Source organism: Aristolochia californica, unplaced genomic scaffold (assembly GCF_029961685.1).
Source record: "Aristolochia californica isolate CCGP_79_NKW_82.1479 unplaced genomic scaffold, dmAriCali1.0.hap1 SCAF_15, whole genome shotgun sequence".
In the NCBI taxonomy this organism is placed as follows: Eukaryota; Viridiplantae; Streptophyta; class Magnoliopsida; order Piperales; family Aristolochiaceae; genus Aristolochia; species Aristolochia californica.
The window spans coordinates 19,671,595-19,732,719 of NW_027181826.1; the positions used below are offsets into that span (position 1 = coordinate 19,671,595).

At 38.0% G+C, this 61,125-nt stretch overlaps 6 protein-coding genes across 8 annotated transcripts; 2 read left to right on the forward strand and 4 right to left on the reverse strand.

The window, feature by feature from the left end:
• The first annotated feature begins 4,834 nt into the window (after window positions 1-4,834).
• Window positions 4,835-14,706, forward strand: LOC137951358 (branched-chain-amino-acid aminotransferase 3, chloroplastic-like). Of its 2 annotated transcripts, XM_068797962.1 has the most exons (10): window positions 4,853-5,210; window positions 5,735-5,820; window positions 6,904-7,081; window positions 7,292-7,468; window positions 9,865-9,996; window positions 10,439-10,537; window positions 10,632-10,748; window positions 11,903-11,998; window positions 13,566-13,678; window positions 14,413-14,617. In XM_068797962.1, exons 1-10 carry the CDS (start codon window positions 5,100-5,102, stop codon window positions 14,528-14,530), a joined length of 1,227 nt encoding a protein of 408 aa, XP_068654063.1. In that variant the 5' UTR covers window positions 4,853-5,099; the 3' UTR covers window positions 14,531-14,617. The 2 variants fall into 2 exon arrangements, with proteins under 2 accessions (XP_068654064.1, XP_068654063.1); XM_068797963.1 differs by lacking the exon at window positions 13,566-13,678 and having other exon boundaries at window positions 4,835-5,210; window positions 14,413-14,706.
• A 3,533-nt stretch (window positions 14,707-18,239) lies between these two features.
• Window positions 18,240-21,262, reverse strand: LOC137951993 (receptor protein-tyrosine kinase CEPR1-like). The gene is made up of 2 exons (XM_068799028.1): window positions 18,889-21,262; window positions 18,240-18,745 (listed from the first exon to the last, which is right to left on the reverse strand). The coding sequence occupies exons 1-2, from the start codon at window positions 21,260-21,262 to the stop codon at window positions 18,393-18,395; spliced, it is 2,727 nt and encodes a 908-aa protein (XP_068655129.1). The 3' UTR covers window positions 18,240-18,392.
• Window positions 21,263-24,137: 2,875 nt separating this feature from the next.
• LOC137951201 (receptor-like protein kinase 7) lies at window positions 24,138-27,331 on the reverse strand. The gene is made up of 2 exons (XM_068797786.1): window positions 24,781-27,331; window positions 24,138-24,679 (listed from the first exon to the last, which is right to left on the reverse strand). Exons 1-2 carry the CDS (start codon window positions 27,329-27,331, stop codon window positions 24,288-24,290), a joined length of 2,943 nt encoding a protein of 980 aa, XP_068653887.1. The 3' UTR covers window positions 24,138-24,287.
• A 2,877-nt stretch (window positions 27,332-30,208) lies between these two features.
• Window positions 30,209-35,700, reverse strand: LOC137951615 (pre-mRNA cleavage factor Im 25 kDa subunit 2). Of its 2 annotated transcripts, XM_068798399.1 has the most exons (8): window positions 35,436-35,700; window positions 34,380-34,425; window positions 31,818-31,911; window positions 31,622-31,695; window positions 30,999-31,085; window positions 30,813-30,923; window positions 30,611-30,729; window positions 30,209-30,517 (listed from the first exon to the last, which is right to left on the reverse strand). In XM_068798399.1, the coding sequence occupies exons 1-7, from the start codon at window positions 35,555-35,557 to the stop codon at window positions 30,658-30,660; spliced, it is 606 nt and encodes a 201-aa protein (XP_068654500.1). In that variant the 5' UTR covers window positions 35,558-35,700; the 3' UTR covers window positions 30,209-30,517; window positions 30,611-30,657. The 2 variants fall into 2 exon arrangements, with proteins under 2 accessions (XP_068654500.1, XP_068654499.1); XM_068798398.1 differs by having other exon boundaries at window positions 30,209-30,729.
• Window positions 35,701-35,946: 246 nt separating this feature from the next.
• Window positions 35,947-39,582, forward strand: LOC137951614 (malate dehydrogenase, glyoxysomal-like). The gene is made up of 9 exons (XM_068798397.1): window positions 35,947-36,235; window positions 37,313-37,528; window positions 37,617-37,931; window positions 38,349-38,438; window positions 38,539-38,622; window positions 38,729-38,764; window positions 38,865-38,954; window positions 39,091-39,185; window positions 39,360-39,582. Exons 1-9 carry the CDS (start codon window positions 36,164-36,166, stop codon window positions 39,430-39,432), a joined length of 1,071 nt encoding a protein of 356 aa, XP_068654498.1. The 5' UTR covers window positions 35,947-36,163; the 3' UTR covers window positions 39,433-39,582.
• A 3,973-nt stretch (window positions 39,583-43,555) lies between these two features.
• On the reverse strand, window positions 43,556-47,120 carry LOC137951613 (leucine-rich repeat receptor-like serine/threonine-protein kinase BAM1). The gene is made up of 2 exons (XM_068798396.1): window positions 44,446-47,120; window positions 43,556-44,177 (listed from the first exon to the last, which is right to left on the reverse strand). The coding sequence occupies exons 1-2, from the start codon at window positions 47,048-47,050 to the stop codon at window positions 43,729-43,731; spliced, it is 3,054 nt and encodes a 1,017-aa protein (XP_068654497.1). The 5' UTR covers window positions 47,051-47,120; the 3' UTR covers window positions 43,556-43,728.
• Window positions 47,121-61,125: the final 14,005 nt, after the last annotated feature.

The window sequence follows — 61,125 nt, forward strand, 5'->3', positions numbered from 1 at the left end:
AGAAAGAGAAACTTGGCCTAATGCCTTAAATGTTAGGGTAATTGATAGCAGTTTTCGGTAATCAAGAGTAAATTCATTTTTTCACTCTTTTTTTATTTTTACAAAAGGCTTCAAGCACCATTAATTTTGTAGCTGCAGAGCTTATTTACCTTACCCACTATAGCCAAAAAGAAAAAGAAAAAGCAATGGAGAAGCTCCGGCGTACGTTCATGCCAACAACCCTATGAATATTTTATTATGGGTGCCTCCGCCTACGACGTTTGCCAACAGCTAAGTGGCCGCCAAACTCCCTTTTACCGAATTTGTCATTTTTTCTCCGGTCCTCAAGCTGCTGCCTGCTGCCACAACCCGGCCAAAAAATCTCTCCTTTTCAACTCTCTCATCAGATGTATATAATTACATGCCTAGAGAATAATATGTTCTGTTCATAAATTGTAGAGATTAATAAATTGGTAGACAATGATTAGTAATATTGAAAAGAGGATAGCTAATGATGGGCATTTTTATTCGAAGAAAAGGTATGTATAATTGGTGAGAAAGATTATATGAAAAAGGCTGCGGCCACCATTTTTTACAAGCAATCCATTGCAGTCCCTTAAACGTCACTGGTTCCCTTACATTCAAAGAAGCTCATCTAAGCCCTGCCCAAAACACACAAACCAGGTAAGCTTTCTAGAATCTCAAACGGTCCGAACCGACTGCCGGAAAAGGTATATCAACGAAGAGAGAGGGCAACAACCTTGTAAGAGGGAAAGGAGGATTGAGCCAGCTTGGGGGATGAGGAAGCCAAACATTGATTTTTACAGTAGGAGAGCTTTCCTCTGTCTCTCCTCAAATGGAGATCTCATTCACACGATGTACGTAGTACACGATAATGAAACACTGATAACGACCCTCTTTTAAGGGGAGGCCATGATCTCGCGTTCACTGAAAGCCACACAGTCTTTCTGGATCTGGGAACGTGGGTAAAACAATGAATTTTACTCAATTTTGGCCATCGTCGTGCCTTTGAAATTTCAATACTATCAATGACGTTGCCGAGAACAGGAGATAAGGGGTAGCCTCGGGATATTTACCGATGCATTTGGGGACTGGGTTTATCCTTGGATTACATCTGATTTAGAATAATCACGAAAGTAGCCGTGACAATGTCCTCTTCAATGGCGGTGAAAATTGGGGAAGAGTTGTCACGGAGCTAGATATTATCCCATCTCTGTCCAAATTTTCGAATAGGTCGTATCTCCTATCATAGACCATGACAAGTTTAAGGACAAAGAGGGTCAGTCGGGTCTGGTTACCTCTATGAAATTGAATGCAAAGATTTTTTTTTTATGTGGATAAGGGCTATAGAGATCTATGTTGGGTCTTAGACGAAATAAAAGTATTTAAGTGTGGTGGCCTTAATCTATCAATTGCATGGAAAGTTAAAAATTATCAGGTCCTGTCTTGGTTGATTAATAGTATGTAGCAAAATATAATTAATCCCATATAGGCTCCACCAATAGGCAAACCATCAAATGTTGGGGGTAAAAGTTCTTCTACTCGTCATAGAAAGAGATCCCAACGATTTGTTCACAATGCTGAAATAGTCGTTAATATTATTAAAAATATGGCATCAACCCTTTCGGGGATCTTTAATCCCATAACTGTCGATGCAAAACTTACATGGTAAGAAACTCTTTTAGAAGTAATTGACTTGCCCAGAGAAGTCAAATTTTATGTCTCAAAGTTGTTTGACACCAAATATAAGAAGGATGTATTTGTCAAGATGACACCAGAAGAGCGGAATGATTGGCCGATATTTAACTTCAATCAAATGTAATAAATTTATACATAGTTGTTGAATGTGCTAACATTGATTTACAAGACACATTTGATTTTGTATGAATCACCTTGATTAATGAGTATTTGTGGTTAATAGTGAATGTGTTTGTGGTTAATATGTGAGTGTGTGTTTAAGACATAGATGTGTATGCAGATAAACGTTGACGTGAATGTTGGCAAAAAATGAATATGTTTTTTTGGTATGACAGAAGGGTTGAAAATTATTTATTGATATAATTTAATATTTGTGTTCAATACATAGATGTTGAGACTTCTTTAATGGTATAGGTTGTGTAAGCAGGTTCATATGTTCATTATTGAATGTACAATATTGCAAGTACCCACAAATAATCTACCAGACAGGGAAAAAATTGTATTTTTATTGTATGTTACACAGTTGTACTTACTCTTGTAAGTTACTACTTAAATCAGCGTAATAGGCGAGTACAACGTTCGTATGGTATAAGTGGTCCACAATATTTTTAAAAAACATTAGAAAGATCATTTGTTAAATTTTGAAAATTTTATAAGATGAATCAATCTATTTTTCTCAAATTGGTTGGAATCTTGAAAAATAGAGGACTTTTATTTGATACAAAGATAACATTTGTGAAAGAACAACTAGCATATTTTTATCTCATTGTTGGTCAACAACAATCATACAGTGTTACCTCAAAGATCTTTGAAATATCAAATCGGACCATTAGTACATATTTTAATAAGGTGTTAGATGCTATTATCAGTTTACATTTTGATTACATCAAACGACATTTAAAATGTACTCATTCAAAGATTTTGAATAGTGATATTTATTATCCTTAATTTAAAGTAAATATAAAGTCATTTGATAAATAATTTTTATTCAATATCAAATATATGTTTGTATTAATGAATTTTTTGCATTAGGATTATATTGGTGTCATTGATGGTACTCATATTAAAGCACATATCTCGTTTGATCAACAAGCAAGATTCTAGAACATGAAAGGTTTCCTCTCACATAACTTAATGGCAGCACGTACATTTGACATGCAACTCACTTGCATACTTGCTAGATGGGAGAGATCAGCAAGCAGTTGATTCATGTGTATTGAAGTCAACATTAACAAGACAAAATCATCTTTGGGTACCTATAGGTAAATGTCTATTTTCTCTCTAGTTTTATTTTAATGTATTATTATTTTTATTAATTTATGATAGATATATTTTTATTGTAGGCAAATATTATTTGGTAGATGTTGGATATGCAAATCTTCTAAGATTTTTGGCTTCCTATCGAGGGACTCGCTATCATGTACAAGAATTTGGAGATAATATTCCTACAAATGAAAAAGAATTATTCAACCAAAGACATTCATCTTTACGGACTATTATCTAACATACTTTTGGGGCTTTAAAAACTCGTTTCAAGGTATTAAAAGATGTTCCTCCTTTTGATTTTGATGTCCAGGTAAAAATTATAATTGTTTGTTGTATATTGCATAATTATATACGCATAGAGGATGGATTGATATGAAGATGAAGAATATGATCCAAGTGATGATTGTAGGAGAAGATTATCAAGGTAACAATGTAAATGAAGATGAAGATAGTGATTGTGGTGATGATTTTGAGGATGACACACACAAAGAAATTCTCAGAGGGAGATTGTAATACAATCTACAAGAGCATTATATTTTTGAGATGTATTAGCAATCTAGATGTGGCAAAATTATTGACTATTATGTTTGAATTAAATTAAATGTTTTAGGTTGTATTTTACATGTAAAATTTTAGGATTTTTATATTAAATATTGGAATGAGTTATGTTTGTGTTATTTTTATTTTTATTATTACGTTGTTTACGTAGTACATTGGATAATGAATAGTTTAAGAGTGAGAATTTAAACACTGTAAAAATAACAATTTGATTAACTATTTTGATATTATAAAAGTAAGCATTTGTTTAATTATTATTTATATATATATAATTAATATTAAATAAAAAAATTAATTATTTATTAGTTCACGACAAGTTAAAATCTATCTTAATTTATTTATAAAAATTAAATTACAACTATCTTATAAGAGTTAATAGACTAACTCCTTGTTGGTCGAGACGTGATATCTGTCTCACGATATTCCCTCCCTTGCCTCTTAATATTTGTAAGCATTTATAATTTAATAATTTAATTATTTATATATTTGAGGATTTGTAAGCATCTCTAGCTAGTGTTAGAAAAGTAAATATTTGTTGTATTATTTTATTTGTATATATTTAATTAATAAAATAATTTATTTAATTTTATTTATTTATTTATTTATCGCAAGTTAAAATCTATCTTAGTTTATTAATAAAAAAATTAAGTGCAACTATCTTAAGAGTTAATAGACTAACTTTATATAATAAAATATCATTTTATATAAATTCATGATGGTTAATATTATTTTTAAATACTAGTTTATGAACGATAATTTAGATATTACAAAATTATAATTTGATTAAATATTTTAATATTATAAAAGTAAGCGTTTGTTTTATTATTATTATTATTATGAATGAATGAATTAATTAGCTAATATTAATTATTATTTTTATGTATTTCTTAATTTATCACAAGTTAAAATGTATCTTTTAGTTTATTAATTAAAAAGTTAAGTAAAAATTACGGAATGGATCTATTCATAACAATAGCCAAATAAAGTTTAAATCTTTTAACGATAATTCAAAAGCTTCATTGCAGGACTATGATCCATGGTTGAAATATTAAACTCAGAGATGGCAATGATGCTTCTAGTTGCAGGACCGCCAGAACATCCATGACAAGAACCTTCAACTGATTGTTCAGGAAAACGAGACAAATACGACTTGCTTACTGCTTTAAGTTTTACCATATCTTCCAAGTGCAAAACCTAAATGTTGAAGAAGAAACGTTGATGCCTTCTCTCCATCTCTCGTCGTTTTGACATCAACATGATCCTGGAAGGATGAATATTATATACACAGAAGCTTTAGAATCGTCCTAATGAGATAAACTACTTCGTCGTTGTTCCTAATAAAGTCAGCTTCTACTTTACGGGCATTCTTGTCGGATATTTCTTTTCTAATAATGTCCACGTAAGCTAAATCTCTCCCATTGCACTCTTCGTAGAAAAGAAACCTAATTAGAGGGTAAGGCCTTAGAGGGTAAGGCCCGCTCTCTCTGAAATTCCTTTGTGCTTTCATCAGTCCGCCCCCGAGCTCGGAAGCTCAAACGGACGAGTGTGACAGAAGAAGAGAGAGAATCGGAGAAGCAATGGAGAGCAGTCTCATCTTCGGGCGGCTTCGAACCAGCAGTACCATCACTTCACCTTCTCTACTCCCTTCAGCCTCCGGAAAGAGGCACTTCTCTTCGTCTTTCGTGAAGGTACTTCTGCTTATCTTTTCTCTGTCACTTTTATCTGCTTTTTCTTGTTTTGACCTTCCCAGATTGGAAGTGTTATGGAAATCGTTGAAGTTGATGGTGGAAAGTTTCTGGAATATGGTGGGGAGTTTTCGAGTATCTGTTTTCAGTATCAAGAATCTTTAACTTCACCTCTGTTCCTTTTCAAATAATGAGTGGGAATTCACGTTTTAGAGATTAGTCCATCGAGGAAAATCATGAAATGAGGCAGAAGGGGGTTGAACTAGGAGGTAGAGACAAGTGGAGATTCATGACTTTTGTCGGAGTAAACTATTCGATTCCCCACGGAAATGGCACTCGTACTAATGGATGGTCCAAGCTTTTCAGTTTTATTTCTGGATATACTTTCTTTCTTTCTCATATCTCTTTTACGGAGTATTTCTCACTATCTGAATTTTTCAGATTGCATGAGCATAATGGGTATTTTGTTTCATATGGCATGATATAGTCCACCAGGAATTAACTCTTATGACGTGTCCATGTTGCAGCTCCCATATCACTTTCGTTCTACTATTTCTCTCGGTCAAGTTGCAGTGAGTAAAGTTGGCGCTGTAACAGTGGCTAGCACTTCTGGGTCAGTATAGTAAGACCCTGTTTTTCTCCAATATTTTAAACCAAGCTGACTGAGTATTTATTATTTTAATTTTTAAACTTAAATTCAGTTAAGTTTAATCATCAATATTTTGATTCAATGCTTTAGTACGCTGGAATACACTAGCACACCAAACAACACACAGAAATCACCAAAAAACATTTTAAATGCCTACACAAATGAAGTGAGCCCCACACATGATTGAAAATTAGGGCACCAGAAGCACAATCGAAGGCATTGTACTACAACTATTTCGTAATTAAAAGAAAACAAGCTGAGGGGAAGGTCACACTGTGTTGACGTTAGGCCTGGAGACAAGTAGGTTTGGAAGACCTGTGCAGGTGCATGATTGGGGAATAAACTCTCAAACAAACCTCTAGGGACACAATAACTTCATAAAGCTGTTCAACTGATGGCATACACCATTAAACTTGGGTTATGGCACAAGAAAGAAAGGAAAATCTTACTTTTAGCTTCAATCAGTAGAGAATCATGAAATTTCCCTTTCTTGGAGAAGTCACGAACTTAGAGGAGGGAAAAAAGGCTTGGATCTCGTAGCAACTAGATAAACGCTTTGATACCATGTAAAAAGTAATAATAGGGAAGAAAAAAAGAGTGAAAAAAGAAGAGAGGGCTGCACAAGAGAGATAGAAAAGAGTGCCAAAGAGAAAGCACTTTTTAGGGGCTGGAAATTGACCCTTTTCTCTATTATATACTCACTTAAGTAAAAAGAACCTCAAGTTATAATCATGCCCCTCTACACATAAACCCTTATAACTCCTTAACTAAAACTCAGAATAAAAAAAATTGAAACATAAAACTCTACCATGAAGATCAATTTACTAATATCCTATGAGGGATATACCATATGAAATGACCAAAATACCCCTATACATGTATTTTAACAAAGTTATTGGATACATCTAGTGGTTATTTTTTTCTTATTTATATCTGAGTCCTCTTATGAAATGGTGTGTTTGTCACTGTCTGTAATCTGGTTTTAATTAAGTTGGTGGCCATCACATAATTTACATTATATAATGTATGTTTTTTAAGTTAATGCAGTGTAGAAACAATTGAGTTGGCCAATATAAACTGGGACGGCCTTGGATTTGGACTTGTGCCAACAGATTATATGTACATAACGAAGTGCTCTCGAGATGAAAACTTCACCAAAGGTGAACTCCAGCGTTTTGGCAGCATTGAGTTGAGTCCATCATCTGGAGTGTTGAACTATGGACAGGTTGGTCGCCTTAAATTGTAAATGTGCTTTTAAGTGAAAGTTGTTCAATTCAATGCAGTTTACATTCGACACAACTCCTTGTTCAGCTGGTTTACTTCCATAATTTTCTGTTGAATTAATTACTTTATAATTTATATATTTATTCATGGATAATTTTTCTTCTTTGTCTCTCCTCACTTTGTCTTGAAAATGATTATCTATTGTGTATAGGGATTATTTGAAGGTCTGAAAGCGTACCGGAAAGATGATGGTTCAATCCTGCTCTTTCGTCCTGAGGAAAATGCCTTGAGGATGAGAATGGGTGCAGAGAGGATGTGCATGCCTGCGCCTAGTGTGGAGCAGTTTGTGGAGGCTGTTAAGCGAACTGTATTGGCAAATAAACGTTGGGTAATTTTTTTGAATTTTTGTAGGAGAAAAAGTGATGGAGAGATTTGGGTTTACAAATCTCTGCCTCCTATTCATAACTTAAACAATATCCAAATCAAATCCATGTTCTTGCGACTTGTAAACCCTAATAATCCACTTTTTATAGGTAACTACTTTCCTAGAAAATAAGAAAAACCTAATTAACTCAAAATAACAGTTTTTAACCCTCAAGCTAGAGTGTATAGCTTCAATCTATTACCAAAAAGTCTCACAACTCCCCAGTTTTAGCATAAAAAAAGCACAAAATTGGTCTTCAAAATTCAAACTGAATACTTTTTTGCCTTTGGTCTTTAACTTCTTTGTGACTTTAATTCTTGAGCTTGCGTTTTTAAAATAGTTCTTGGACTTAATTTCACCAGTACTAAAACAGTTATACTCTTTCTCCTCCTCAAGCTGGGGAGTACTTGCCAATGATTTTCGACTTGAAAGTAATAGAACCCAATTTCCTTCAACATTTATCTCTGTCCAACTGCCCCTGAATAACAAATCAGCTTCAGATGTCCAGTTTGATACAAGACACAGATAAAAAATTAGCGAAGACAAGACTCTCACAACCCTGATGGGAGGGTAGGCCATAAGAAAAATATGGAATTATATGGGTGACACAAAGTAAACCCCTAATGACAGCAGAAAACCACCCACTTTAGGGGGTAACAGTAGAAAACCACTACTTTTAAAGATAGCAGTAGAAAACCATTCACTTTTAAAGGTACAATAGAAACCCCCCCAGTTTTAAGGGTAGCTGTAGAAAACCACCCAAGCTGAAGAAAGTTGCTCCCTTTGAAGGGCAGCAATATGCCATCAAGGACAAAAACACTCCATGTACCCTAAAATACCAATCCAAGGAACTCAAATTGAGGGGTTGACATACTCAATTCCTGATACGAACTTCAAACCAAATAGAATATCTAAAAGTCTAAAAAAAACCCTAAGAGTTCCAACACAAAATATAAGGAATTGATCCTACCAAATAAGAGGGGAGTCCTCACACTTTGAGAGGAATTAGAGACAGGCAGAAAAACATATTAGATAAAAATAGATTGGAGAATCATATTGATATAAGTACTAGAAACATGATTAATTCGAAGTGTGCTACTATATGAGACTACAATGGGTGGAATGATCAAAAGAATATCATAAAAAAAACCATGATTGGGCACATAACCGACCAATATATTGACCATCAAATGGTCACAAAATTGACCAATAGGTTTGACCAGAAAATCAACCAAAAAATTAAAGACTAAGGTCAATTAATGACAGGTTGGACCTGGTATTTAGTGTTCTTGTTGTGTGGAGGAAAGACCAGGGATCCTCTTGGAGGCAGACGAATCCGATTGATCATCAGTGACAACTGTATCTCCATCGTACTGGGAGCATCAGTGACTGTGGTGGAAGCTTCATAGTGGAACATCCAAACGTTGAGGCAGTGCTTAAAACGGACATTCAAATTGGCAACAACTATTAATTTAAAGAAAACCAAGACTGGCCATGCAACAATGAGTTTCTGCAAACCATATATGAAACTTGTTATGTATCGTGCACTATTCTCTCCAATATATGAAAACTTCTCCTTTTCATTTTGGGAAACAAAGGACTCTACTGGTAGATCCTGATAAATAATCTTTTGACTAAACTACACCCAATAAGGCAGCAAATTATGATTCATTTCTATTGTTCAAAGCTCTCTCAACAATAACGATATAACTTCTTTATAAAACTCAGATATAGCTAGATATTCATGCTGTCCCCTTCGAGTCTGCAACAAAGAAAAAAACAAAAGGATCTGTCCTGATACTAAAGCTGTCATCTTGGTAACTCTGCTAAGGATAGGCAAGAGCTTGATAAACCAAAGTACCCCCCCAAAGATTCCCCTCCTTTGAGCAGAATTGTTAACAGAAAGATTACCCACTTTGAAGAGCTTCAGTGTCTATGAATTGACCTTGTCAACTGACGGACTGTAGAGGACAACCTGCTCTATTATCAACTAAATTTTGCTGGAGAAAAAGTAATGGAGAGATTATGGTCTACAGACCCCTCTCTCCTATGTATAAGTTAAACAATATGCAAATGAAATCCTTGCAATCTCTAACCCTAGGAATCTATTTTCTACATGAAAATACTTTCCTATTCCTAGAAAATAAGGAAAAATTAAGTTAAGTCATAATAACTACTTCTAACAAGTTGCAATAGAGAACCTCAAAAAGTGTGCTCTGAGTTGGCAAAGCGTTTGAATGTCCTATAAATTGATTTTGTATAGCTGGTGCTGGTGGAGGTTCATGATAAGTCATCTAAATGACCAGTTGCTGGAGTAACATATTATGTATCTTTTGATTTGGCTTTATGATTTTCTGCAGGTACCACCTCCAGGCAAGGGGTCTTTGTACATTAGACCATTGCTGATGGGAAGTGGAGCAGTTCTTGGTCTTGCTCCAGCTCCTGAATACACATTTTTAGTTTATGTATCTCCTGTTGGAAACTATTTCAAGGTTGGTTGAACAAACTCGTTCCTTTTCACCTTGGTAATATTTAGCAAAAACATGTGTATACAGGAGAGATGTGTATGTGTATGTCAAAATATACCTGAATTTGTTGTATGATACAATATGGACTGATATCCATAGTTTGTATTCTGTTGTTTGAGAATCTACACTGTTCACCAATGGTTTGTTTAGTTTGATTCATTAAGGAGCCAATTTAGGGTCCAACTCCTTTGAGGTTCATATTTTCTTGTGTTGCAGTTGTCATCATGCTTGTCTTTTTTCATGTATGATGGATGTTGAAATGGGGACAGAGCTGCTTATCTTTAAAAAAATGTTTTGTGAAGTTATCCACATTTTTTTGTTGTTGTTACCTTAAGACATGATTCTTCTATATATTAATCTTTCATTTTTTTTCTAAACCAAAATAAATGTATCCATTTGGTTTTAGGAGGGTTTGTCACCTATCAACCTGGTTGTTGAGAATGAATTTCATAGGGCCACTCCTGGTGGGACTGGAGGTGTTAAGACAATAGGAAACTATGCTGCAGTAAGCTATGACTGTCTTTGATTATGTTCAATTTTTTATTTTGAGTTAGTGCTCAATGAACAGCCTCCCTCAATTTTTTCACTGTCATATGTAGGTTTTGAAGGCTCAAACTGCAGCGAAAGCGAAAGGTTATTCTGATGTTCTATATCTTGATTCTGTTCACAATAGATATCTTGAAGAGGTTTCATCATGTAATGTTTTCGTTGTCAAGGTATATATTGGATGTCTCGTTTTTGGCCCCTTACTTTTGGGATCTTTAAAGTTTCCTGTTTCTGTTAGTCTGTTAGAAAGAGCTGTGACTCTTTACCAGGATGATGAAAACATATAGACATCTGACAATTGAGAGATTTTATAAGAGAGAGGATCCCCAAGGGCTAAGAAGTACAAAAAGAAAGAAGAGAAAAAAGAACCCTAGAAACAGAGATATGATAACCAAAGTACAATCAGAGGCCAAAGTACACCAAGAAATAGAAAGAAAAGGTCAGTCCACGAGTTAGTGCTACTTCTATCATATTTATTTCTGTATTCCATGTTTTCTTTGGAGGGTCTTCTATAACCATTGTATTGTATGAGAACTCTTGGTAAGGGAGTTGGTGCTATTATGTCTTGTTAATGTTGCCTTCGTGGAGGGGAAGTAGACCTGACATCTTTCTGAAAGGTCTATTTATAACATTAGTATGGTCGTCTATCCTCTTCACTGGAAATCTTTTGTGAAGTACCTGTCAATGGCTCGAACCCTAGTTCACAAATGCATTGTAGGTCGTCAAATCTGATAGTTAGTGTACTCTTTGTGTATATGTACATGATATCTTGATTATTTTTTAAAAAATATGTGATATTTATATATAACAGGAGCATTACTGTACATGTATGAATTGATTAGAAGACAGTATTGCTATCTCTGGATGCGATTGGATAAGGTTGCGGTCATCTAACCATTTTAATCATGATTAGGTTAACCAAGTGGATGACTGCTAACCATTTTTTGTGAACCCCATCATTTATATCAGATTAGCCCCATCATTAGTGTCTATTATGAACTGATACTAACTGATTTTATCCTATTTGGAAAGTTAATCCTAACTGAAATCTAAATTGCAAATGAAAAAACAAATGATCATGTGGTACTTAAAGGCTCTTGGATGTTGGAGTAGTGAACTTAGCTAATTGCATATTATCAATAATGTTTCTGTCTACTCTCTGACTCTATTGCAAAACATTTTGAGCTCTAGGTTGGCAGCAGTTGAGTGGGATGGAAACATAAAGTTTCTTAGAATTTTTTTTTATTTTTATTTTTTATTTTTTTTATTTAGTGATTCATATTATTCTCCATTAATTTCATTTTCTTTATGTGCCTACCAATAGGATGAAGTTATTTCAACTCCAGCCATAACAGGGACAATTCTGCCTGGAATTACACGGAAAAGCATAATTGATGTTGCTCACAGTCAAGGGTACCAGGTTGGTTCTTTTGTCATTTTACTCTTTTCAACCTATAGTGAAAAACGTTGATTGATTTTACAGTTAGTTGCAATTTTTATTCTATAAGATTCACGACTTGGTGAAGGGCACATATTCTGAGTTTATATCTTTGTATGTACATGCTTATGTAGCATGCATTAGAAGCTTTGTTTTTAATATTATGATTGGTCAATTATACTGCATCTCTTTTATCCGTTTCATTTGCAAGTGTTTGTCCCTTTTTTACTTCATATGGATATTTACAACATGTTGTGACAATCGTACTATTCTATCTCACTTTACATTGTTCCACTACTAATGGGACTGTTTCTTGCAAGTTCGAAGACACCATGACATGGGATTTTAAGAAATTTATAGAAAGTCAGAATATCCCTTGATATCACTTTCTTTACTATGAACTTCAATTTCGAGTATGTAAGGAACTTAAACAATTTGTGCATCCAGGTGTATTATTTCAGTTTTTGGCCAAATAATGGAGATGAGAATGTGCTATTGTAGTGTCAAAATACTTTCTCTGTTTCATTGAATTCTTGGCTTTAGATAAACCACCAAATTTTATCTCTTCCATTGCATCAATATTAGATTCATTGATACTGTTCTCTGGTTTTAGTGGGATTAAAGTGTTTGGCAAAAAACTTGAGATGCAAATGGATAAAAGGATCTAATTACTTTGTCTGTTTCATTGAATTCTTGGCTTGGATGAAAGATCAAACTTTTTTCTCTCACAGGATCCATATTAGAGTCATGATTACTATTCTCTGGTTTTAGTGCGATTGCTATCATAATCATTCTCTAAAGGACTTTCACTGCTGTCAATTACTACTTGAATATATTTATATATTTTTTTTGTTCGAGGTTCAATTGGCAACTTAGAGTTTTATTATTATGATTTATAAGCACTGGCTTTTAGCAATTAAGAATAGTGTTCAGCATATTAGGTAGTTCTAATTCAACAAACTCGTTAAACATAATCTACTTTTATATTCAAAATTTTATGAAAGTGAATACAATAGACTTAAAATTTTAGATTACATGTATTTCTACTTTTTATTTATTTTTATCATTATTTTTTAAATAACTTTGGTTACCCACACTTCCTTCCCCCATTGAAGCTTGAACCTACATATCTCAAACTAGAAGCCCAACCACCATCCTCCTCCCTCGATGTGGCTATTGAGCGAAAGGCCCAATCTACAGTTCTGATATTCTTTTTTTTTTCTTTTCGAAAGTCAGTTCTAATATTCTTTTTGTCTACTTTTTATCATTACATTTATGTTAGATTCATCCTTTTTTTTAATTCTCTGTTTCTGATGTTCCTATTTTAATGGTTGGTCCACCCTTTCCCCTGGTTACCTTTTCTGAACATGCTACTTCCACAAATGTTGGATTTCTGTGTTAGATTTCGTGGTGTGGCAAGAACTGGTTAACCTTACTAATATGTCATCTAAATATGATATTACGTGAGAGGGGTAGTTTCTCCATAACAATTAAATACAGTTGCAAGAGTTTCTTTGGCCACTTTATTATCTTGGCTCTAATTCTGCAGCTCGAGGAGCGGCTAGTATCAGTAGAGGAGTTGGTTGAGGCAGATGAAGTGTTTTGTACAGGAACAGCTGTTGTTGTGTCACCTGTGGGCAGTATAACGTATCTTGGTAAAAGGTGGACATCACACTTATTTGTATTTCTTGAGTAAATATCTATTGTCAGACGATGCGTAAGAATTATAATCTGCCTGCCATTGCCCTGTACGATTGGTTCTATTTTCTTGACTAAATCTAGTTCCTACTGGTATTAGTTCTGTGATGGACTAGATGGTCATCCATATCAATGTTGGTAAACCTGACTAGATAAGGTGACCAGGTCTGGTGGAACCTAGTTCAACTGGGTTTGCAACTGGTTGAACCACTTATAATAGCATTTGATGTCAATGTTAACAAATTATGATCAGGGAGGAAGTCTCCCCGGATGATGGACAGTTGGAAGGGTCCTGACTCCCTTCCCTTTTTTTTTCTTTGCCGATGGAGAGAGTGTTCCTTTACCCACTGTCGTGTGGGTGCTGCATAATGGTGAGAGGGTGGGGATCCCTTATTGACAAATAAAAAAGCCCCTCCCCACCCCCATATATTTCGTTGAAGGGAGAGGACACGCCTCCTTGCTGTTAGCGTGGTAGGGAGGGGCTCTTCTGGTTGGTTCTGAAAATGGGGAAGGCCCCCCCCCCCTTCCTGTGTGTCTTGTGGTAGCCGGCTGACCTAGTAGGGCGAGCTGATTTTCCATTGTAATCCAGGTTTTATGGTTTTCAGACGCAGTAAAGGACAGATAACACTCCTCAATACTAGTTCCAGTTGATTTTTTTTTTTTTTTAAAGTTTGCTTAAGTTGTTACATGTTTGGCAGGGTATCATATGGAAACGGAGGAGTCGGTGTAGTGTCTCAGAAACTCTATTCAGCCCTAACAAGTCTCCAGATGGGTCTGGTAGAAGACAAGATGGGTTGGACTATGCAGTTAGAGTGACGTGCAGTAGATCCAGCCTCATTTTAGTGATAGATTTAGAACTTGTGCGAATGTCTTATTCACCTTGCAAGTACACATTTTAGGTTTTTGCTCTTCCTGTATTTGTGCAAAGTGACATATTTAACTGTTTGAAAATGAAGCTTCTATTTTCGAGTAATAATTTCTGTTTCACTTGAAAAATAAACCGAGGCAGTTCTGTCATCCCCACGGATTTTATAGAACAGTTGAGCAAAAGGGCGAGCCGCTTATTTAAGAGTAAATATTTGAAAAACTGTGATGGAGAAGAAATGGAAAGGTGGGAAGCATGTCTTTCCCTCAAGAGACTATACTGCTCGTGATTCTACTTGGAAGTTTTCTAAATAACTTCAAATATACAAGTTATTTTCAAACCTTGACTGAACAGCTAATTTATATCAGGTTTACTCAGGCAATCGTTTATTCGATTCAATTGCTAAACTACTCAAAAGGTCCCTTCTTGTGCCATCTTAACACCTCTTGACCTAAGTAGGATGAGAGACAGGCCAGACAACAGCCATGGAAAAGGTAAGTTCTTGTGGTTAATAATTTTTCTTAATCAACCATAAACATGTACCTTGTCACCTTCGAGCAAGACAGTAGTTGTTTTCTTCTTCTACTTGTCTCTGTCGATAACTATTTGAGGATTCATTACATAAATCCTACATCTGAGACTTATGTAATCAGGTGTAACAAAAGCTAGACAGTCCTCATAGAGATTGTGGTGGAAGTTTAGGGTAATAATTGGATGGAGGAGAGCACTTTTAGAGTTAATGCAAGCTTAATCATGACCTGAGCACATTATAGAAGCCTTTTTTCCTCAATGGAAGAACACTTTTAACACTAAAAAACATTTGTTACTCCCAAAGTGGAGTTCATGGCACTATCTATGGTGAATTCCTGTAGTGCCTCCTCCTCACCATCTCATCTCTTTCAATGAAGTAATCACTCTCTCCATGAAAAACCCTTTAAAGACCCGTCACTGTGAAAAGCTTTTGAGAGTAGCAGTGAAGAACAATCAGGGGTGGCTTCGAATCGAGCCGGCTCGAGTTCGGCTCAGTTCAATTCGTTATCAATCGAGCTCAAGCCGAACTCAAGCTCTGAAATCGGCTCGTTTACCTTAACGAGTCGAGCTTGACCGAAGCTAGGTTCGAACCGGCTTGCGAGCCGACTCGAAGTGAGTCGGGATCGGTATCGGGTTGGGAGCGGGATCGGGATCGTTAGCGTGAGCGAGAGATTTTTCCCCCCCTCTACCACCGTCGACAACTGCTCGTCGGCCGCCTCTGTGGCCATCTGTTCGATTTCTTCCTCTCCTCGCTGTCGCCTCTGTTTCCGTCGTCACCGCTTCCATCGCCGCCGTCACCTCTATTTCCGTCGTCGCCGCTTCCTTAGCAGACGTCATCCCTAACGACAGTTCCTCCCTGGCGTCGTAACCCCTTCCTTCCGCGTCGTCTGGGCTCTCGGCGGAAAACCTAAACTAGTAAGTTCAGGGGAGAAATAATTTCCCCCCTCCCCTGCGCGAAGAAGATCTTGCATGTGGAGATCGTAAAGTTTAAAAAAAAAAAATAAAAAAAAATTCCTTAAACTCTCCTTCCTCATAGCTCTTGAAAAAATTACAAAAAATACATTTTATAGAAATAAATTTCTATGAACTACTAGTGTCTCATTTTTTTAAAAACATTTTTCTAGTTAAAAATTCTTATTAAAAATCATATAATTTTCTAAGTAAGATTTTCCTACCAAGATGGGGTAAAAAACTGTATAGAAATTTTTTGAATAAGTATTTAACAGTTGATGCTGTAATACTTTTAGCATGAAGCAATTTTCATTGCAATTTTTTTTTTGACATTTTATTTGATTAAAAATTTATCGATAAGTATAATAATATATTAGATTGATTATTAATTTTTATTTATATCCCTAGAAGAGGCAATAAAAGGTCCATTTAACTTTCTTAAGAAAAATTTAAAATATTTCTTGTAATTTTCTAATAAGTCACTAATAGTAATAGAATTTTATTTAAAAGTTTTTTTTGGGAATATGTATCATAGGAAAAATATTTCTAGTTTTTCCTAGAATATAAATTGTCATCTAGGGGCACTAAGGAGGCCATAGTAAATTTATGGCTAAATCACAAGCTCAACAACAATTGGAGTAAAAAAGATTAATATTGGTGCATTTTAATCCATTATTGAAATTCAATCCTGAATCTCCCCTATCATTATTTTTTTAAAATGTATGCATAATTTTATATATAATTTATTTTAAGCCACCCCTACGTGCGAGATCATAAACAAGGAAAAAAAAAACTCTGTCCCTTCCTCATGGCTCTTGAAGAAATTGAAAAGATATTTTAGTAGAAATACGTTCTAGAGACTATTAGTGGTTTTTTTTAATAAATGTTGAAAAGACATTTTTAGTAGAAATATAGGGATAGTTAGTGCCTCATGTTTTTTGAAAATATTTTTCTAATTATAAATTCTTGTTAAAAAATCATATAATTTTCTAAGTAAGATTGTCTTGCCAAGATGGGCTAGAAAACCGTATAGAAAAATTTTGAATAAGTATTTGACAGTTGATGATATAATCCTTTTAGTATGAGGCAAATTTCATAGCAATTTTGTATTTGACATTTTATTTGATTAAAAATTTATCGATAAGTATAATAATATATTAGATTAATTATCAATTTTTATTTATTTCCTTAGAAAAGGTAATAAGAGGTCCATTTAACTTTCCTAAGAAAAATTTAAAATATTTCTTTTAATTTTCTAGTAAGTCTCTAATAGTAATAGGATTTTATTTAAAGGATTTATAGTTTTTATTTGGGTGATTATAAATTGATAGTGATATTTCATTTAATTTTGATGTGTTTGATTATTGAATGGAGTTTATTCATAATGTTATGTAGTGTATGGAGTGTATAAACAATTTCATGGAGTGTTTATAGAATGTATAAACAATTTTATGGAGTGTTTATGCAGGTATTATGTATATAAATTATGCCCAATTTTAACTAGAGGTCATGACCAATCTTATATATGTATTATATACATAGATTATGCTTAATTTTAACTAGAGGTCATGCCCAATCTTATACATGTATTATATATATAGGTTATGCCCAATTTTATGTAGAGGTCATACCCAATTTTATGTAGAGGTTATACCCAATTTTATGTAAAATATATGCATAATTATATATATATTTTTTGAAAAGTTTTAAATATATGTAGAAGCTCGAGCTCGGCTTGAATTTTGTTAAAATTTTTGAACTCGAGCTCGATAACAATTTTAAGCTCAAGACGAGGTTTGGCTCGAAGTTCGACTCAAAATATTTAAATCAAGTTGGGCTCGAACATAGACAGGTTCCGGCTCGGCTCGGCTCGACTCGATGTCACCCCCTAAGAACAATCCCATGGCCGTGAGATCAATGGCTCGCTGAGATGGGATCCACCAGACAGAATCTCACAGCTTTTTCAATTCAATATTCAAGAATCCACTTTGGTGCAAAAAGATAACTCAGTGGCAAATCATAGTCTGGCACATCCTTCTTTTGCATCATCTTCGTGAAATAAAAAAGAGGAAGAAAAGGAGGGATCGAATACAGAAAAGCAAGGAGAATGAAGCTGTGCGTTACTATAAAGCAGTTAAAGCCAAATTCTATCAAATCCATACAAGTGGAGAAGAAAGGAGGAAAAAAAAAAAACAGAAAAGAGCTCTAGCATCTTAGCTCTACTTTACAGTAAAGAGAGAAAACCCAAGAGAAACTGTTCAGATATCAAAACTCTGTTTCTTCTTGTGATTAACTGTTGAAGATGATCTTAACCTTCGTTGCTGCGGGAGATTATTTGGTCTTCCCCGTCGACTTTGCGGTGTCGAGTCGACAGTTGTCCGCTTCGATGAGCAGCTGAACGACCTCATTCATGGTGGGACGGTGAGAGGGAGTGTTACAAGTGCAGCGGATGGCGATTCGCAGAACTTGGATCATCTCATCCTTATACGGCCCTACTAATCGCTTATCTAGAACGTCTATTGCTCCTTCCCTGGTTGCAACTTTCTGTGAGACCCAAAAGACGACATTCTTACTCTCTCCAAATTCTGATTCGATGGGCTTCCTCCCTGTTATCAGCTCCATCAGTACCACTCCGTAGCTGTATACATCGCATTTCACTGCTGCCTTGGACGAATATGCGTACTCTAATACATGTAATAATGAAGATCAAGTTAAGCATTAGTACTCTTCCGGTAAGCAGATCAGACTAGAATTTTTTAGTCTCTGAACTGGACACGGAATTGAATTAATGAGAATCAGAATTGTGTAGAAAGAACCGATTAATCACCTGGTGCAAGGTATCCGTAGGTTCCAGCAATAACTGTCGTTGTGGAGTCCTTTCCTCTTGCTTGCAACACTTTGGCTACTCCAAAATCTGCAACCTTGGGCTGAAACTCTGCATTAAGCAGTATGTTCGTGGACTTGATATCTCTGTGAATTATGGGAGGGAGAAGGTCGTGGTGAAGATAAGCCAATCCTTGTGCTACCCCAAGAGCAATTCTATGCCTAGTTGGCCAATCGAGAGCTCCCTTGCTTCTGTGCAGAGCATCCCACAAATTCCCATTGGGCATGTATTCATAAATCAAGAGATTTGAGTTCGAATTTGAGAAGCAACAGTAGAGTTTAACTATGTTGTTGTGCCTGATATTCCCCAAAGTCTCGACCTCTGCCTGCAGTTCTCTGTCGGGGAACAACTGATCCGAGGATGGATCCTTTGTCTTCTTTTTCCACAGCTTCTTCACTGCAATTAGTTGCCCACTTCCCAATTCGATCTTGTAAACCGTACCGGATCCTCCACGACCCACTATGTTCTTGTCAATCAATGCGTCCACTATCTCTCTCTGGTCGAAGCTGAGTTTGTGGAAGCTTCTAACATCGTAAGAGAAAGACGACCATGAGGTTAATCCTTCTTGATCGATGACTTGCTTCTCTCGACTAAACCAGCGTTTGAGAAACAGAAGAAGCCCAAGAACGACGATGGAAATAGAGACGGCAACCAACCAGATACGGCTCATTCTCTTTCTTTTGTTGGGTTTTGAACAAATAGGAATATTTTGTTCTGACGAGTTGAGATGGTTGGGAACACAGAGACCAGGATTACCTGAAAAGCTATCTATCAAGCCTTCTCTGAGAAGAGGGAGAGGAACTGGGCCAGACAGCTGATTATTGGAGAAAATAAGTGAATTGGGTAGGAGGTCACAGAGGCTGTCGGGGATCGGTCCAGTGAGGTTATTGTTTGAGAGGTTAAGGACGTTCAGTGATGTCAAGGAAGAGAGTGATTTAGGAATGGAGGAAACCAACTTGTTACCCTGCAAGTAGAGTAAGTTGAGCTTCCCCAATTGACCGATTTCCGAAGGAATAGGACCTGAGAAGAAATTGTTACTAAGATCAATTTTTATCAAATTGGTCGCCCTTGCGATTTCGGGTGGTAAAGGACCTGATAACATGTTGTTTTTAAGGATGAGCATAGATAAGTTCCCAGCATTTCCGATCGATTTCGGCAGAGAACCCACGAAATTGTTGTAACCCAAATCAATAATGTAAGCATGGGGAAGACTCAGTATTCCTTCCGGGATGTACCCACTGAGGCGGTTGGAGCTCACTCGGAAACGAAGCAGAGGTAAACACTTTGAGTATTCCTCTGGTATTCCACCGGAGAATTGATTATCCAGCACAAGAAAATACTGCAAATTCCCGCCCCTGCAAACGTCCGGAGGCAGTTGTCCCCAGAGGCGATTTTCTGACACTTCTAACAAGTTCAACTTGGAAAACTTTCCGAGATTAGTCGGCAACTCACCTGTTAGGGAATTCTCGTACAGAGATAACGTAGTCAACGTCGTCGAATTCCCGATAACCTGTGGAATTCTTCCGACGAGACTGTTACTGTACAGCTGAAAGACACTGAGTTTGGGGAGCCTGCATATACTTTCCGGTATCACCCCAGTCAGTCTATTGACTGAAGCATCAAAGTCCGTCAGCGTCGACAGATTAGCTAGCTCCTCCGGTAAAGTACCCGAGAGCTGGTTGAAGTAAAGTTCCAGGAGCCGCAAGTTCTTGAGTTGCCCGATCTCTCGAGGAATCGAACCCACTAGATAATTCCCGCTGAGTTCAAGATCATACAGCGAAGTCAGGTTCCCAATGAATGCCGGAATCGTCCCCCGGAGCGAGCACGTCGTAAGGATCATTCTTTCGAGTTTCTGCAGCTTCGTAATCTCTTCCGGAAGCTTCCACATGGAAAACTCCGGATTCTCGTTGAAGTCAACGACTTCGAGGTTGGTGAGATTGGTGAAAGACACAGGAAAGTCGCCGGAGAAGATATTATACGAGAGGTTGAGCACTTTGAGGGACTCCAAAGGGGACAAGTCCGGGACACCTCCGGTGAGATTAGTGAAACCGAGATCAAGTTCTTCCAACAAAGAGCAGTTAGTGATGCCCACGGGGAAGCCTCCACGGAGTAAATTGCGGCCGAGTCTGAGAATTCTTAATCGGGACAGAAGTAAGCAAATATTGGGAGGAAGGCGACCCACGAGCGACCAACCAAAGAGGTCAAGCTTGGTAACGTAACCAAGATCATCGCAGGCAACGCCGAAGTAGTTGCAATAAGGAACGGTAGAATCGACGTCCCACCGCGATAACGAGTCGCCAGAGAGAGTCTGTTTCATCAGGGTGAAGAAATGAGATTCATCCGGGTAAGTAGCTCCCTGCAGGGAGGAGAAGTTGAGTGAGAAACAAAAGACGACGCAAAGAAGGACAAAACGAGCTAGAGCAGCCATTTTTCACAGAGAGAGAGAGAGAGAGAGAGAGGTGTGGTTGGAGTTGCAGAGAAGGAAGAGAACGAGAGAAGAATGTTATAAATGGGAGAGAGAAGAGAGGAATCAGTGCTAGCAATCCGAGGTGGTGGAGAGAGAGGAGAGTGGCATGGGGGGAAAGCAGAGGGAGTGATATCCTCTAGAGGGTAGAAGGTAGGTCCCATCCAGAAGCATCTCTCGAATGGGCTGGAGGCTCTTGGATGATGCAATGGGCCAAGTGAGCCCACTGCAGGAGAATCCGAACCGGATAAGGCGAATGAAAAGGTAGGAGGAGTGAGTGGGCTGTCCCTGTAGTGCAAAAGCAAAGCAAAGGAGCCAGATGCCTCTAAATCAATTTCTTAGGAATAAGACAGCTTCCATCTCTCTTTAAGAGCTCACGTGCTTTCCATTTGCTTAATTAATACAAGGCTTTGCTGCTAATCAAGGTGCAGATTTTGTTCCAACGTCAAAAGACTCAAATTCAACTATTGGCCCTGTTACAATCCACTTCATTTCGACCATCGATTGAGTTTCGATGTCAATAATTTCGGCCAAAACTCTGGTTTTAACCATTAATCCTTCGGACTTCGACGGTTGAAAGGTTTGACTTTGACCATTAATCAATCGATAAACAGATTCTTTTAATCTTAATTATTTATCGATATCGAATGATACGGACCGTCAATCAAGATCCAAATCATGACTATGATGAAAATTTTATGTCTACCATATTAGGTTTATGTAAACTAAAATTATTTTATAAGTAAATCAACACAGATATAAGTAACGAAATAAATGAAAGAGAAAAGCATTGCGCTGCGTTACACTATTTCCACGTAGGCCCACTAATATACAAAGCCCATGTTATCCTGTCACATTAGATTGTGCCTCATTATTTGAACAAGGGGCCCATCTCGTGCAACACAATTTCCAAGTCTAATATACAAAGCCCATTGTTATCCTGTCACATCAGATTGTGCCTCATTATTTGAACAAGGGGCCCATCTCGTGCAACACAATTTCCAAGTCTAACCAATCAGCTCGCGGTCACTATCAGCGAAGAGTAAATATCCCCTCTCCCTTATTAGAAAAAACGAAAAAAATTGAGACTTGGGCCTCTACACCAATTGGGCCTTTTATAAGGAAGCACCAATTGGGTCAACTTTGTGTGTTTAAACACTCAAAACCGATCCCAAGCATCAATTTGAAATTGTATTAGTGCCCTAATAGGAAATTTCATACGAGTTAAATTTTCAAAACTGAGACTTCTTTTGCTTGAGCAAAGACGAGGAAAGATGGTAAATAGGTAAATAAATAAAGAAATTATAAAATAGTAAATAACATTAATATAATTATCGTATTAATATAAAGATTGGAGTTCGGAGCCTAATAATTTTAATTGAGTTCGAGCAGAGATTGAGTTTTAACATTCATTTAAAACTTTTCAAAAAATACATGTCTCGAGTTCGTGCTCCAACATATATTTAAAACTTTTCAAAAAATTTATATCAAATAAATTATATATAAAATTATGCATACATCTTACATAAAGTTGGGAATGAGGGTGGCATCGAATCCAACTGAGTCTGAACCTTATTTAAGCTGAGTTTGATTTAAATATTTTGAACTCAAGCTCGAGCCGACCCTAGCCTCGAACCTAAAATTGTAATCGAACTCGAGTCTAATAATTTTAACCGAGTTCGAGTTTAACCTACATTTAATAGTCTATATAAAATATATGTCAAATAAATTATATATAAAATTATGCATACATTTTAAAAAAAAAGAATGATAAGGGAGGTTCAAGATTGAATTTCAATAATGGATTAGAACGCACAAATATTAATCTTTTTTACTTCAAATGTTGTCTAACTTATTTTGTAATTTTTGAATCTAGCCATAAATTTATTATGGCCTTCTTAGTGCCCCTGGTTGAAAATTTATATTCTAAGAAAAACTGTCAAATACTTATTAAAAATTTTTCTATACGGTTTTCTAGCCCATCTTGGCAGGAAAATCTTACTTAGAAAATTATATGATTTTTTTATTAAGAATTTTCAATTAAAAAAATATTTAAAAAAAACATGAGACAATAGTCTATAAAAACATATTTCTATTAAAATGTATTTTCAGGGGGGGTTGTTATTTCTCCCCTTAACCTAGGTATCTCTAGTTTTGGTTTTCCGTCGAGACTAAGCGGAGGGAAGGGGGTTAGCGGCGATGACGAGGACCGGTTGTCGAGGATGACCGCTGCGACGGAAACAGAGGCGAAGACAGACTAGGGAAAGAAGAAATCAAACCGACAGCGACATAGACACTTTTATTACAATATAAAAGAGAAGGAGGAGTCTTCTTAGATGATACAATATAATTTTTATTACAATATTACAAAAGAGAAGGAGGGGGGGGGAGTCTTCTTTTGCTTGAACAAAGATGAGGAAAGATGGTCAACACCACATCACTGATATTAGGAAAAAAATATTGCTATGCGGGGAGAGGTGGGATGTCCGACTCCATTTCCTTTGATCTTTATATTAGTGAATGATCATTATATTAATTTTATTTACTATTTTAAAATTTATTCATTTACCTATTTATCCAATTAATAAAAAGGAAAGAAGAGAGGAGACCATTTTGTAGCCTCATGACTAGAAATCAAGGGGTGAATCCGACCCCAATTTAATTGACAAAATGGGCTGGGTTTTGATTGATTTTTGGAAAACGGTCCAACCGACCAAACCAGCCCACGTATATTAAAATCTGCCAAAGCTAATTAGTCAAAGACTCAAAGGTCTTACTTTAACACTACTGTTCCAAAACCCGATCGAGATCAGCTTCGCCGTTTTCCATCACCGATTTGCAAACACACGTTGATTTGAGACTTGTGATAGGGCTGCGGTTAGTGGCGGACGGGGCTCATCGTCTTCTCCATCTCCGCCTCTTTCTCCTCCTCTTTTACCACTATGTTCACCGATTTGCTCGGCTCTGCTTCTTCCAGCATTTGAACGACCGTCCTCATCGACGGTCTCAACGCAGGCAGTCTTGCCGTGCACAGCACCGCAACGCGTAGCATCTTCACTGCATCCTTCCTTTCTGGTTCAGGAATCCTCGCGTCCACCACTCCCATTATACTATCTCTGCTACTCATCCTGCTCGATATCCACCAGACTAAGTCCTTGTTTTCCCCGAATTCCGGCTCGATCGGCTTCTTTCCAGTTACAAGTTCCATCAATACCACCCCAAAGCTGTATACGTCGCTTTTCTCGTTCACCTTGTACGTGTACCCGTATTCTGCAACCCACCATTAACATTACAGATTCATGATGAACAAACATACACATTACGACGAGAAATTCAAATCAGTTTTGAACTAAAAGCACTTGCTGTTTTACCTGGGGCGATGTAGCCGTGGGTGCCGGCGATGACGTGGGTGGAGTCCTCGCAATTGTTGGATTGGACGATCTTGGCCAGTCCGAAATCGGCAATCCGAGGCTTGAAGAATTCGTCCAAGAGAATATTGCTCGACTTCACGTCTCGATGAATTATCGGCCGCTCGCATCCGTGATGCAGATATTCAAGCCCTTTCGCGGCCCCGATCGCGATTCCGTATCGTGTCATCCAGTCGAGCTCCACCTTCCCACTCGTATGCATTCGATCCCACAGGCTCCCGTTGGGAAGGTACTCGTACACCAGCAAGCTCGAGTCCTCGCTGGTGATGCTGCAGTACAGCTTCACCAAGTTAACGTGTCGGATGGAGCTCAGTGTCGCCACCTCCGCGTCCAGCTCTGACGATTTTGCCGGCCTCTTTCTTAGCATCGGCGAGCTGCTTTTCAGGCCGTTGGGTTTCATGTTCCATATGTGCTTCACCGCGAGCTCTTTCCCATTGGCGGGAACTACTTTGTAAACGTTCCCAAACCCGCCTTTTCCGATCAGATTCTCCTGTTTCATCGCGTTCAGGATCTCTCGCTCGGTAAATGTCAGTACTTGGAAAGATTTTAAATCCCAGGAATCTTCTTTTAACAAACGCTTGAGGTAGCTTTTACGTTTCTTCGAGTAAATGTAGCAGGCGACGCAAGCAACCAAGACTACCAATCCCGCAAGGAAACATGACAGTAAAGTTCGAAGCTCGTGGGACTTGCCGGAGTTTGATCGGCATGGCCGGAATCTGCTCTCCGTAGTACTGCAGAGGTCGGGATTCCCGTCGAAGCTTCGTTCGTAAGCTCCCACTTGTAGCGCTTGTGGAATTGGACCAGATAACCTGTTGTTGGAAAGATCGAGGAGACTCAGCCTCATCGTAGACAGACTTGCCGTAATGTGTCCGGAGAGATGGTTGTTGGAGAGATTTAACGAATTTAGAGACCTCAGAGAGGACAAACTCGCGGGGATGTCTCCGGACAGGGAATTATCCGAGAGGTTAATCTCATTGAGCGACACACAAGAAGCTAACTCTTCTGGAATTTTTCCTGTGAGCATATTTTTCTGCAAATAGAGGCCGTTGAGATTCTTTAGTTCTCCGATCTCCGGAGGAACTTCGCCGGATAACTGATTCGACCTTGCATCTATAAAAACCAGGGAAGTTGCTCCTGAAATTTGTGGCGGGAGTTGGCCAGAAAACCTGTTGTACGCGATAACCAACAGGCTAAGAGTTTTAGCGTTCTGGATATCGGACGTCACAGGACCTTCGAAGTCGTTGCCGGAGAGGTCGATTACTTCTGCTTTTGGTAACCCCCATAATTTGGCAGGGACCGTGCCAGAGAGCTTGTTGTTGCTTAATCTGAAACGGATCAAAGTCCGGCAAGTTGCGTAGCTGGCCGGAATTTGACCGGTGAACTGGTTATCGAGCATCAACAATCTCGTCATGGTGCCTCTCTTGCACATGTTCGGGGGAATAGTACCTGTCAAATTGTTGCTTGAGACGTCGATGAAATTAAATTCCGCCCAGCACCCCAGCTTTTGAGGCAGAGATCCAGAGAGCTTGTTACTGTAAAGAGAGAGATTTACCAAGGCCCTGAACTCCCCCAATTCGTCTGGAACCTCGCCAGTGAACCGATTATTAAGAAGCTGCAGCGAGATGAGTTTCGTCAAGTTCTTGAGCTGTTGTAGATCTCCTTCAAGCTGATTCGTTGATGCGTCGAAAGATTCAAGATTAAAGAGGTTGCTGAACCCGTTTGGCAGCGTTCCAGTGAACTGATTCTCATACAGCTCAAGCGTTCTGAGCTTCGTTAGCCTGGTTAACTCCTCCGGTATCTCGCCGGACATATTATTGGTGGAGAGCTCCAAACGCACGAGCTCCGTCAATTCTCCAATTGCCGGCGGGATTTTTCCTTCAAAGCTACAATTGGAGAGATAGATGGAGGACAACTTCTTGAGACCCAAAATCTCAGCAGGAAAACTAGTTTTATCAAAGCGATTATCTCCGAGAATCAACTCGGTAAGATCACCTAAACCCTTGAGCGAGCTCCAGGGGAAAGGACCGGTGAATCCGTTTAGAGATAGATTCAACACCTGCAACTTCGTCAGGGAGGAAAGATCCGGGACGGTACCGTAAAGTCCATTAGAAGCAAGGTCTAAGTGAAGCAAATCACTGCAATTCCTTAAATCTGATTGGAAATTTCCAGACAAGAAATTATTCGCCATGGAAAGCTTCTGAAGCGAGGGAAGCTTGCACACGGAATCCACCCGCAGCCAGCCGGAAATACCTCGGCTCGTCAAATCGATCTCCGTAACCGACCCCATGGAATTGCACGTAACTCCGACGAAATTGCACGGCGAAGAATCCTCTCTCCACGTATCAAAGAGAGTTTCATCTGCGCTCTGTAATCCGGATTTCAAATCGAGAAGGGTCCGAATCTCGTCGTCTGCGCATCTTACGAAGTGGATCAGAGAAAAGAAAAACAGAGAAGAGAGAAGTATAGAACAGTGTTTCGGGCCGGAGATCGGCATATCAGTTGTAACTGAGTCAGTTTGGGACTTCCGCTTCTGCTAAAAGAAAGCCGGCAAGTCCGCAACGGGTCCCCCTCTCTCGCTCCCAACGTTCCCTCTGGGTTTTGTGTCCCGGTGATTGAGCAAAACGTTTCAGTATCATTTTATGGGAAGGGGAAAAGAGCTGAGTGAGAGAGTTGAAAGTGACGGTGGAAAGGGCGGAGGCTTCCGGCCTCCAGCCGCCTCGTTTGACTACATTCTTGTCTTCGGCTGGCCCACAAAAAACAAATCCAGCCCAGTAGTTTTACTTTTTTCTTCTTCTGTGGGCCACAGATGGGTCCACATGTTTGAGTTAATGGATATCTTAATCGCTTAATCCTTTGTCTCAACTTAAACATCCAATTTTCAGTTATATAAATGAATGAATTAGGTGCCTAAGTCATTTGAATATAACATAAGATTAGGGTGTATTTGTGCCACATAAGAAAGGTTATGATTTTTTTTTTTTCAGTGTTCATACTATTTTTAGGTAATGGAAAAATATGATATTAGGGTTTTTACCATATTTTCAATGTATATACCGATTATAAATAAGAAATCGTGGAGAGGGGAAGCTCTCCTATGAGATTGGTTTTGACATTTTTTATATATACATCACCCATCTTATTTTTTGAGAGGTTGTGTCCTATTGAGTTCTTATCCTACCTTGATAGAGGAGATAACAAATACAGTTGTGTTTTGGTTTTAAACTGGGAGCACATCGATACCTTCCACCTTGAGGAGAGAAATAGAAGAAGAAGTACAAAAAAAAAGTATTTTATTCCACATGTTGTGATAATTTTTATATGACCAAAATATTCAAGAAAAAAGGAGTACAAAAGATGAAGAATTGCATCTGTGAAGATTTTTTTTCAACAAAAAAAAAATTGAAGACCACAAATTTGTTTTTATTGCAAGCTGAAGTTATAAACTCCAATTTAAGAGAGAGTGTTGAAGATAACATATGGAAGAGTCTTACATGACTCTCACAATAAGAAGTTTTAAAAAACCAAAATTATTATGAAATGAGGTCTCACAGAAGAGGTTCAGTTAAATAAGTATTTTAATTATGTTAGCCTTCTATTTATGTTTAGTTGTTTCATTATGATAGGACGATGAAGATAATGAAACAACTGAACATAAATTACAAAAAAATATTCTCATGCATCCAATTTTATCATCGTATTGTTGGAATTACAAAAAAGTATTTATGCTTAGGACGATCGTTATGAAAACTTAATTCATAGACGGGGATATCGGTAAATACATTTTACGTATTATCATGTTTCGGTTTTGGAGGTTCCGAAAGTATTTTTTAAATATTTTTATCCTGATACAGAAAATAATACCCTATACTTAGATACCTTTCCTTGACTTGCTTACCTCCTTCTTCAATAAGGCCAAATTTACATCTTTTTTTGAAATCACAGGAGACTTAGACCAGTAAAATATTCTTTAGATACTAAGACTTGGTGAGATACTCAGTAAAGATATGAAAGATTTCTAGCATTTCTTTATTATTGAAGTCAATGACTGCTTCAAATTGTCTATGACCTCTAATCTGGATTCTAGAAGACAACAAAGAACTCTTATTTTGACTGCTTTAAATAATTCTCGTGCCTCCGCTGGTTATCAGCTGGGGAGTCTTTACCAAACATTCTTATCAATCCAAGGAGAAACTTCGGGTTTGTGGGTGTGAATGGATAAACGAACAGGTGTGGAAAAGAGCAAAAGTGGAAATAAAATGGATACCTGGGAACCAAAGTATGAATTTGCTACCACCTCCACTGTCACTCTCTCGACACCGAACCAGTCCACAATAGCCGTTGCAAGGAGTGGTCGGAAATCCAACAGGTTAACTCTCCTGTTTTCCTTTCTTTTACACGCCCTTGCCATTCATGGCGTCTCAGAAATCTTCCTCCGCATCCTATCTGTTCACCTCAATTATTGGGCTCATCTCCTACATGATTCATTCCTCGTTTGGAATTTGTCTCCACATGGCGAGAAAGAGAGACGAGAAGCCTCCATCGTGTTTACTAATACTGTTTGACGGCATCTGAGGAAAATCTATGAGTCTTTGAAAAATCATAAGAAACCAAAGAGTCAGATAAAGGGTCCTTTCAGTGGAAACAATGGACGGCGCCTGCTATCTTTACTTGCCATCCTCTAAAAGAGATATGCTGATGGCAGTTTCCTGGAAAAAACTGATGCTGCTTCGGTAGAACGATTGAGACGTAGAAAGACTTTTAGTTGATAATCGTTTTGATTCAATGCATCAGATACACACCTTTCTGTACTAAAAAGTTTATTTGCAGTTCGGAATTACTTTATTCAGGTTTGAGCTTTCTTTGAAGATTCTCTAGAGACATTCTCAGCGGTTATCGCCACAAAATTTCAGAAAAAAAAATAACCAAACAAAAAACCACAAAATTTATACAAGTTCACGTCAAGGTAAAACTACATCCTATCTTCCATCATTACAATAATTTACTATAATAATAAAATAATTTACAAGAGAAATTACAAATACTTACTAACCCAGATTCCACATAATTATAATTTTATATGATTCTGGTGGTAGAAGAATGTTGTCATGGAGCATCTAAACCTGAATTCAAGATAGTTTATTGGCTAGTTAATATATGGAAACAGAATCAACCTGAACGAGACTGCCAAATTCTCAACACTCTCTCCTTCACAAAAGAAACAAGTCACCAGTTACCAATTACAGCCAGCAATTTTGTAAGCTTTTCCTGTATTACAAGGAAGAGCTGGACGAGCTGGTGGAGCTTTGTATTTTTCTGAAGTTTTTTTCAGACGTATACAGTAGTTGATTAGTTACTTGTTACAGTCAAACAATTTAGACCACCGGTGGTCAAATGGGACTCGTCTCAACAACCTGAAAGACCAGACAAATCCTCTCTAATTTCTTGAAGAATACACGGATATACTTACCTGCTACAAACTTCCAATAGCCTACCCACCAGACCCAACTACAAATCTTACACCAATTTTTAGCACCGGATTAAAATGATGCTCACAAATACATGATTCCAGACTGTTACCTACCCACAAGCAACCGACAATTCTATCGGCTCGAGCTAGCTAATGTGTTGCGAGTTAGATAACACCTACGGAAACCAGAATACGAAATCAACCTTCATCCTCCTAGTACATCCAAAGCAAAAAGGGAGATAAGAGGTAATTATAGAGATTAAGGGAGATCAGTAGTGATTGGTTTCTGCAGCAAACTTCAAAAACCTTAGTTAGTTGGCCAATATGTATCCATGGATCACTCTGAGTTTCGTTTACGAGTTGATCATGTTGAACTGGAATCTGGATAGCTGCTGGGGAATAGTCGAGATAACTGGTCCATATCTCTGTAATTGAGAGTGATTGAATTATTTTAGAGTCAACTCCAATGGAAAAAGCATTGACATTGAAAAAGGGAAGGCCAGATTACCTGAACATTATCATAGAGCTCAAACAATGGTACGGCAAGCAGTTTCAAGTTCTTTGGAACAGCAAAATACTCTCGTTCTGATAGGTGAACAAGGAAAAGCTTCTTGCACTCCTGGATATAGAATAGTAAATAAATGAAAACAAGTCCTTTCACACAAATCTCAAAGATGCTCAAAACATTCTTCACCTTCGGCTTCGTTATGTGAGGAGGGCAGTATGGGTACATTATGGTTTCAAAGTTTGGCCTCCACCAGATGGCTACACATTCTCCAATCTGCAGGAAAGGACAACAGTTAAGGATTCCTCAGAGAAGCATAGAGGGCATAATTGTCCTCCTAATCAAGTGTTACAAAAAATTATTTTTCATGTTCCAAGTCCTGGTGGCCTGAGCAACGCAATCTGTAAATATTGAATTGCATGAACTGCAGTCTTGTAATAATTTACACCTAAAGAATTACATAACCTCCCAATGATAAAGAATTCAGCCAAAAATTGCTACATTCTATACAAAAAAAAGAGATATATTGCCTATATCCATGAATTTGAAAAAACAAAAAAAACTAGAAATTAACAGAATGCGATATAGAACCGTTACTTCATTCATATTTTCTTCAATATTTATTTTCAAAAAATGTCACAAAAGGCCCAGACAACTTACCTATAGACGCATTGAGCATCCAAAACTCTTGCTAGTGGCAATACATATCCAACAAAATGAATAACGTCATATAAGTTTACAGGTTACAAGTACTATAATAAACAGTAATTAAGACCCAGAAGATTCAAAGCCGACAAAATAATCCATAGTACCTGCCAATCTGGCTGGAGGCTAGGTTGATTAGCTGCAAGTTTGCTAGAAAGTTTTCGTTTCAAACCCTCAATTTCTGCAAATTACTACCAATATATCAGAACAGTCAGGAAGAAAACCCCATCCTACAAAGCATAGTTCTTAAGATAATATGGAAAGTGATTTTTTTTCAACTCATTGCTCGAACAAGATGCTGACCATTCTCTCCAGGTTTTAAACGACCACCAGGGAGTTTGCAGAATGTATTCCCTATTTGAAGAAGAAGTATGTGGGGATGGTTATGCTCTTGTACCTGTAAAGTTTATTAAAAGGCAAATATTTAGATCACTGGAGGCAAATAATCCAAAGAAAAGTAAAGCAGAAACATATTGAGTGTTACTCATGCTAAGCTATGTGACTGAACGAAAACCATGATTGAAATCATTGGTACACAACAAAATATAATAAATTTTCTTTACAAATAGACAGGATATAATGAATTAGTTAAAAAAAAAAGCTCTGGATTACATATTATTAAACAAATTACAAACATTAATAGATTTTGAAAAATGAAAAGAAGCAACTTACAATTTTCAAAAAGAAAAGACTAAGGTGTATCTTAGACTTGCCATCTGAACTAATGATATCTTGTTAAAAAAGACACAAGCATTACATCACACTGAACTATGAAGATTGCAAAGAATTTACGTAATACATATAGATGTCCATACAACATGGAGAGATATTTTTGTCCAGTATAAAAGCATATAAAGTGTTATCAATACTTTAAATTCACTAATTGCTCTTTCTTAAAACAAAGAAAGACTTGCTGCTTTCATGTAAAACAAAGATAGTAATTAAGAAGGCCTTCTCTTTAAGTTTAAAATTGAGTACACAGAAAAAAAATATTAAACTAACAAAAAATAGAATATAGAATATGATTTAGATAATTTACATTCAACCAACACTTTTGCATTTATCATGCATCAATAAACCAAGATAACCCATGATATTAAAGGAAATCTTATCATGTAAAACATATATCAATCCTACATATATCATGTATCAACAGACTATAAGATAGAAAAACCTATAATTTACATAAATATTTGAAATCAATATTGACATCCAAAGAATGATATCCTTGAACAAACTACCAATAACCTTGAAAAATGAAGTCTTCAACCCATCACTACAATTTTTGGATAGTAAACTATTTCTTGAACCACTCACTATCAGTCGATTACTGGTTGTGTCAATTACAGTCAAGAGGCACCCATACCCGTGAACAATTCTATCTATTAGTATCAGATGAAATAAAGTTTAGGGGTGTAATTTTACCCGTTTACTTAATTTTCTGTTTATCATTTATTAAATGGAATGAAAATGGAAAAATATTCTTACTTGAATAGGCAATCGAGTAATTTTACCTGATTACCCATTTACCATTACTAAATGGAATAAAAATGGGTAAGGTTTATTCTATACCTGATTAACCGGTTACACAATTATATAAAAGAGTAATTTGGTAATTTTTTATTTTGAGTGAATGTAAGTTAGAGATATTCTTTTTAAGGATTTTATTATACAATAGAATGTTATTGTTCTTAGGCTTTTATTCTATGCTAATTTGTTTTTTATACTTTTTACAGTTTTGTAGGTTTTTATGTTAATTTTTTTATTATTCCATTTATTTACCTGATTACTCATCCTACTGTTTAAACAGCGGGTAAATAAACAGTATATGGAATAAGTTATACTATATACCCATAATACTGTATATCAACATATTGAATACAAATTGAATGGTATGTGGACTAGCTTATTTCATTCCATTATACTGTGTATACCCCTAGCAAAGTTACATCGAGTCTAATATATAAACATAAAGAAGCAGCAATAAGTGACCTATTTCTTGCAAACTTCTAGCAATCAGTCTAAAGATAAAAATCTATGTCTTGTTTCCAGTTAGAAACTCCAGATATATGTCCCAAAGAAAAACCAAAAAAAGTCCTACAACTAGGCTTTAATCATTTCTGTTTCTCACACAAATTATTTTCCATGCCGATAATAAGTCTTTAAAAGTGGAAATTCTGCAAATGAGAAACGCTTTTTCATTTACTTTCTAGTACGGAAAGAAACCAAGAAGGAAATATTAGCCATGTCTCACAATCAAATGGAAGAGTTAAAAGTACAAACATCTTTAATTAGCTCCCCTAAAAATTAGTCAGTAAGACATATGAAGCAAATGCAATCAGTCCAAAACACAGACCAGTTAAAAAGCATAAATGTAACTGAAAAGAGAAACAGCAAGTTTGAAAGAGAATTGCCAATTGAATGATGAACATGTAACTAAAACACTACATTGAAATATCCAAGTCCTTCACTCCTTCATTTTACACACTTAAATACAAATTTATTTTCTAACTCCCTTTCAAAATCAATCTTTTCCAACCAAATTAGCATAACATTCAAATATTTCAACAACCTCTGATTTGGGGGAAGACTAGGGCTTCGCCACTAGAGTCCATAAAATTACCTTGGAGGAGAATAAAACTATATGTCTAATTATGAGACAATGATAAGAGCTCAAATGGAAAAATTACCACGAACTATAATAAGTGAAGACAATGATTATCAAATAAAACCAGGCACTCGCGGTACCAGAAGTAACCCATGAAATAGAAGAACAATTATTATATTCCAAAACACCACTATTTGGAGAGACTTGAAACATAAAGAGCTAATTTTTTAAGCAGTAACAAGAAGTGAAGGACTAACCAGTAGAATTGCTTCCACACTTGTCCGCATACCCTCCTTCATATAGCTGATAATCCCATATAACAGAAGATGAATATTAATACAAAAGTATAAAAGTAAGTAATAACTCTGATGCTGATAACAAACAAGATAAATTGGTATGAAGGTGCAAAAATACGCCCCCCCCCCCCACAGCCCCAATGTTCAAGTGGACCCAGTCCCTTCAGGTCTGAAAAAGTAAACCCAGGATTCAGGTAAACAACTGGCTGACCCATCAAAAGGGACAGGTTAACCAAGGACCAGGTTCCTCCCCTGTGCAATGCAAAACAAAGTAAGGGTGAAGGCTCCTCCCCTGTCAGTTCAGAAGAAAAAGGAGAGGAGAGTGGCGCAGCCCCCTTACTCCACCTTCCTTACAGGTACAGAGAGAGAGGAGAGTGGCGCAGCCCCCTTACTCCACCTTCCTCAAAGGTACAGAGAGGATGAGGAGGAAGGCCACCACCCTTCTCCTGCTCGCCCCTTTCTGCGCCACTCAGCTATAGATCCCACCCCATCTGCATACTTTTTAGCACTGACATTATATATTCTGTTTTGATGTTAGTGGCAAGCATTAGTTTGACAGAAATCTCAAATAGATTCGCTATACCAGCGTTGAACCTATGCGTGTCAGACGGGTATGCTATCGCCACATCTAATCAACTTCTAAACCTAGGACAGATAACAATGTTTAACTTTCATCTTTCATAGAGTACCGTAAGTTATGTCGATATCAATAAAAAGAAATAAAAGGAAGAAGAGAAGGCACTGCCTAACGCCTGAAAAATTCCCTCAATCTGCCCAACATCCAAAAGGCAAATAAAATTCCGGAACGATCAGAAGAGATTATAAAATAAAACAAAGTAAGTAACAAAACAACAACAAGAAAATCAGGAACTTAATGCTTTTCTTCGACACTCCCTCATAGAAATTGCTCTACATCTTAGAACGTTTCAGCTCGAAACAACAACGAGACAAAGAAAAAGAAAAGTTTAAAACTCTCATTCACAATATATGGCTTTTAATTCTTTCAGATTCACTCACTTGACTTTCATTCGAGCGAGACGATCCGCCACCGAAGTGTCCTTTTCCATTTTCGGCTCTTTCGTTCCAAAAGTATAGCTTGAAAGAGGGTATATATTCACCAAAGGCGATGTAGCCACCATATCTCCTTCCCTAATACTCACTCGCAGTTCTCTTCAGCGAACTGCCACGGAGTTCAGTGAGAGTCTGGAGAAGTAAAAGAAGGGAAGGAAGAGAAGAGGGAGAAGAACAGGCAGCAAGGTCAGAGACGCCGGTCTGCAGGAGCGAGAGATCGTTCTAGGTAGGGCACACTTCTCTTTGGGCTTTAAAAGGTGGCATTTCTGTAATTCAAAAGACCATTGTTTTCCTCAATTTAAAATCTTGAAAATATTAGGAAATGAAGTGTTAAATGAAAATCACCCAAATCTCATATCATTTTCATATAATATACTAAGGTATCTAAATATTTCATTAATAAATTAATCATTTTACTTAAAAAAATTGGCTGTATCATATAAGGGTGATGGCAAAGAATTCTTCCGGGATGTAAAGACGAGAGTCTCGATCCTTTCAAAATCGATAGCCGCAGCAGAGAGATAAGGTTCCAGAAATTAGTTTCCACACATCCCCAGTTTAGTATTTTGCCTTCACGTCACTCGTTGCTGTTTATAAGTTTCGGGGGTTGTTGTACTACGCTATAAAAAGAAGTCCGCCAGCTCTGTTGTTTGCGTCTCTGGTATTCGATCAAGATGCACCCAACCGCGGAGACCAGTCGCCGTCTTGCGAGGCTCTCTGCTCATCTTCATCCTCCAACTCTACAGGTCTGGAACGCTGACTCTTCGTGTGCTTTACGCTTGCATATCTCGGTTGTTCGTTTTATGTATTGATCCGGATTTGTTGGAATTTGTGTTGCATATATGCTTTTTCGATGCTTATATGATGGGTATGATTTTCTTTTAATCGTAAGCTAGTGACTTTGTGGTATTTGGTTTGGTTTTCCGTTCTTTTCGTTGACTTTGTAAATCAGATTGGTTTGGGAAAGCGTTCTTCCTGGGGTGTGAGCTTCCTCTTAATACTGATTTTTGTTGAAATTGGCCTTTAAATTCTGCAGCATAAGGCCCACTTGTAATTTTTGAATAACTATTAGCAGGCACTCCATCCTAAGTAACAATCTGAATTTTAACAAATTAACGCAGATACAGGAATCATCCTACTACAAATCATTCACTTGCATAGGCTGTGATTTTCGGCATAAAAACCTTAAGTGTGGTAGGATTTAGATAAGACACTTTAGTAGAGCTCGCTGAGACAACATTGTTTTAAGACAAAACAATCTGGAAGAGATATACCAAATATGGAGAGCTATCACTTTTATCTTTTATGCACCTACAGCAAAACATCTTTGTGGGTGTAGACACCTGTAAATTTCATGGATCAAGACACCTGGTTATTTGAAGATAAACACAGAGAAACATAAAACTGCATAGGCAATTAAAAGAACTATGTTATAGGACAAACACTCATCTGGCTGTAATGTTTGGCTGCTAGAAGCCTCTGATCCATGTTGATCCAGCTGCAGGAATACGTTTCATGTTTATGAACTTTAAATATAATTCAAGTAAAAGAAGAAGAAAAGGCTTTTAAAATTATTAAATTAGAAATATTTTGGATTTTTACTCTGAATAGATAATTAGTTTCAGAGTGTATACCATTATCCCCAACCAGTCAATCACCAAGTCTAGTTTCAGAGTGTATACCATTAACTTCATACTTGTCACTTGATCTAGTATCAGTTTTTGTTCTGCTTCTAGCTTTTGTTGTCTGACAGTGAAACCTGGAGATATCTGTTGTGTACTCTTTGTCTGATTGAAACTATTATATGCCTTATGCATTGGAAGATGGAGGAGACTTCTACTCTGAGACGTTCAGCTTGTCGAGCTAAAGGTGGTTCTTCTGGATTCAAAGTTGCTATACTTGGTGCTGCTGGAGGCATAGGCCAGCCACTTGCCATGTTGATGAAGATGAACCCATTGGTATCTGTCCTTCATCTCTATGATGTTGTGAATGCTCCTGGGGTGACAGCAGATGTCAGTCATATGGACACGGGGGCTGTGGTGAGTGCCTTCTTTATTTAAGGTTCCATTATGCTTATTCTTTATTTTCGTCAAAGAGTTTGATACAACTCATATTTACACTTTTTAGGTCCAAGGATTTTTAGGGCAGCAGCAATTGGAGAGTGCCCTTACGGGTATGGACCTAGTCATCATTCCTGCTGGTGTTCCTAGGAAACCAGGAATGACTAGAGATGATTTGTTCAAGATTAACGCTGGAATAGTTCAAACTCTCTGTGAAGGGATAGTCAAGAGCTGTCCTCATGCAATTGTTAACTTAATCAGCAACCCAGTGAACTCCACAGTTCCTATTGCAGCTGAGGTTTTTAAGAAAGCTGGTACTTACGATCCCAAGCGCCTGTTAGGAGTGACCACTCTGGATGTAGTGAGAGCCAATACTTTTGTGGTAAGATCTTCTTTCTTATTTTCCACTTTATATTTAGTTATTTGTTGTAACTGGTGCAGAGATAGCATGCTTTAGATGTGGTTCACATTCCAGTCCTGCTGATACATCATGAGTTGACTGCAACTTGAAAGCTCAGTATAGCTCACCTGACCCATTGTGTATACAACTGTGTGTTATGAACATGTGCACATTTGGATTTATAGATCAGGATTAGTTGAATGACAAGGGGATTAGTTGGGAGATTATGGACCATTTGAACTGGGCAAGCAGACAGCGGAGCCATGATTCTACATTCACTACGTAGATGGGGGTGCTGTTATCATCATAGTTGCTAGGGATACTGAGGAGTAATGGGATGGCTGATATTAAGTGCAAATAACAGAATATGATTACTGTTTAACATGTTTAATTATGCAGGCTGAGGTATTGGGCATTGACCCCAGGGAAGTTAATGTTCCAGTTGTAGGTGGTCATGCAGGGGTTACAATTTTGCCCCTCCTATCACAGGTTAGAGGGCCTCAAATTATTTTTTCTTAAGGGTGATTATATTTATTATTCTCTTTTTTCTTTCATCTTAAACAATCAGCTTTTAATCATTTCCTTGCAGGTCAAGCCTCCTTGCTCCTTTTCACCAGAGGAAATTCATTATCTTACTAATCGCATTCAAAATGGGGGAACTGAAGTTGTGGAGGTGAATAATCTTCATTAGTGGTTGTTAAGTTTGCTCTTGCCACCGTTGAGAATAAAGGGTGTTGACTCCTGCTGTTTATTGATCTTAATGACTCAATATGTTGCAGGCAAAAGCTGGGGCTGGTTCTGCAACACTTTCAATGGTTTGATCTTTTATGATGAGGACATTTTTATACTGATTTGGCTTACATTAACCACGAGAGTTTATGTAACTTGCAATTTTTTTGATAACTAAAACTACAGGCTTTTGCTGCTGCTAAATTTGCTGATGCATGTTTACGAGGCCTTCGAGGTGATGCAGGCATTGTTGAGTGCGCATTCGTGGCATCCCAGGTACCATTGGCACTCCAAATGAAAAAAAAAAAAAGTGATTTCTGTTTAGTTTCTTAATCTGTTTAACTGCCAATGTTACTACCATTTGTGGTTGTTTTAGGAAACTATTTGTCATAACAATCCTCCTTAACCCCAGGTAACTGAACTTCCTTTCTTTGCAACTAAAGTACGACTAGGCCGTGGTGGTGCAGAGGAGATTTTCCCTCTAGGGCCACTAAATGAGTATGAACGGTAAGTTCCCAGATGCACTACTACTCTATGATTGCTTTACTATTTATAATTTTTATTAGTAAGTAGGATGTTGTGTATATAGGCAAGTTACAATGCTATGCTCTGGTTGTTCAGAAACTGGTTACTTATAATCCTCAAGTATTTAGGGTTTTTTTGGCTTTTGGTTGTGGACAGAGCTGGCTTGGAGAAAGCGAAAAAGGAGTTAGCAGTGAGCATTGAGAAGGGCGTTTTGTTCGTTAGGAAGTAAAGAGTACATTCACATAGGAAGTTTCTCCTCCATCATTTTGGCTTCATTTGTATATTAGCAATAAACTTTCTTTCAGATGCAAGTCCGTTGTCATGTGGTTTGCCAAAGGTAGATATAAATTATTATGAGAATAATTCACTTTCTGGGTAATTGGGATTCAAATTTCTGACCCACTTGAAGGTTCAATCTTCTTAATAATGAGCGCTGTTAGAAAGAATGGCTGGATCTTTCTTGCATTTTTTTTTCCAGTTTTTCCATCTGAACTCTTTTTGCTGCTTAAAAAACAAGGCAATGAAATGGGCACTCTATGCTGTTGCTCACAGTTGAAGAGTTTGCTTCCTTCTTTAGATTATTTGCAGTGCGTAGAACCAGTTGGCCTTTCCGAGATGGAGACAATGCTATTGAATCAAATCAAGTCGATTTTGGATCTTCGACTAAACGACAGAGATTACGATTATAGATGAGTTTATTTATGTTATTAAAATATTTTTTCTTATTTAATGTTTTATTTATTTATGTTATTAAAATATTTTTTCTTAATTTATTGGTTTTACCTATTCATTTTGCTAATAAAAAATAATTAAAAATATCCCAAACATTTAATTAAATAAAATTAACTATAAATGAGTTCATCGATGTTTAGATTTTCATTATTTTGTTTTATTTATATTCACTTTACTTTTAAGCATTTTTAATTTTATATTATACTTATTTATTTTCTCTTTCAACTTTTCTTTTTTATTGGTGTAATATACAATTTTATAATTTTAATACTATTGAATTATTTATTCAAATTTTTGTTTTGATTCTATTAATTATTTTAATAGTTTTTGTTTGATTCTTAACAATAAATAAACACTAAAAAATTCCTATCTAAATTTCTTTAGAAATAAAAATTCTAAAGAAATGAAATATTTGTTTTATAATTTTAATAATTTTATCTCTTAAAAATCGTATTTCATTTCAAATATGTATTAACTCAAATAAAAACATAGTAAGTTACTCTTATATATAATCGGGTAATCAGTTAATCGGGAACAAAATAACCCTTATCCATTTTCATTCTATTTAAAAAATGACAAACATGTGATCATATAAAATTACTCGATTACGATAGATTTTATATTTTTATTCTATTTAATAAATAAATAATTAATAATTAAATAATAGGATAGACTATTTAAAAAGCCTTAAAAATCACTTAAAATTATATTTCATTTCAAATATATATTAGCTCAAATAAAAACATAGTAAGTTACTCTTATATATAATCGAGTAATTAGTTAATTGGGAACAAAATAACCCTTATCCATTTTCATTATATTTAAAAAGTGATAAACATGCAATCATATAAAATTACTCGATTACCCAATCATGAAAGATTTTACATTTTATTCTATTTAATAAATAAAAATAAAAAATAAAATAATTTGATAGACCATTACAAAACCCTTAAAAAATACTTAAAAATCATATTTTATTTCAAATATATATTAACTCGAATAAAAAACATAGTAAAATACTCTTATATATAATCGGGTAATCAGTTAATCGGGAACAAAATAACCGTTATCCATTTTTATTCTATTTAAAAAATGATAAACAAGTAATCACATAAAATTACTCGATCACCTGATAAAAAAAATGAAATAAACGGATAAAATTAACACACCAAATTCTTAGTTTCCATTAAACCCCCTCACTCATATGTCCCAAAGTTGTTTCATTGTGATGTAGATTAAAGGCCATGAAGCAAACAATGGTTCTCAATAGCATTACCCTTTTTCCTTGAAAAAGATTGCTCTATAGTAAAATCCAAAAAAGTACTAGATGTAAACCTTCATAGTTCATACTGCCAAGACCAAAATGAAGAACCTTGCAGATTTTGATTGAAAAGAATAGCAAAGACTCTTTAGCTTTCTGGGGAAATGAGTAACATTTGTAAAGAATAAAGTGTCTTTCGACTGTCATTTCATCACAGTGGAGCAACCATGCAGTCCTAAACTTTATGGATCCCCCACCCCCAATCTGGGCTCTTTAAAGGGTACTTCCTTTGGCAAAAGCTGAAATGTGGGGCAGTGAGTCACGAGCTGTCCTACAATTCATTCGAGAAAAGGGTTCAAACTTCGAACTTGAAGGGCCATACTTTCAGGTGGAGTCTTGGAAATAGGACTTTGGGGAATATTACTGTCAACACTCCATGTTAGAGAAGAGGGAGCACCGAGGAGATGATTCAAGCAAACTTCGTCTTTCTTGTTCAAGCAAAAATGATCTACAGAAGGGTTCGAGCATGAAAGCAACAAAGGAAGAAACAAGAAAACAAAAAGAAAAAAGAAAAAAAGAGAAAGAACCCTTCAGCTCAGCATGTCTTGCCGATGCAGAGAGCTTTACTTACTTTCAGTAGAGGAAATTTACAGAACTCTCTGAGATGTGAGCCACCTTCTTCCCCGTCTGCTGTACTTTCATGTGTTCTCTGGATGCTCGGCGAAGGGGAATTCCAGGCCTGGTTTTCGGCATATTGACTGCTGTGATGGAGACGAAGGTGCTTGCTTGGACAAAAGGATTAACTGTAAGAGAAGATCTACTTAAAACATGAAGAAGAGAAGATCTACTTCATTCTTTGTGTGTGTTGATCAGTAGGTTTTCTGACCCATATCCACTATTTATAATGTAAATAATTATCAAAATTATATCCAAATCCCTATACGTCTTAAACCTTAGAGAGCTAGTTTCTTCAAGGGAAATTGAATTTTAAGAAAATAAGTAAAACCTAATTATCTCTTCTAACAAAGAACTTAAGAGTTAATTTGGCAAATAGTACTTGTTGTAATGGATATAATCTAACTATAATACTGGGAAAAGTAAAAGTAACCCCGTTATCTGTTTTCCTGTTTACACATGGACCCCCCCCACGAGTGTCACCTGCGTCTTGTTCTTGGTTGGCAATCGTGGCCGTCGTAATTGAAGGGGAAAGAGGCCTGGTTTTCAAGCTGCAGACGCTGTCACACCACCGCTAGCAGTGATGTTTGAACATTGAAGTATGCTCTGTGTCAAGGAAAGGAGCATCGTCTCATTGACCACCGATCGGAATTGAATCGCTGATACCAGCCCAGAGTTTCTGTTGAAGCAATTAAAGAAGAGATGTGATGGGAGTCTCGGTCGTTCCCCCTGGATTCCCACACGACTACCACCTACCAATTTACTTATTCAACTACTACTACTGCTCGAAATCGTATCAGACTCAACGGTCAACAAGTTTTAAAATCATCTGTCGTCTGTCCCAATGCTGGGTATCCTTCTTGCGAGTGACAGTTCTTGGCAATGATTTTCTGGTTTCTTCATCTTCATGAGCAGTCAAGCTCGCAGTTACTGTAACAGGTTGCTTACAATAACTTCTGAACGCCGTCCATGTCCGGGGAAACCACTGTTGAAAAGACAAGACTTGGAGAATGGAACGCTCGTGGGGAGAGAGAGAGAGACTAGAGTAGCAATGTTTATTTGATTCGGGGGTCATTTACGCAAACAGGTTATGGGACGAGATAAGAGTGCCATAATCGAGAAGAGGTCCGTGTTTCCGGGTTCCAGATTTCTAGCTCTCGTTTCTCGCACAAATGTCAATCGATCAGTAGCTGCAAGTAGGAACAGCCGACACGAATTTGGGTTAAAGCTCAGGGAATCAAAGCGGGGAAGAAAGTTATCAGGAAAAAAGAAAGAATACGGAAGATGCAACACAGAGAATCATCTCATCCTGTGTACAAGGTCGGGACTTGTCGTGGCTTGTCAAATCAATGGGTGAAACGAAAGGACGAGAGCGAGGAAAAGCCAACGAGAAGTCGACAAAGTAGGCATTTGAACTGTTCATTTTTGGATGTACTATCACCTCTTCAGATGGTTTGAATTACTCTGCCGGCCCTGATCTGATGAAGATTTTCGAAACGAAGAAGCAATTTGAGTTGCCAGTCTCGGTACTTGAAAACTCCGGGTTTTGTCTTCATTAAAGTAGCAAACAGATTTTGATATTCCAAAACTTTGATATCTCGCAGTTACCGCTTTTCACATAGATCAGAGTCTTTGGGAGAAAAAAACCAGTCACTGAAGCACATGAAAGAGAAGACGGAAGAGAAGACACCAAACAAAACCCACCAATGCATTCTGTACAGAGATTGGACATAGACTACTTTACCAGTTTACCGTACCTTGATTAGTTAGAAAAGAAGAAAAGTCAAAAACAAGCAACAAATAAAACCTGCAACAAAGAAGAAAAAACGCCCATTTAAACGAAACCCCCATGTTCGATTAAATGCTAAGGAGATCAGGTTGTGGAGACCGTGGCTTTGGTGTTTGTTGCTCTTTTGTTTCTTTACCGGTAACTGCTGGCTCCGTCAACGGCGGTGGGGAAGGCTCATTCGCCGAATCCCCTTGTTTGGCAGGGGCCTTTGGGAGCTCTGTCAGGATCTGAACGACTTCTCTCATGGTGGGACGCTCGACGCTTTGTTCCTCCACACAGAGCATCGCTACGTAGAAGACGTGCATCACTTCATGGAGAGGAACTGTGGGGAGACGAGGGTCCAGGATTTTCAGTACGCTTTCCGTGTTTGAATCGGTCATTTTTCGGACCCACTGCACAATATCGACTCCATCGCCAAACTCTCCAACAGGTTTTCGACCCGTGACAAGTTCGAGAAGAACCACTCCAAAGCTGTAGACATCACTCTTTTCATCTACTTTCAGGGTGTAGGCATACTCTGCAGGAGTCATCAATGGAACTATTTAGTGATGGACTGGAGTCCATATATCAAATAAAGCATTCTAAGTAGCCTGAGCTGCAAGTGACGCCGGAGGTAAAGACCTCGCCGGAGCAGAAAAAAAAAAGAACGAGATTAGAACGGTGAGCATGACATAAGAAGTACATCTTTTAATCGAAAAATCCCAACTAAACAGACAGGACAATGAACACAATTGCATTAAAAAGATACTCGCAGAACAACCAGGACGGATTAATTGATTTATTACCTGGAGCAATATATCCATATGACCCAGCAATGGCGGACATGCATTCTGAAGTACCCGAATCTTGCAGAAACTTGGCGAGACCAAAATCAGCGACATGAGCCTCGAAATTGGAATCAAGAAGGATATTGTTCGATTTCACATCACGGTGTAAGATCAATGGCGAGCAATCGTGGTGAAGATAACACAATCCCTTGGCAGCCTCCACTGCAATCTTATACCGAGTGTCCCAGTGCAAGTGACCCCCTTTCTTCCCGTGAAGAACCTCTCCCAAGCTTCCGTTTGGCATGTACTCATACACCAAAAGATTCGTTTCGTGGTTGGAACAGAACCCTAGCAACCTCACAATATGGCGATGACGGATCCTTCCAAGAGTTTGAATCTCTGCCGAGAACCCATGATCGTGGGAGGATCCTCGGCTCATGGCCGGTAGTCTTTTAAATGCAACTTCATCTCCATTGGGCATTATCCCCTTGTACACGACCCCTGCCCCGCCTTTGCCAATAATGTTATCATCTTTCAAGCAGTCCAGGACGTCGTCGCAGGTGAAATCCAATCTCTGGAATGCCGTCAGTTTCCAAGCTCTAACTGCGTTGGTTTTCTTTAACGACCGGGCCTTGATGATGGCCGCCACGGCAAAAGCAATTGAACAGAGGAGAAGGCCGATGACAAGGAGGAGTTTCAGCGAAGCAGAGAGGGGTCCCTTGACGTGTGGGGTGTGGTCGCCGTTTCCTTCACCGTTCTTGCAGGGGCCTAAGTATGGTCCACAGAGACCAGGGTTGCCAAGGAAGGAGGTCGAATTGAAGTAGCTGAACTGGCCGGTGCCGGGGACCAAACCGGAGAGATTATTGTACGAAAAATCAACAGAAGTTAAGCTCTGCATCGTGGAAATGGAGGCTGGAATGGAGCCAACAAGATGATTCCGCGAGATGTTCAAGTAATTCAAGATTCGCATACTCGTAATCTCGTCCGGGATCTCCCCATTGAGCTCATTCTGACTGAGATCCACGAACGTGAGCAACCGGCATTTGCTTATCTCCGGTGCTATTGGCCCCGAGAATTTGTTAGCACGAAAGTCCAGCTTCGACAGCTGCTGCAACCGTCCAATCTCGGCAGGGATTTTGCCTGAAAATTGATTTCCATCCAAAAGAAGCTTCTGCAAACCGGAAAACTTTCCAATGGAAGGCGGGAGAGACCCAGAGAGCCGATTGTTTGAAAGAGTAATTTGACCGAGATTAGCCGAGATTGCACCAGTCTCTGGGAACTCACCGACAAGGAGGTTACCTTGAAGCTCGAATTGCTGAAGCTGGGGTAAGCTCAATAATCCATTCGGTATAGATCCATTGAGGTAATTTTCACCCATACGAATCCGGCTCAATGATTCGCATCGACCAAGGGAATCCGGGATTTGGCCGATGAGGGCATTTCCTAATGCGATTATAGTTTGGAGCCGGTTGCCGGAGCATAGGTCCGGCGGCAGAGTTCCCGTGAGCTTGTTCGACGAAAGATCCAGCAGCTGAAGCTTGCCGCTCGTTCCGAGTTTTATCGGGATGCTTCCAGTGAAATTGTTCTCCCAGAGCTGCAAAACTTCTAGCTCAGAGAGGTCGCCGATGAAGTCCGGAATCGAACCATGGAGCTTGTTCCGGAACAGATTCAAAAGGGTGAGATTTTTCAGCTGGGCGAACTCAGTCGGAATCTCACCAGCAAGCATATTGTTTGACAGATCCATGGACTGTAAGCCGTATAAGCTCCCCATCTCCGGCGTGATCTGACCGGAGAGTCCGTTCACTTGTAAAAACAAAGTATCGAGGTTGTGAAGCTTGCCTAGCTCCGGCGGTATTTCACCGGAGAGTCCACAGTTCGCCATGTCTAGCCTCACCAGTTCCGTTAGATTCCCAATCTCAGGCGGAATACCCCCTTCATAGGCATTGAAGTAACCCAAATAGAGCTCCTTGAGTCGGGTGAGATTGCCTATTTCGGGCGGGATAACCCCGACAAGCTCGTTGCCAGAAAGCGCCAAATACTCGAGATATTCCCACTGGCCGTACTCCGGGGGTATTTTACCTGAGAAGTAGTTGCCTCCAAGGTGCAAGTGGCGGAGGTTAGGCATCTCAGTGACCTCCAACGGCAAAAGCCCGGTGAGATTATTGTTGTACAGATCGAAAACTTCCAAGTTCTTCAGCTGCGAAAGTTGGGGAGGAAACGACTCGTTAAAGATATTGTTGCTGAGATTCAAGTAGCGGAGATGAGGTATCCAAGAGATCTCCGGGGGAATGGTTCCAGAAAAAGCATTAACAGCGAGAGAGAGGTTGACGAGGTTGGTTAGGTAACCAACGCCTGTGGACAAGACGCCAGAGAGGTTCATGTTGGTCAAGTCGAGAGCGAGGACGAAGCGGCCAGACGAATCGCAAGTGACGCCGTTCCAAGAGCAGTGATGAATGGAGGGAGTCCAGGACCGGAGGGAAGCATGTGGGTCGTCGGAAATGGCGGTTTTTATGGACAAAAGAGCTCGGAATTCGGACATCCGTCCGGCGACGGGTTGTCTGGGAAAATAGAGGAAGAGAAAGAGTAGAAGAAAAAAAGACATCTTCCTGGTCTCTGCTTCCATTTCCTCCCTTGCAGTGTGAGATGGACGCGAGGGAGAGAAAAAGAGTGGAGAGGGGGAGGGGGAGAGAGGAGCAGAGCGGGAGTGAGTGGCTTTCTCTCAAACGTTTTTAATTTTGGTGCTATTTATTTTACAAATAATCGAAATTTATTCAATTTTTTATTATTTAAAAAACGGAATGATTTTTCGCTTCTGACTTTTTATCCACTCGAGGGCTTTGCTTTGGATGCCGCTCTTTTCTCTTTTTTTTTTTCAAATAATTATTTTAGTGCTATTTATTTTTAAATTTAATAATTAATAATAATTACATGAGAGGGATGATAAGACGGAGGCGGTGGTGGTCAAAAGGAGGAGGGGCTGACGGAGACACGAGAAATGTGCTTCTCCCCTTCTTAGACCTTAACCTTTTCATTTCCACCTTTGCCTTTTCCAAGGTTCCTAATTCCACCTGTGCCCCCGGGACCACATGGTTTTTTCATAATTTTTCTCTGTGGGACTTAGCCAAGGAAATTTGACCAGCCGTCCTCTCCTCTCTTCTGTTACGGTGGTGTCACCTAATCCGAGACACGCCAAGAGCAAGGGAGCTCCACCCTCTCGTTAAATTACCCAAATACCCTCCCCCGCCTTGGCTGCATTTAATTCGGTCTGCGCCACGCGTCGCTTTCCGGTTCAGTCCCAAGGTGGGATTTGGTGGTAATATTTGATTAGCGTGCATGGAGAACCGAAGATGTGCCTTTGGATGCTACCCTCACACACTCTCTCTCTCACTCTCTCTTCGATGCTTCCTTAATCTTGATTAGTTTGCACGTGCATGGACAACTTGTAAAACAGACATTTCAAAGAATTTTTTGATGATATATATTCTTCTCATCATAAAGGCTTTTTATAATACATTTATAACTTTATTAAGATCCAATTTAGATCTTAGAATCAGGAACAAATCAAGAAAATAAATCGTTTCCTATAATTACGGTAACAAATTACACAATTTACAGCTCATTTCAACTCTCCCCCTCAAGTTGGTGCATAGATGTCGATTATACCCAACTTGTCAATTATACCATGAAATACTTTTCCTGATTGCACGTGCATGGACAGCTTGTAAAACAGACCCTTTAAAGAATTTTTCGATGATATATATTTTTCTCCTCATGGAGGTTTTTTATAATATATTTATAACCTTATTAAGATTCAATTTAGATCTTAGAATCAGGAACAAATCAAGGAAACAAATCGTTTCCTATAATTACGATAACAAATTATACAATTTACAGCTCATTTCAATACTCCCCCTCAAGTTGGTGCATAGATGTCGATTATACCCAACTTGTCAATTATACCGTGAAATACTTTTCTAGATACTCCTTTCGTGAGCATATCAGCCAGCTAACTCTCGGATGGAACAAAAGGAAATTGTATAATCTTTGCATTGAGGTTTTCATTGATGAAATGACGATCAACTTCAACATGTTTAGTGCGATCATGTTGAACATAATTTTTTACAATTTCGATGGTTGCCTTATTTTCGCAGTGGAGATTCATAGATTCAGCATATTCAATCCCTAAGTCCCTCAGTATATTTCTTATTCATAACAATTCATATACACCATGAACCATGCCTCGAAATTCAGCTTCAGCACTTGATCTTGATACTACCTTCTGTTTTTTGCTTTGCCACGTGACAAGATTACCTTCCACAAAGGTAAAGTAACCAGACATGGATCTTCTGGTTGTCTGATCTCCCGCCCAATCAGAATCTGTGTATCCTTCAATGTTAGAGACATTTTTTTTTTTGCGAATAACAAACCTTTTCCTGGAGCACTCTTTAAGTATCTCAAGATTTGATAGACTGCTTCCATATGTTCTTCACTTGGTGCATGCATGAATTGGCTCACTACGCTCACTACATATGCGACATCTGGTCTTGTGTGTGATAGGTAGATTAATCTTCCAACTAATCGTCGATAACACCCTTTGTCTGTTGGGATTTGATCTGGGAGAATTCCGAGCTTATGATTCATTTCTATGGGCGTCTCTACTGGTTTACAATCAAACATTCTGGTTTCGGCTAGAAGATCCAACACATATTTTTGCTGTGAAAGGAAGATTCCATATTTTGATCTTGCCACCTCAATTCCCAAAAAATATTTAAGCTGTCTGAGATCCTTCATTTCAAATTTAGTGGCTAAATACTCATTTAAAGCTTACATTTCACATGGGTCATCTCCTGTCAAGACCATATCATCAACATACACAATTAAAACTGTTACTTTTCCTTCTTTGTGTTTTATAAATAAAGTATGATCTGAGTTACTTTGCTTATAGCCAAACTCCTTCATTGTAGTCGAGAATCTCCCAAACCATGCTCTAGGTGACTGTTTCAACCCGTACAATGACTTTTTCAATTTACAGATTTTACCTTGACATAAAGAACCACTTTAACTCCAGGTGGTAGCTCCATGTAGACTTCTTTTTCTAAGTCTCCATTAAGAAAGACATTTTTAACATCACATTGTTGCAGAGGCCAGTCTTGATTTGCTGCTATAGATATAAGAATACGAATTGTATTGATTTTAGCTACTGGTGCAAAAGTATCCTAATAGTCTATCCCATACCTTTGTGTATATCCCTTTGTAACTAGCCAAGCTTTATATCTTTCAATATTTCCATCCGGTTTGAGTTTCACCGTGAACACCCATCGACATCCAATTGTCTTCACTCCTTTAGCCTGTGAAACAAGTTCCCAAGTGGCATTCTTATGTAGAGCCTCCATCTCTTCGTTCATCGCCTTTTTCCATTTTGGATCAGCTAATGCATCCTGCACATTACTAGGAATAGAAACCTTTGATAATTGATCAACAGTAAATGCATACGATTTAGTCAATCTGTGGGAGGATACATAGTTGTTGATTGAGTATTTTGTCTTGGCTTCATGATCAGGTTCATACTGTTTCTTTGGAACTCCCCTATTCAATCTTTGTGGATATCTAGGAGTTATATTTTCTGTATGAACACATAGATACATCAAACACAGGATTCGTATTTACCTGTGAAGGAACATTCTGGGTAGATTCTTCAGTTGCTGGTGCAGACGGAGGTAACTCTGAGGATTCTTTAGGAGAAATTAATGATTCACTCTCGGCTTCATGGTTGGGAGTACAATCTTGTTACACATCATGACATCTTGGTTGGTTCAAAAGTTCATTCACCGCTTCTAACTCAGCAAACTCAGCTCCTCCGCTATTCTCTTGTTGAACATTCTCTTCACTTGTGCTTTCCCCTTGAAGAGAATTTTGAGAGACTCCCCCTGAGTAATAAGGTTTTAATTCATGGAAAGAGGCATCTAGAGTTACATGGAGCTTTCAGGTGTGTGGATCATAACACCGATATCCTTTTTGAAAATCAAAATAGCCCACAAAAATACATCGTTTGTCACATGGATAAAGTTTATCTCGTAAGACTTTTGGGATATGAACATATACAGTACACCCAAAAACCTGGGGTTCAAGATTTGGAAGATGGGGAATGGAAATTAGGGAGTGCAGTTTTTATTGAGGAGTTTGAAAGTCTATAACTCAAGAAGGTGTTCGATCGATAAGGTATGCAATAGATTTGACAGCTTCGCCCCAATAAAACTGAGGCATGTTCATGCCAAAGAGAGAGGCATGCACTACTTCCAAAAGTTGTCTATTCTTCCTCTCTGCCAATCCATTTTGTTGGGAAGTATGGGTGCATAAGGTCTGATGTCGAAGTCCATAATTGTTCAGAAAATTACCAAGAGAAGTATCAAGAAACTCAGTACCATTGTCAGATTGCAAAACACGAATCTGCTTCTGGTATTGAGTGTACCATTTGGTGAAATTTCTGAAAAGTTAGACACACATCACTCTTTTTTTATAACCAGGGATACCCAGGTCATTCTAGTGCATTCATCAATAAATGTCACAAAATACCGAGCTCGAGAAATAGAGGGAACCTTTGCAAGACCCCAAACATCAGAATAAATAACCTCAAAAGGTTCATAACTCTTATTCAAACTCAGTAAATAAGAGATACGGTGGCTCTTAGCCAGTTCACAAGTGTCACAATAAAAATCCAGATTATTCAAACCTGAAAAAAGTTGTGGTTGCAATTTCTTAAGATAACCAAAGGAAAAATGACCCAATCTTCGATGTCATAACCATATAGTTGCCCAAGCACTATCTTCACTACTAACTTGATTTGCCTGACTGATTTTTGATCCCCATTCTCTGTCAACTCCAAATAGTAGAGTTTGCCCCATCTAATACCATGACCAAGAATCTTCCGGGTTAGAATGTCCTGAAAGACACAAAATGAGGGCCATAAAGTTACATTACAAGCAAGAGTTGAAGTAATTTGGCTAACAGACAACATTTTGTATTCAAGAGATGGAACAACAAGGACAATATCTAATGTAAGATTATTCGACAAGATAACTGATCCTTCCCCAGTAATAAGAGAGGTACTACCATTGGCGGTGGAAATAACGGATTGAGGAGAAGGTAGGATAGATTTTAACTGAATGAAATCCCTTGTCATGTGATCGGATACACCTATATCAATAATCCAAGTTCTATTATTAGAATATGCAGAGAATACTGATGTTTTACCGATAATACCTGGATGGGCAACATTTGCCGTAGGTAGCACCTTTTCCCCAACAATTTTTTTTCGAGGTTTTTTTGAGAAGTTCCACCACTCTGGATAACCAATAATCTCGTAACAACGCTGTTGCGAATGACCTTTTTCCCGCAATGAGTGCATACTCGGTTGTTAGTTTTTCCAGAGATTGGACGATAGCTCCCCATTGTCTGTCTCTGGGTTGATTCAGATTTTTTTTTGGTCAGGTCCAAAAGTAGTTTGGTCTGGTCTGAATCTGCTGGCTTGACCCGTCGGTCCGGTTCGATCGTAAGAAAATAAAGGAACAATGTTCCTAAGTTAACAAAAAAAGATTAAACAAAGGATCACCTTCGTCTTCTCCGTTGACAACACTAGTGGTTCAGCGGCGGCGCTGTGGTTGGAAGGATGAAGGATGATTCGGCGGCGGTTCGTCGGCTTTCGGGAGTCCTGTCGGATTTCAGGTGGCGGTGGCTCGGTTTTACAACGACGACAGGGCGTCTTCGACGATGGTGACGGTGCATCGGCGTACTTCAGCGACAGTTGTCGGTGGTTTAGATGGCGACGTTTTTCGGCTAAGGGACAGAGCCACGGAAAATGTCGGACCACTGAGTCGCAGAAAAAAAAGGTTTCGTCTGCTTCCTTTGGCGACAACAGTGATCAGCGGCGATAACTAGCTGTTGGTTCGGTCGTCTGTGGTCGTCGGCGATCGTTGTCGATCATCGGCGACGAGACCGCCGGGCTTCTGAGTTGCAGAAAACATAGTTCTACAATTTCTTTCGGCCATGATATTTTCAGCTACTTCCTTCGGCGACTACGGGAGCACTTAACTCTGATCTTTGGCGACGGGAAGGAGAAGAGAAATAAACTGCTCTGATACCATGTAAAACAGACCCTTCAAAGAATTTTCCAATGATATATATTCTTCTCCTCATGGAGGCTTTTTATAATACATTTAAAACCTTATTAAGATCCAATTTAGATCTTAGAATCACGAACAAATCAAGGAAACAAATTGTTTCTTATAATTTTGGTAACAAATTACACAATTTATAGCTCAATTAAACATAACTTGAAGTCCACTAATGGATAAATATATTTATTATTAATTAATAATTTATTATGGCTTCCTCTTCGTCTAAAAATAAAGGATATTGGAATAGAAATAGACTCAAATTAAAAATTGTATCCAACTACAGTGGCAGTTTCTAGGAAGAGCGACGTTGCTCCAGTCGGGTCTTCAATAACAGAGAGGGGGAGATTGTTGATCAAGAGCTTTGATGCCATATAAAACCATAATTTGCCGTGTTTATTATTGGTGAGGTATGTAGTATTTATAGATTTATAATAAGTGTCGTAGCTTTTACAACTCTTCTACGTAGGCGTAGCTGGATACAATTTTCAATTTGAGTCTATCTCAATTTGGATTATCTTTTATCTTTTTATCAGTATCACTCCTTACGTATAAACAACAAGCAACCAATCAATCTTAGTGTGTCATACAAGAAGAGATAGCAAAACCCCCCATGGTTTATTTGTGAATAAACAAGTTTCTCCATGTCCAGATGCCTCCCTAGGAAGACGACATGGAACAATGCATACAAACCTTGCACCTTATCAGTCCACCTTGTATTTCACTGGCCCGCACTGCCATCTAAACTCCGGCAATGAGCATGTCGCCATCCATTGATGTCGCCAGTTCAAAGAGCGTAATGGTAACCGTTTACACGAGGAAATTTCCTGTCGGAGTTCAGATAATTGGATAAGAAGAAGAAGGAGACTACTTCAGAAATAATCACTGGCAAGTGCTGTCTGTAAATCTCTTTGATTTCAGAGCGTATGTTTCATTATTTGCCAAACTCAAAAATACAAATTACAATCCCGACGGTTTCACGAGAAACCCTATACAAAAACGAAGAGGAAAGAGGGAATTTACAAGTATACTCTTAAACAAAAGAAAAAGACAAGTGTACCCCTATTTACAAACACATATTTACATTAACACCTCCCCTCAAACTTATGATGGGGCAAGAAACATAAGTTTGCTTATGAGATGATGAAAACGAGGAGCTGTATGTGATTTGGTGAAGACATCAGCAAGTTGAGATGTGGAAGAAACATGGGGCAAGGTGAGAGAGCCTTGTAAGTGGTGATGGCGCTCAAAATGACAATCGATCTCGATATGCTTCATACGCTCATGAAAAACAGGATTCTTGGCAATCTGAATGACACTTTGATTATCACAAAACATAGGGGTAGCAGACAGTTGAGGAAAACCAAGTTCTTCAAATAATCGACGAAACCAAATTAACTCAGTAGCAGTGGTTGCCATAGCCCGATATTCTACCTCGACCGAAGAGCGAGAGACAACTGATTGTTTCTTACTCTTCCAAGCCACTAAAGAATTACCAAGGAAGATACAAAACCCAGTAGTAGATTTTTGATCTGTCGGATCACCAGCCCAGTTAGCATCAGAATAACTAGTGAGAACCAAATCAGAGGCTAAAGACAAAAGTAAACCATCAGGACGGGTGACCGTCAAGTAAACAAGGGACCCAACTACCTCTCTGTATCGGGTAACATCAGACAACAATTCACCATCTATAGGGCTAAGGCGATGATTGAGTTCAATGGGAGAGTCCATAATCCGATCATCTGTCAATCCTGCTCGACTGATCATGTCAGACATGTATTTCGATTGAGAGAAAATATAGCCTTTAGGAGAATAGGCAACTTCAATACCCAAAAAATACCTTAAGTATCCAAGATCCTTCATTTCAAAGAGAGAATGAAGTTGTTGTTTAAGGTCTACAATGTCAGCTTCATCATCACCAGTCACAAATCATATCATCAATATAAAGAAGAACCACAATATGCCCCACAACAGTTTTGCGAATGAACATGGCAGAATCATAGTTTGAAGCAACAAAGCCAAGACAAATCAAAGAGGATTTGAACTTCGCAAACCAAGCGTGAGGAGCTTGTTTGAGACCATATAAAGCACGTCGAAGACAACAAACATAACCAATAGGATGAGGAAGGCCTGGTTGTGGCCGCATATAAACCTCCTCGGTCAAATCACCATTTAAAAAGGCATTCTTAACATCCATTTGATGAAGATGCCATTTTTGAACAGTTGCAATAGAAATCAAGGTGCGAATCGTCTTCATTTGAGCAACAGGAGCAAAAGTCTCATCATAATCAAGGCCTTCAGTTTGTGAGAATCCTTTATCAACTAATCGAGCTTTGTATCGCTCAAGTATACCATCAGATTGAGTTTTGACTTTGAAAATCCATTTACAACCAATAGCATGCTTACCTAGAGGAAGTGGAACCAACTCCCAAGTACTTGTTTGGTGGAGGGCGGTGAGCTCATCATTAATGACTTGTCACCAATTTGCATCAGATGCAACTTCCTTGTATGACTTAGGTTCAACAAAAGAATGAATCTTAGACAAAAAGGTCAAATAGGGGGAAGAGAACAAATATGAAGATGGACTATATCTTTGAGGGGGACGTCAGATACGAGTGGAAACGTAAGGGGTGGCAAGATGCGGATCACCAGAGTTCAAACAGTCGAGAGGGAGAGGCGCCATAGGAGAAAGTAAGTCAGTACCTGCATATGACTGTTGCAAAGGCATACTAGAGGAAACCTCAGGATGGAGGGGTGAATGATTAACTGGTCATCATGGGGCTCATTAGACACAAAGGGATCAATGTGTAACAATTCTATATCATGCAAAACAAGAGTAGACAAGGGAATCCGAAAGTAATACAACTGTTCCAAAAACATAACATTTCGAGAAACAAAAAGTCTACCAGACTCAGGATGATAACATCGGTATCCTTTTTTATCAAAATCATAACTAAGAAACACACATAATGTAGATTTTGCAGACAATTTAGTGCGACAAGAAGGGGGTAATAAAACAAAGCATGCATAACCAAAGACAAGCAAGTGCTCACAGGTAGGACGAACACCATACAACCAGTCAAAAGGGGAGATACTGCCATAAACAAAAGAAAGAATACAATTAATCAAATAAGTTGAGGTATGAAGGGCTTCCCCCCAAAATTCAGAAGAGACAGAGGCATGGAGCAGTAAAGAACCAGTGGTTTCAATAAGATGACAATGTTTGCGTTGTGAAACACCATTCTGCTGAGGTGTATAAGGACAAGATAACTGATGAATAATGCCCTCAGACTTAATAAAATCATTCAATAAATATGACATAAATTCACCACCCGAATCAGATCGAAAAAATTTAATGTGAGTAGGAAAATGGATTCGCACCATAGCACAAAATTGAACATAAATAGAATAGAAGTCTGATTTTCGATGCATAAGAAATATCCAAGACAAACGAGTAAAATCATCAACAATCAATGCATAATAGCGAGCCCCACCTTTAGTGGGTACAAGTGTGTTACGGTCCCGGATCTGACACGTGAGGAAGATGATGGCGATGAATAAAAATGGGATGATTGAGCTTTGAAGGAAGCTCGACCTGGATCTCAAAGGGAGAATCTGACCATTTTACTTTAAGCTTACTCTAAATTAACTTCAATACTCAATACTTGTGTTTCTCATTACTCTTACCCCTTAAATAGGGTTCACCCAGTTAGGGTTTACAATAAAAATATTCTAAAAATACCCCTATAAATAAAATATTCCTAAAATACCCCTATAACCTAAAACTGAAATAAAATAAAGTAAATTAAAGAGAACAACTAAAATAATAATGTTATTGCGTGCATAACAAGGTGCAGGTCCCCAAACATCAGAGTGAACAAGATCAAAAGGAGAAGAAGTAACCGAGTGACTTAATGTAAAAGGTAAATGACATTGTTTGCTAAGATGACAACCAACACAATCATGAAGAGGGGAAGATTTAATAGTAGAATCTAACATATTGTGTGATCATAAACTGTAAACGAGAAGCAGAAACATGTCCTAAACGAGTATGTCATAAGTAAAAAGGATTATTTATAGAGAGTAAATCATGCAACATGGATTGAACTGAAAAACTAGACGCTTGCAGAGATACTGGCAAATTCAAGTCATCAACCAAGTAAAGACCACCTTCTCTATGGCCGATCCCAATCTGCTTCCCAGACTTGCGATCCTGTATAAGACACTGATCAGAAGCAAAGGTAATAGTAAGACCTAAATCAGTAAGTTTGCTAATGGAAAGAAGGTTAACAGCTAGATGGTTAACATGGAAAACATCAGACAAAGACCAAGTAGGGTGAGTGACAGTTCCAACTGAGGCTAATGGCATGGGAGAGCCATTAGCAGTTTGGATGTTAACTGGGTGAGAAGGCTAAACACAATCATGTAAAAGAGACAAATGGGGTGTGGCTCTAGAATCTAAGATCCATTTATGAGTGTCACTGGAGCCAGCCAAACAAGACATACCTGCATGAGATGCAAATTGAGTACTGGGAGCAGACGACTTGCCAAGAATGCGAGCGATCTCAGTAGCTAATGTTGAGAGATCAAGCGTAGAATCACTGCTAGTGGGAGCTGGGGCAGAAGGTGCATCTGAAGAATCCCAAGATCTAATGGTAGCAAATGGACGAAAACCTTGATGCGAAGGTTGATGACTAAAGGCAGGATGTGGTGCAGATTTGAAATGACTTGATTTTGACGACTAGAGGCATGATGTTGTGTAGGTTTAAAATTGCCTTGATTTTTATTGTTGCTTTGCAATGAGGGACACTGGTGTTTCTAATGACCTTTACCATGATAGTAGGAACATTCATCTTGTGGAATTTGCACTTTAGGCTTCCCTGATGACTGATGAGGATGAGAGTATGTTCCAGAAACAAGTACTTATGACATATTAGGTGATGATGACTTATTGGAAGAAAGCCCACCCAAAGACCTCAATCATGTTTCTTCAGCCAACAATTCAGATACAACTGCAGACAAGGTGGGTAGCGGATCTCTATGGATCATAGATCCTCTTATCATTTCAAAATCACTGTGAAGAGCCATAAGAAAATCAGTAAGCTTGTGATTATCACATGCTCTGGTATATTCAGGGAGCTTCCGAAAGGAGGGTGGATCCATCATATATAGTTGATCCCAAAGAGGTGTCATAAACGAGAAGAATTCTTGAGTTGTACGATCACCTTGCTTAGCAGACCGAAGTTCTGTCTCAATCTGATACCTTTTGTCAAAGTTTGTCTGTTCATATAGAGTTTCCAAATAGTCCCATATTTCTTTTGCAGTATCATACTTCAAAAGTTGCAAGTTGATAGACTGATCCACAGAGTTGTTGATCCAAGTGATGATTTTTGCATTATCAGTCAACGACTTCTTATTTTCTTTGATGAAGTCTGTGGATGTAGGTTCTGGAGCAGTGATGTTGCCATCAATGTAATCCCACAAGTCTTTCCCAACTAAAAAATTGCGCATCACAAACTTCCAAAGAGAGTAATTACTCCCATTTAATCGGACAGAAATAACCTTCAAATCATGACTAATGGAATCCATAGAAATGCAAGTCCAATAGCAAAACGCCACAAGCAACAATAGTTGATTTCACCGGTCAGTTCCCACCAAAAGGATTCACAAATAAGCACTCACAAAACCCAAACAAAGCTAATTTAGACAACAGCCACTGGAGCAAACTTTCCTTAACACTGCCCAGATAGATTTATCAAAAAGGCCAAAGATGAATCCTCTCCAGAGCCAGAAACAAATACTCCAAAAATGAGTCAAACCCCATCGATAAAACACAAAACCAAGTGCTTCGTAGAGCCCTCTCGTCGGCGAAACAGAGCAACACAAGCCACCAATAACCCAAATGAACCAAGATGATAGGTAGTAACCTCCGAAATCCACTACAAAAAACGAATCAAGAACAAACCAATTGAGATAGAGGGGAACCGACCTTTTAGGGAGTCGAACCGATGGAGCTTTTGCAGGGCGGTGCGGCGTCTTCAAGAGCCAGAGATCACCGGATGAGGAGAAGACGGAGGCGCGGAAACGGCAGGCGAGCAGAACTAGCGCAAACCGAGCAAAACAAAAAAAAATTGAATGCGAGAACAAACAAATCACCTTAGACTTCAAAATCGAAGCCAAAAAGCTCGATTTCCCGCTCTAATTTCAGAGTGTATGTTTCATTATCTGCCAAACTCAGAAATACAAATTACAATCCCGATGGTTTCACGAGAAAACCTATACGAAAATGAAGAGGAAAGAGGGAATTTACAAGTATACCCTTAGACAAAAGAAAAAAACAAGTGTACCCCTATTTACATTAACACTATCTTCATCTCCTTTTTTTCCGCCGTAAGTCTGATTGTAAAATGTACAGAATATTCAAGTTTAGGACTTCTTTAACCGAGTTGTTAATTGATGTACATTTTGTACGCCTGAGTTTCTGTTGTCCGGTTCTGAAGCGGTGTCGAAGAACTGATGATCATTGCTGGACTCGTTTTATATGACAAACCCAAGAAAAATAGAAGATAAAAACAGGATAAAAGTGGGAGAAATAAAGGAGGAAAGACCCATTTCAAATTCTGGGAGAAGCTCTCGCCTTCAAGCATCTCGGTTACAATGTTGTGCAGACAGTCTCGGTAAAGACAATGATGCTCGTAAAGGCCCCCATCGACGGCAACTAAGATTTGCTGCTGCTGTTTCATCCCACCAAGCTTCTTCAAGTACTTACCGATTGCTCTCATAATTGTGGATTGGAATCTTCAATCAGCAACGAAAGAAAGAGGATTACCATCTCCGCATGCATGACTTCTCTTTTGTCTAAGGTCCTGACGAGTTGCCTTAAATGATCGAGTGTGTTTACTACCTTTCCTTCAATAGATTGCTCATTACCCGTATATTATCTCTTAAAGAAAGGTGATTTTGTAAAAACCCTTCATGTGTGACAAAATAGACGGTAATAAAGGGTTTTTACCGAATTACCCTTTTTAAAAAACTTATTTCGATAAATAACGTCACTTTGAACTTATTTTAAAAAATACCCAACTTTGACCAATTAACTGTACATGTCTACAATCAAAGGTGACACGTAAGCTGTGACTGATTACATGTTGCCATATCATCAGTACTATGTGAGTAGATAGACACATGGACTGCCATGTCACTATTCCGACACGTCATTTACCCGATAAGACACCACGTCATTATATGATTAGAACATTGAATAAATTTTTTTTATTTTAAAAATCAAATTTATGAATACACTTTTTATTACCTGATTTTTAAAATCAATTTTTTTATTCATAAAAAAGTGTACTCATGAATTTTATTTTTCAAATCAATTTTTTTTCCAATTTTTTGTCATTTAATGACATGGCATCTTATTTGGCTACTGACAGGTCAGAATGGTGATGTGGCAGTCAATGTGTCTATCTATTCACACAGTATTGATAATGTAGCGACATGAAATCAGTCAAAGTTTACGTGTCACCTTTGACTGTACACATGTACAATGGACCGGTCAAAGTTGGGTATTTTTCAAAATAAGTTCAAAGTGACGTCATTTATCGAAATAAGTTTTTAAAAATGGGTAATTTGGTAAAAAACAATAAATAACCATATCCTTTTGTGACTTTTACCCATCCATGGCCTTAATTTTAGCTGCTCACTTTCTAAGATATTTTAGACACTATTAAATCACTTGTCAATGTAAAAGTTTTGGATGTAACTTTGACTAGGCTTATGCACTCATACCACAACAAGAAAATTGATTTTGGGTGGAGAATTTTTCAATAGAGATTTAGCCGTTGAAAATAAATGGTGGAAAGCTATTTTACCGCTGAAATCCGCATACTATTTTTTGGCAAATAAAAATTCAGACAAAAACGATGTTATTCTTCAGTGAAATAAAATTTTGATCGACGAAAATGTTTGCTATATAACCTAGGAACTATTGTTTTTAGAGAAAAATAATTTTGTCAATAAATATTTTCCAGTCACATTAGATAAATAGCAATTGGTAAGGGTCGCACTTTTTCACCTCCAAATATTTATAGATATTAACATAAATATTGTTGGGAAAAAAACTTAATTTCATTGTAAAAATTGAATATTAACGGTGCCACTTTTATTTCATTGAGGAATATTAAATGTTTTAACTTAAATTTTTAAGTTAAATTTGATTTTTTTTTTACTATAGAATAGTGACAAGGGTTTAGTAAAAAATATCAAAGAAGTCAACTATAGAGTAAGAAGTTGACCACTTTGACAGGAGAGCTAACACCTTGAAGTGCAAACAACCAAAGTAGTCAACTACAAGTTACATACCACTATCACTTTAAATTTTTTAAGTGGATTATGATAAGGAAAAGTTGAATTCTGCTGAGCAAATGTTTATGGTTACTCTTGATGATATAAAATCTACTTTTGATTATTATACTACAATAGGAGGAATCTTGGTCACTTGGAGATGTAAAGAAAAAAATGTCGT

What these genes read in the sequence shown, in the direction of transcription:
- LOC137951358 (XM_068797962.1), top strand. Translation starts at nt 5,100, where the DNA reads ATGGAGAGCAGTCTCATCTTCGGGCGGCTTCGAACCAGCAGTACCATC. An exon ending in TATTGGCAAATAAACGTTGG is followed by an intron (nt 7,469 to 9,864) that starts GTAATTTTTTTG and finishes GATTTTCTGCAG; the next exon opens with GTACCACCTCCAGGCAAGGG. An exon ending in ATAACGTATCTTGGTAAAAG is followed by an intron (nt 13,679 to 14,412) that starts GTGGACATCACA and finishes CATGTTTGGCAG; the next exon opens with GGTATCATATGGAAACGGAG.
- LOC137951993 (XM_068799028.1), bottom strand. Translation starts at nt 21,262, where the DNA reads ATGAAACAGACTCTCTCTGGCGACTCGTTATCGCGGTGGGACGTCGAT. An exon ending in CTACGGATACCTTGCACCAG is followed by an intron (nt 18,746 to 18,888) that starts GTGATTAATCGG and finishes TACATGTATTAG; the next exon opens with AGTACGCATATTCGTCCAAG.
- LOC137951201 (XM_068797786.1), bottom strand. Translation starts at nt 27,331, where the DNA reads ATGCCGATCTCCGGCCCGAAACACTGTTCTATACTTCTCTCTTCTCTG. An exon ending in CCACGGCTACATCGCCCCAG is followed by an intron (nt 24,680 to 24,780) that starts GTAAAACAGCAA and finishes GGTGGGTTGCAG; the next exon opens with AATACGGGTACACGTACAAG.
- LOC137951615 (XM_068798399.1), bottom strand. Translation starts at nt 35,557, where the DNA reads ATGGTGGCTACATCGCCTTTGGTGAATATATACCCTCTTTCAAGCTAT. An exon ending in GTGTGGAAGCAATTCTACTG is followed by an intron (nt 31,912 to 34,379) that starts GTTAGTCCTTCA and finishes TAAACTTTACAG; the next exon opens with GTACAAGAGCATAACCATCC. An exon ending in CTCACATAACGAAGCCGAAG is followed by an intron (nt 30,924 to 30,998) that starts GTGAAGAATGTT and finishes TTCTATATCCAG; the next exon opens with GAGTGCAAGAAGCTTTTCCT.
- LOC137951614 (XM_068798397.1), top strand. Translation starts at nt 36,164, where the DNA reads ATGCACCCAACCGCGGAGACCAGTCGCCGTCTTGCGAGGCTCTCTGCT. An exon ending in TGAGAGCCAATACTTTTGTG is followed by an intron (nt 37,932 to 38,348) that starts GTAAGATCTTCT and finishes TTAATTATGCAG; the next exon opens with GCTGAGGTATTGGGCATTGA. An exon ending in CCACTAAATGAGTATGAACG is followed by an intron (nt 39,186 to 39,359) that starts GTAAGTTCCCAG and finishes GGTTGTGGACAG; the next exon opens with AGCTGGCTTGGAGAAAGCGA.
- LOC137951613 (XM_068798396.1), bottom strand. Translation starts at nt 47,050, where the DNA reads ATGGAAGCAGAGACCAGGAAGATGTCTTTTTTTCTTCTACTCTTTCTC. An exon ending in ATATGGATATATTGCTCCAG is followed by an intron (nt 44,178 to 44,445) that starts GTAATAAATCAA and finishes TGACTCCTGCAG; the next exon opens with AGTATGCCTACACCCTGAAA.